Consider the following 72,089-nt stretch of genomic DNA (forward strand, 5'->3'; position numbering starts at 1 on the left):
GCGCTGTGATCACATCCACGATTGCGGCGCTCAGTTGGCCCAGCCAAACTGTAGACTTGGTCTGCATAAACAAACAAAAGTGATTCATCTCCGAAATGGCAGAGACTCCTACTTCACCTGCTTCGTTCCCTACAGGCACTGTTACTTGTAAATAGGTGTGTACACCTGCCTACAGCCTAATATGTGCCATCACTAGCTTACAATTCTCATCAAGTGCGGAAGTAGATATCCTATGAAAATATGCATGATCCCCCAAAAGGTTCTAAAAACCCAGGGCCGACCTTAGGGGTGTGCGACCTGTGCAGCCACACAGGGCGCCATGGCAACAGGGGCGCCTGCCCGGGACTTAAATTAAAATATCGGGGGTTTTTTGTTTTACTTTATTTAACACAGAGGATGTTAAATAAAGTTAACCCCCCCCAAAAAAAAACGGTGTTTTAAGTCCCGGGGAGGGGCGCCGAGCGGTCGCTCGTGAAGTTTTCATCATCCGCTCGGCACCCCTCACTCTCCGTGACTCTGTTGCGGTGCCGGCGTTTCATGCTGAGCGCCGGAATTATTCTGGCACTCAGCTGTGAAGCGCGCACCGCGGCAGAGCGGGAAGACGGACGCCTCCCGCTTCCACCGCAGGACTCCGTGAACAAGGTAAGTAAGGATAGGGAGAGGGGGTAGATAGTGAGAAGGGGCAGAGGGGGGAGATTTTTTTTCCTTTTTTGGGGGGGGATGGGGGGCGCCAGAGGAGTAGTCCGCACAGGCCGCCAGAACACTTAAGGCCGGCTCTGTAAAAACGTATTTGTTTTCAGTGGATTTGTGGTAAGAACTTAATCATTGCCTATCGTTAATTGCTGTCCTAACAGTCTATATTTCCTATAACAGATTTTAAACCAAGAAAATTACCCATTACCTGCCATACAATGTCTCTGCAAGGAAAAATCCTTGCAGAGACATTGGGGTCAACTCAAGGCCAAAATTGGGAAAGAATTGGTTGACCAGATGGAATCTTTTTGCTGACAGACATCTAATGTAAAAACATGTATTCAAGTCAATAATTGTAAGGTCTGAGCTTTGGGGAAGCCATCTAGCAATGCAAGAATAGTTAAGAGAGAGAGAAGCAAACCTGAAAAATCCATTACATGGTTACAGTAGCTGATAGATATCAATTACTGTAACAATTCCTGACTGCCAGCACCGCAAAACCACTAATCCACTCCTTCTTTATCTCCCATCTAGACTACTGCAATAACCTACTTGCTGGCCTCCCTCTTTCCCAACTACCCCCCTCCAATCTCTGCCAGACTAATCTATCTCACCCTACGCTCTGCCGCTCTCTGTGAGTCCCTCCACTGGCTCCCCATCCATAGCAGAATTAAATTCAAAATACTTGCTCTATCCTACAAAGCTCTCACTAACGCCACTCCCCTCTACCTATCCTCCCTTATCAGCAAATATCCAGCCCGCCCTCTAAGATCCAACAATGACCTCCTCCCATGCCCGCCTACAGGACTTCTCTAGCGCAGCACCAACCCTCTGGAACTCTCTTCCCTGTGCTGTCCAACTCTCACTAGCTCTACCCTCCTTCAAACGCTCACTGAAAACCTTTCTCTTCAGGGAAGCCTACCACTGACATAAACATCAAAACTTCCCTCTCACCCACTTACAACCCTTATCTCGCCCTACATTTTTTTTTCTTTCTTGCTCAGCCAGGTCTTTTCCACTATGACGGATCAACCATACGTTCTTTCAATGAAGACCAACGCAAATTGCTTGTCCTTTACTTTTTGTTTGTTTTTAAAGCGTCTGCTGAAGTAATTTGCATCAAATGGTTTTTATGAAACCACAATAATTGGTTAATAAATGTTAATAAATAATACGTTTTGGACACAAAATATTAGGTGGATATGGTACATAAATTAAACCCACGAAAGGAGGAGGGAGGTGTCGGAATTGATACTGCACCTCTAAACTGAAATTTCCATGAATAGCATGCAAAGCATCTGTTGTATAGGCTGTTCAGCTGCTTCACAGAAAGTTGGGCTCTGTAAACATGTTTGTAACAAAACAAATTGTATCACTGTTCATGTTTTTTAGATAAAACATCTGAGCATCTCATTTGGATGCTTTTAGTCTGGTCCATTTTGAAAAGAGAGATGATGGCTTTTATGTAAATTTTAAATTTTACAGTTTGTGGGAATTGAGTATCTGCTCCTTCATTATGTATTATGAAGGTCCAATCCCAGTGAGCTTCTGCTGTAGGGGGAGGCGTGCCTCCTCTGTATAATGTATAGGTAAGTCTGTGAGATGTCTTCTTGTCCCCCATTAAATTATACATTTTTGAGGGCCATCTCATCCCTTGTTGCTGGAAAAACTTCCCAGTGTTGGCTCTTCATGAATTGTGAAGCAAAGGAATCAAAGCATGGAAAATCTCCTGACAAGGTTCTGCTTTTATAGAAAACCCCATTAAGGGTGCCACTGCAAACCAATATGTATTTTATAAACCTAAAAACTAGCAAAGCTGTTTTTGGAATAAATGTCTGCCAAATTAACATTTATTGTTCAGCAAATCAATTGTTGGTGACATGGATTTAGATGAAACACTACATCTTCCCACTTCAGCTATGTGTTATAAAGGGCCAACCCTGATCTATTTCAATAGTAAGAAGGGTCAAGTTCACCCTGTACATGCACAGCCGGAAATCTGAGGCACCCTTAAAACCTATGGTGACCCATCATGTGCTGAAGTCCATGGTCAGAAAAAAAAAAATCCAACCGCATTAGCTGAGGTACTTTGGTAGATAAAGTGATTGCAGACACTGGTGTAACGGAAGCTAGTCCAGTGGAGACCCCAGCACGTCTCCCTCAAGTCGAGCATAAAGCCTGAGGGCTTTTTGGCTAAGATCAAGTGAGTACCTGTGAGAGAGGGAAAGCTTGGTCCTCTGGTCTTCGGTGCTGGGATAGCATGAAGCCCCGAAGTTGCAATTTGTCCCCAGTCTTTCGTCCAATTCTGGGCGCTGTGCATGATGGTGCTGTGTGAGGTTAGGCGCACCTCACCTTTTTTGTTGCACATGCTGGTAAGAGCTTTTTGCACTTCGTACCCCTACATGTACTCTCTGTATACAGTAGCCCCAGTCTTATGGCTAGGTGTGCAGTGAATACAGTGCTGGGGCTTCCTATAGTTTTTGAGGGCCCCTGCAGCTGTTTTGCAGGGAACCCCTGCATTTTTTTGTTATGCCATTGATTGCAGATATTTTTTTTCTGTAGTAGAGTAGTACAGGCCTATTGCCTTCGGAGCTGACCATCCAATATGTGCAAAAATTGATTATATTGTGTATTTTCACCTACATGTGCTGTGTGCAAACCACCTATGTACTACCAGGTTTATTGTATAAACTTACTAGGGGTATACCGTAACAAGCCATGGGCATTACGCAGTGCCTCTTGGGCAATCAGTCCCCCGGTGCCCTGCTCAATGGGACAGTTACAGATCTTTGCTCTCCCCAAAGGGCTCACTTACACTACGGAGTGTGCCAGCTCAATACAGCCTCCATAGACTGCATTAGAAGGTACTAGGTAGGACGCAAAGCACTGGAATATCGATGTCATACTCCAGTGCTCCATGTGACACCTGCGGCAGAGAGAATAAAGGGGGTTAAATACATCGCTGGCATTCTAAACGTGTAATAAAGACGTGCCGGTTGCTTGCGCTGCCCGCCAGGCCCCTAAAAACTTATCTTAAACTTAAAAGTTTATTTTATTTTTTATTTCTGTGTTGACTCCATTTTTCTCTTGGGCGGACATGGCTATATCCGTTTTTCTTATTAAACGTCCCATTGCATTGTTTGCTGATCATTGTGTTTTCTTATAAGGCAGTTCACATGGAAACTCTGTCAATAGGTTACCATAAAGGGCCCTCTGTTCACTTTCACCTGGCCTATGCATGAATAAGTTGTATTGTGAGGTCACTTTTCTGTGTCACTGGACTCTTATTGTTTCTTAAACACTGTAAGTTGTTTGCTGCGTGGACTTACTGTTCCATTGTTGATCTGCGTGCTTTCTTTTCACAGTGGGTTTTCTGTTTGGTGACTCGAGCGCTGCTGGAGTCGGCATACACAGAGCGTTGTTGCCATGGTAAAGAGGAATTTGTTAACCTAGGGGGTTAGGGCTACGTACGCAACTCCATACACGCTACGAATAAGGATAGGCACAGAGAGACAGGTTGCAACAGGAGCCACGATCCGTTCCCACACTCCGGCGGCAGGCGCCCGCTCACTCACTCTTACAGCCGGGGAGTGGCCGTGGAAGTAGTGGGCTGTCCAAGCTGCGCTGCTTGCAGGGAGTTGGCTCGGGTCCGTGCTGAGTGCAGTCTGCCCTGTTCTAGCTCGCACTCTTCACTAGCTTTCGGATCTGCTGTTCTGGACTTCGTATTTCACACCACATAGGAAGATCCAGCTCCAGATCGCAATGAGTTCTCTGCTCCTTCAGGGGCCACAGGTTAGTAGCGATCAGAAAGGCTTCTCCTGGGTATTTAACACAGGACATTTCCTTGCATATGGATATGGGCGACCGCAAAGAAAAAGTGGCCACTTTCAGAAGAGCCATCCTCAATCATTGTTAAAGTGTGGAGAGCTGACCCAGCTTTTAACAAACCGTAGACCTCTGTTATCCATTTCTATTAAACACTTTTCATAAGACTTATATACTTTGTCATCTTGTGTGGAAGAGATGCTGATATGTGTATACCATAAACTTCACATAAGTATACCCATCTATATTGTTTGTTTAACTGTTTAAACATAAATCTAGTTAATTCAGCGGTTGCAAGTGTTTGGTCAGTACCCTGGCATGCAGGGGTTAAGTGTATTTAATTAAAGTCTTTTTAACCCATGTTTTTTTTTTAATATGATTCTGTTTCTATATTAAACAGGATATAAATATACTTTATACTATAATTTCTATACTGTTATTATTTTGTAATGCATTCCTTGACTTTAGTATAGGTTATTGAGGTATGCCTGTCTATGGGATGGTTTGCATTACATTACACCATTATTATCCAGAAAATAGTTTGCCTGACCTACTTGGAAAAACCTGTTCTCCTTTTATGAGTAACAAGTCTGAAAAACAGAACAGGTTGGAAGATATTGTGATGATTTTCACAGACAAAAAAGGTTCTATGGGAACAAGATAAGTTTTTCATATTTAGGGTATTTCAGAGTAACTTATTGTCTGTACAGAAGAGACTTCTCTTCCAAGCTGAATAAATGAATCTAACTCTTGAATTCTTTGTTATCCATTATAATGTGTAGGAGTTCTTGAAACTCATTGCATGGAACAGCCTTCAGGCAGAGATGTTTATGTACGTAAAATAAGAGACGTTTAATGAACACTTGAGGCACGCAGGACTATTTTATTTATTCTATGGAAAGTGGGTCACCAGGTTAGAATACATCCCCTGGCACCTTAAAGGGGAAAAAAGTATTTGGATTCCTGGGTATCATGGGATTTATAGTTGGTGATCTGCCTGTTGCCGGTGAGTACAATGGTGTATTTAAGGGGTACTGACCTAAGGACTCCATTTAAATTAGCCCCTCTTTCCTTTTCTCTTGAGGATCGGCTACTCAAGTATTTCTTTTTCCCACAGTGTATCCTCTTTGTGCAGGCATATTATCTCTGACGTGGGTCGTGATATTTTACCAGCTTCACCAATGGTTTGCTGCTTGTTTCATTCTCCTTCTAACTGTCCCAATTAATCTCCCAAACCTGCAGATTGCGTTGTGGCCCTCCAGGATTCCAGCTGGCCCAGCAAGGTGATCCGCACCTGATAGTGTCGTGATAGTACCCCATGTCTGACACCCTAGTGGTACAGATTACTTTGCGGTATTTCCAGGTGTTTACAATATACTGTCAAACCATGGAATAGCTCTGTAGCGATATATTTCCCAATAATATCAAGTCCGTAGACCTGTGGCGACGCAGCTTGTATAGTTGCATACTGGTGTATGCAGGTGAAAATTTGTCAGATCCAGCACATAGTATGGATATCATAAATAAAGGTTTTATAATTTTTGCTAAATGTATTTTGTGAGAGAGAGAAGGCCAGATAGGTTAGGTGGCTGTTGTGACATCCAGTTCAGCAGGTCTGCCCAACACAGTGTGGTTAATAGTTGACAAACTATTGTAGAGTACAGGAACAAAACCAGGGTCTGGAGTGGCATGGTAATGCATACACACTTCTGAAAATGAGTTGTTTCCGGGGGGGAAAATGTTTCATACACTCCACAAAGTACTCTAGGTAAAGGGTAGATATAAAGGGATACTCCAGCTAGCATATGCACTTTAGTAGCTAAGTGGTCCCCCTTGCAAGTACATGAGGATATTCAGCAGACTCCAACCCCATATGCAATGCATTTGCTTCTTTCCCTGCCCGTAGTTCTTTTGGTTGCAGGAGATGGCTTCGTCTGAAGACTTCTTGCTCATTGGTAAGAGTTGGTGGGTGTCTCGTGTGATGCCATGTGTTCGTGCACAGAAAGTATGGCTGCTGGCTGCTTACACAGTACTTGAGCCTGGATGGGTCATTAATCTGTTCCTTTTAAAAATCTAACTATTTTAATTAAGTAAAATAGGCTGTTGACTAATACTTTTTATAAGCCTTTTATATATCGTTTCAAGCTATTGACATATTGAGCAATTATGTCTGCTGGTGGATGATTACGTGCTCAGAAAAAAATGTATATAATCAATATTCTTTAGTGACTGGGGAGTCCCATTGTGACAGGCATCAATGATTAACTTGACCGAAGGCTCTAAAACCTGGATGGATTTATGAGTTCTGAGTTGTGCAAGTTCATGTTCACGATAACTGGAACTCTTCTTAGCAGCTGAACTTCGTAGGCTTGTAAGTCAAGGTTGACTTTTGCAGTAGGCGTTATCCTGGTGTCTCCCAGATTCACTTTCCAATTCCATTTTTTGGGCTTAATGACTGATATTCCAACACCAATCCCACCAAGACTCTGCAGGCTTTACTGCCTTGAAGCAATTAGTAAGCCCTAGACTTAGGCCATCGCTGTGACTTAATGGGGTTAATAATAAAAACTTGGGTTGTTCCCCGCTATAGTATTGCCTCTTGCTTGCTTTGACCCACACTATCTAGAAATATAATGGTGGGAGTAGCTGTGCTTTTGTCAAATTGCATAAGCCTCTGATATGAACACAGTCGCACCATGACATTCAAATACAGAACAAAAATTGAAAGATAAAAGACCTTAGTTTATGATTACTTGGCCACTTTTACACATCACATCTGTGAACAAGATTGTAAAATACACATAACGGCTCTATCCTCTAGCATATAAGCTTGTCTTAAAGCCCCTTTTTTGATGTGACGCGTATTGACATAACACTAAGTGTCACTTTTCTTCCCTTTGATGTATTTCTTTGATATCGACTTATGATATTAGGTGGGTATCCAAACCTCTCAAGATTACAATAATATGTATTCTAAACTAATTTAGATAAATTAAATGCATTTTCTAAATGCCATACTCAGTTGAAGAAATCGGTAGTTTAACCCATTTGAGTACCAACGTCTCCTTTTACGAAAATGTAGACTCCTCAAGTATTTTTTAAATATAGACGTGATAGGCAGAAGGCTTATGTTCACATAAACACATCAAGTCTCCGATTGCTGCTGATTGGCCAATGACTAATTGGTAATATAGACTCTTATAGGAAAAGCAGTGTCTGTCTGTGAACAGAAATCCGTGTGTGGAGCCTCCAGTTCTCGTGAAGTTGCTGGTTACTACGGCAACGGTTAAAACTTTGTTTTTATTTGAGAAAAAAAAAATCTTCCCTTTTTGTGCGGTGACTGATTCATGCTTGCATGCAGGCTTCAACTAGGTATTTATGAAAACAGATAAACCTATTCTGATTTTATATATATATATATATATATATTTATATTATATCAATATAAAATAATTTGATTTATATAGCATCATCATATTCCACAGCTCTGTACAATGGGCAAACGGGAGGACATTACAAGTAGTGCCTGCCATCTTTAGCCTTGGTCGTGTTGGGACGTATGCATGGTTTTACTGACTTCAGGGAGGGATGGTAACCATTCGCGAATTACAATGTTTTTTGGAAAATACTTCTTCTTGGGGAAACAAAATGTACTTTTTCTTTTAAAAATGAGGCCCGGGCAGGAGAATGGAACATGACCCCTATGGTGTCCGCTGAATGTGCGAATGTCTTGTGTGTGTCATTCTCTCCACTGTGTTGATGTTGGCAGACAAAATACTGTAACTGGGTGTTTTCCCCTCTTATTACCACAAGCTTTTTCCAGCCTTGGGAAAAGTTCACAAACTTTTATTTTTTTTTATTATTATTAAAAGAAATTGAACTATTGGTAGCTGTCTCCCAAAAAAATTAATCCAGCTACAAAGAGAGATGATTGATTTGATTATGTTGTTTTTTTGCTCATTATGTACATCAAATAGGCATCATCTTATTCTGGATGCCCAAAGATGGTAATTTTGTATCTTTTTATTTTCTCTCTGGCTGTGAAACTTAGACAATTCATATTTTTCTTCCACCTGTGTTCTTCTTAAAGGATTGATTGATCTTTAATGCACTCCTGAAGACTTTTAGTGCTAATAATAATCTACGCCCACAATGAAAAGTAGAAGCCATATGTATTTCTTTTTCATATTAGTTTTTAATTTGAGCTTTGTTCTCACTTGCAACTATACTAATCACATTTTTAGACTCTACATATTTAATTTGCCAAGTGCGTGTGCCAGATAACAGGTACAGATAACTGAAAATGTTACGTTACTCATTTTAACACTAATTATTTTTTTTTTAACAGATGTAGGCTATGCATTTCAATGTTTCATTTCTTCATAGCCAACTAGCCGAGGCTAACTAACGAAGAGTTATTATTGCCATAGCAATCATTCGCCTTTGCCTGCTGATTGGACCATTCCGTCGGTGGCTATGGTGATCATACCCAGTGACGTATTCTGGCCTAGGCTTACGGGTAGCCTCGGGCCAGTAAAAAGGGAGATCACAGATCTCCCCAACCGGCCTATTAACACTACGGAGGGCTGTGGCCAGGCGACACGGTCCTCCATAGTTTCATTCTACCTCCCCTCAGACACTGCTGTCCAGAAGTAACGGCACATAGGGGCCGGTAGGCAGTGCTTCCCTTGGTTAGGCCTAAGGCCGCGGCAAAGCAAAATAAATCTCTGATTATACCGCTGTTTGCCCTGCACCAGAATCTCTCATTATACAACGTCCATAGTTATGCTATGTAAAGTTTACATATAACTTAATTTTGCCATTTTCTCTGGTTTTGGCATGCTTGATTCTTCGTAAACAAATGTTACAACTTTGAGTTTGTTTTGTTAAATGTTTTATTACTCCACCTTCTAATGGTTCTTCAGTAGTAGACAGGTGGCTGGGGGAGTAGTTGCAAATGAGCAGCTAAGCATTTGTTTTCACAAAGAGCGACAATAGTTTTTATTAGCATAAGTTGCTGTGCCTGGTAGATTGTCGGTTATATAGTAAAGCAAAAAGGCGTAACGTCCAAAGGAATTCGGATCTGAAAATAATTTTCGTTTTTGAGCAGAATTCAGAGGGTGAAGGAGTGGGTGGGGTAAGAAGTCGTCTAATAAACAATAAACACAGTAAAGGTACATTTGGCTGACGCTATGCTTAGTGGGAGTTATGTATTAAAGTTTTGTAGGTGCAAATAAGAGGAAATAATGCTCAAAATTGAGACCCCGCCAGTGTATTAACAAAATGTTAGGAGTCATGGTAAAATGCAGATCTTAACCCTTTCATGGCCAAGATCCTATCTACTAGAGCTTTTTTTTTTCTTTTGCTGCAATTTTATTATTGTATGAATAAAATATAAAAAAAAATAGAAAAAAACTTCGTCTACAGATCAGGTGTTACTGATAAAAAATGAACCAACATCATACGGTAATATCACACATGCAGAATTTTAAGTTTATTTTTCCTAGTACTTCTTCTGCGATACATAGTGTGGCTTGTCGATACCTAGCATTGGCCCTTTTACCTATTGTGTAATACACCCAAACTCCCTCTAGATTGTAAGCTCCTTTGAGCAGGGCCCTCGTCACCTGTTGTCTCTGTAAGTCATATTGTTATGTTATATACTACTTGTTATGTCCTGTCTACCCATTGTACAGCGCTACGGAATTTGGCGCTATAGAAAACAATAAATAATAATTTTTTTAAATACCGTATAAATTAATCGGTTACATTTTTGTGCTCTAATTTTGAACTCGGGCTTCCGATGTCGCAGGTTTATCACATTATAATTTTTCGAATATTGATTTTTGGAAAAAATGGGTTAAAATATAAGTTTAGTCCAGGGGGTTAGTAAACCTCAAGTATTTTTTTTTTAAGACTTTAATCAAAACTTGATGGTGGCAGCGAGTCCTTTTAGAATTTGTGTAGTGAACAGGTCGGTGTTACAGTGAGCACCTAAATACAGGCCCCTGAATAAAATGTGGATGTTTTGGAAGCTGGTCTTCTTACATTTTTAATTATATGGCACACTTTTGCATTATTATTGATAAATTTTGGGGGGGGGAATCTATATCTATAATCAGGCTATGGTATTCCTTATTAGTCACTGCTGCGTGTCTTAATATATATCGATCTTGCCCTTTAACTCAAAACAGGCACTGAAGATTAATGCCTATCGATTCTGGCAGGATCTGAACTAAGTGTTAGTCTTTTTACTGATTTATTCTCTTTATTCATATATTTGTTCTAGTGATGTGATATGATTGATGAATATGCTATGAATTCCCCTATTCATGTTTCAGAAGTATCTAGACCAAGTATTTCCGGACTTGTCTCATGTTTGATTGTGTAAGAGGGATGTCTAATGCTTTTGTGCACCTGGTGATTTTTTTTTTTTTTTCCCCCGACACTAAGGCTGCACTGATTATTACAGACCGATGGATCACCAACATACTGACGTGAATGAGTCCCGATAACCTGCTTTGTTCTAGTGTTTGCTGTGTTTTAAGCTCTTTGAAAAAGACATTCTAAGAGCACACATTCGCTTTTATTGAAAAAGACTCAATTTTAAAGGTTTATTCACATGAAAACACAGGAAATGCTTTTTTTCTGTTTTTTTTTTTTTGTTGCAGCAAGCTATCAGTGTTTTGCTAATGCGGCACATAAGTATTCCTAGAAAAAAAAATATGAACAAAATTTAATAGAATTTAAGAATTACCTTTTTTGGAGGGGTTTTAACGTTCAATAGTGCTAAGAATGATGTTGTATTCCTTTTACAAAAAATGTTAAATTCAATAGTGGGTGCAAGTTAAGCACCTTTATTTTATTTTACAGGTCGGTTTTCCCAATAGTATTGTGTAGTGTAAAAGCGGTATCAGTGGGAGTCCTTTCTCTCGGCCCCTTGGCCCTTACAGTAAATCTGGTTCAATGCAACATTCTATGATCGGCTGAACACTAGAAGAAGCTCCCTGAAATCCTGCAACATTCTTCTATATCTAGGGTTAAGCAAAATGGGCCACGTGAACATTTTAAAGGGCGCACACCATATGCATTAAATTGGATATGCCAGGTTGAGTGCCCTTTAAGCAACACAGTATTAAAAATGAAAAGCAGGAAAAAAACAAACTGTTGCCCTTCAGGTGAAATCTTATTCCGGCTGTTTTTTAATGAACTGTGCTATTATGTCTACTCAGTGTGACTTTATTTTGTGTGAATCAATGCGAGAAGAATGAGGTTCACACATAGCCCGGCTCATCCATTAAACATTGCTAAATGTAAATACATATCTCAAGTGGTTTTTTACCAATACTGAATGAAAGGGATAATGAAGTGTAATGTAACTGCTGAGGCGCAATATTAAATCTAGTATTACAATCTTGACATTTCAGATAATAACCATGGCTAATTGGCTATACCAAAAGAAAAGAGTGAAAGCTGATGCTACATTAGTACTTGTCTAAAACAAAGGTTGTACAGATGTATCTTTTTATTTCCAGATTTTGTACATAATGCAAAATATTAGAAATAAATATAGCCTTGGTGAAGGGAAGTGACTCTGCGTTAGTTTTCTGCTTCTGTAATATGCAGTCCATAGCGTGCTACAATGGTGGCAAGGAAATAAGTGTGGCACGCTTGCCAGTTTCTTTTTTCCTTCAGCTTTATTAAATTTAGTCTTATCCCAACAAATGCGTGTTACATTTTTATATATATAATGCATTTCAGTGCTCTGTAGTGCTTCCATTGATGCCAATGGGAACTGAGCTCCTTCTGGAATTAATGGGAGTGGCAGCAGCCAGTTGAAATTTAAGATAGTTAGATGTCAATGTTCAGCTTGCATGCATGTGATTGGCTGCCACTGTAGTGGGAGGGCTACCAAGCATATACAGGAAGCATACTAAAGTACTCCATCGTGGTTGCAGCACAGGCAGCTAGAGGGAGGAGGAAAATGGATTGGCATTCATTACAGATCACAGTTGGGCTGGAGTGGGTTTTTAAACATAATTATTTTCGGTTTCACTTCAATGCTGTCTGGGCTTGTCCAAATCAGGTCTACAAGGGCAATGTACAACCCATCTCATGTAAATAAAATTTAATGAACAGTTGCGGCATGGTTTTTTGGAAAATAAACATTGATTTTCCCTTTTTTCTGTAATGTTTTATGTGAAAGACACTTTGTTAACAGACTGTTAAATATAGTTCTTGGCTAATAATAACTATGGAAACTCAACCGGCATCCCTCCAGGTTTCAGACATCCAGTGTCTGGCGCACGGCTCTGCAAATGAGCCACTAGTGCAGATGGGCACAGAGCCTTTTTCTGGGTGGAAAAGTTTAATTCTTTCGACTTGAAAAACTGAGTGGAAGTAAAAGGGAGGAAGCATATTAACAGAATTTTCCAGATAATCTACCGAACTTTGGGAGGAAAAAATCAGACATTGACTAGTCTGAGTGGGTGTGTATGTATATATAATAGAATGCACACAAGGTATTTCATCTTCTGTCTAATTCATCTCCCGTCTCCTGAACCCTATAAACCAAGCTGACATAAAAAGAGCTGTTATTTAACAGAGAATAAAATCAAGCTATTCACTGACAGTATTCTTATTTTCAGCTTGTACTGTTTGTCAACAGAGCCTAAAATTAAATCCTTTTAATGAAAAACCAACTGAGAAAAATATGTCCCTGTGTATTGTGATTTGGTTCGTGCAGTACGGTGAAATGTCACTCACATAGTATTAAACTCGACACTCCGGAAAGTCTAGTCCGTCTCTCAATGAAGCTTGGACGAGTGGAAGTGATCAGAGAGAACAGCAAAACTTGAGAAAAAAACTTAAAAATTGTATATATTAAACAACTAGTGTATTTATTTTGATAGTAGTCATACTGAGCATGCATGCCTGTGCCCATATGGCCCTACCACCAAAGAATACATATTAAAGTACTATGTAAGTATTTTAACATTCATGGTTTTCCTGAAAAAGCCCTTTCCACTAACAATCTGACTGCTTGAAATCTGCATATCCATGTATGCCGTGACCATGTACTGGATAAAGGGCGATCATCACCCCATAGAATAACACAAGTTCCTGCTGGTTGGATCATCTCATTGGTTGCTATATTAAAATCATTTTTCACATTTTATAAAATTACTGGTATCTCTTTATGCATAGTCTCTCATGTATTTTTAATAAATCTTGGTCTTGGTAATTAAACACCTATATTGTGCTATGGATATAAGTAAATATCTTTTAGATTTAGAACTCGTAGGGTTGAAGCTGAACGCGTCCTTGACACTGGCATTGTTTTAGATGTACACAATTTTATGTATGCAGCTTGTCTTGGCTGGATCCAGAAATAATTATTTAGAGATACATTTGTTTTGTATGTAAATGTGAGCATTTTTTATACTTTTATTTTGTGTGTTCATTTTGGAGTCTTCAACTTGAATTTAGTATCCAAAATCACTTAAGCAAACTACAAGATGGTAATGGATGATGATGGTGTTTTTATCCAAACAGTTATGCAAACTAATGTGTTTTTTTTTTTTTTTTTAGAAAAATAATTGTCCCCTTCTTTTGTATCCATTGTAATTTTTTTCAGAACATACTATCCATGCTAATCCCATTGACATCTCTACTAACACACTAACGCTTCTAGTTTGATTTAACAGTATTGGGGTTGAGCTTCTGCGCTGTGATCTTTTTTACCATTTCTTATGGCTGCCCATGGTAGTTTCTCGATGGCAAATGCACCCTCTATCAGATAATTGATAATTCTCTGCATTTGACCCAGAATCTCGGTATCCGTTACTAACTTCTTGACCTTGCCTACTTCTTGCCCACTTCCCTCACACTGCCCATCCAGCATTTTCTGTAGTTAAATAAAATGTCTGGGCCTGTAAGGATTCTGTTATATAGATGATAAAATCAGTTTTGTATTATATCAGCAGTCTTCATCAAAACTCCAAGGTAAAACCTTTCATTGTTAAGCTTTGAATTTCACCTTTCCTTTATTGATCGGTTAAGAAGCACCAGGTACCGACTTGTTTGTGCAAGGATCAATTTAAAGATAATTGATTTATGTTGATGGTCATTGTGTAGTGTTCAGTCATTTCTTGGTAAGTTTCTTTGCTATTGTAGCTTAAAGGGGAAAGCGATTTCTTTCAGCATCGAACGCAGGTTTTATTTCATCTTGTTTCTGTAAACTTCCTTTATCCGAGACCTAGGGGCTTCCACCTACTAGTAGTAAAATGCACAATAATAAAACTTGGGGTACATATGCTGTCTTAGATTTGATAAGTTAGATACGGATGCATTAGCGTGGAAGTATGCTAATGCAGTATGTGACCAAAAGTATGCAAACTCTTGACCATCGCACCTGTATTAGTTTGTTGGACATCCCATTCCAAAACCTTGGCGTGGTAGTGTGTGCCTCTGTGCCACAGCAGGACAGGACACAATAGGTTCCAAATAAAGTCTGTTTTATTTCACTCTGCAGTTGAATTATCAGTCTCTTAACAGCAGAGGATCAGAGCTTGTTAATAAATGGCAAATAAAAACAATTCTTTTTACACATAGGAAGCTGTAAAACTCACTTCCGTAAATTGTCTATTGTAAATCCATCATGTAGCATTCAGTACCAACCTGAAGACTTCCCACAACAGCCTCTCAGCCATATTAAAAACTGCAGCACCTTTTAAACTCTGGTGTGCAGCTCCTGCCTGTACAATGCGGACAGGATTTTTAAGGCCTGACTCCCCACTCTTGTTTTGAGGCTTTAACTGCTTGGTGCTTTGTTTGGTTAAAAGGTTTACACTCTTTTTCACACATGGGCGTTATTATGGAGTTGGCCTCCTGTTTGCGGCTCTAAAAGCTTCCACTCTTCTGGGAGGGCTTTGCACAAGATTTGGCAGTATGCTTGTGAGAATTTGATCTCTCAAATGCTCTTTTGGCTGAATGGGCACAGACGCTGATGTAGGATCGCAGTTGGCATTCAATCTGATCCCAAAGGTGTTCAGTGGGGTTTAAATCCATGCTCTGTGCAGGCCATTTGATTTTCTCCGCAACAAACTCATCCAACCATCTCCTTATGGGCCATGCTTTGTGTACAGAGGCACAGCCATGCTGGAAAAGGAAAGGCCCTTCCCCAAACTGGTTCCAGAAATGTTGGAAGCAGTCTTTGTAAACTGTAGAATTAACATTACCCCTCACTGGAACTAAGGGACCCAAACACTAAAAAAACATTCACCCCCCCCCACAAAAAAAACTTTATAGCAAGCGCTATGCATTCCAGTAGGTTGCGTTAACCCAGATTCACCCATCAGACTTCCAGATAGCGAAGCATGATTCATCGCTCCGGAGAACATGTCTCGATTGGCTGTGGCTTTACACCACTCCAATGGTATTTCACACCTATTTGGGACCAAACATCATGGCATGCATTAGTATTTCACTAAGACCATAGTTCAGCAAAACCACCAAATAAAGTAGCCAGCCAAGTCCTATAGCCTAAGCCATTCTATGGGATTTAGAATAGGCTTAAAAGATAGTATTGTGGGAGGAGGCATCCTCCTCGTTTACATCCTGCGTTTGTGCGCAGCCTAGCAGATGTTGTATAATTAGGGCGATGCACCTTGAAATATGACCCACATTGTTCTATTAGCATAAACTATCTAGTATTTTAATCTGCTAAAATATTTACATTTATTTAGCAGATAGAGCTGGTGCATCTGCTTGAATAACTGTAGCTTTCCTTGTAAGCTGAATGTCTCTACCGACTGCAGGATTTCCAGTTATTGGTCAAATTCCCCTCCGTCCAGTGGCGTCGCTACAGGGGGGCAAGGGGGGGCAATTGCCCCCCCTAGGTTATTCCTTGCCCCCCCTGTTGCCCCCCGTCGAATTTGTAACCACCCAGGACAGTCCCAGTCAGGTGCTAGCGACGGCACCATGCCGTCACTAGCACTACCCTACCTTGATGGAGGTCTGTGGACCTCCATCACCACCTACCCCGGCGATCTGCCCCTCAAACTGAAGGGCATCACCGGGGCCACCCGATCCGCCCGGTGACGTCTCACGCGATGACGTCACCGCGCAACTTTATTAACAACTGACAATTGTCAGTTAAAGAGGTATGGGGGCATGCTGCTTGGATGCTTGTATCTCAGGCATCTAAGCAGCTACATACCCCCAACGTATACCGTTGGAAAGGTAATCGCCTCACCTTTTCAACGGTATATAGAGTGAAAACAAGAATAAAAAATATTAAGTTAAAAAAATAAAAATGTAAAAAAAATGATTTGGGGGTCTCTAAAGGGAGATAAAAAAAGATCAAAATGGCCTAGAGACCCCCAAATTAAATTATTTAAACATAAAGTAGTTTAACTTAAAAATAAAATAAAAAAAAGAAGTTTAAGTATTCTAGCTTCATGATCACTGTGGTAGCCAATGTTACCACAGTGATCATATAGCTATAAAAAGTTACATTCCCTTTTTAAAAATGGCCGATACTAATTTTTAATCCTATGATGCCTTTGATCATGGGGTTAAATTTAGCCAACGGTAGAGGGAGGCAATCTTTGAAATCCTGATGAACTGCAAATATTACTAAAATCAGCCATTTAGCCTGTGCGGTATGTGAGTAACCATCTCATATACCATATACCTTTAATGCCGTGTTTTTATGTGAATTCCAATTGATTTATACCTGCAAAGCTGGGTTTGTGTGTTATTCTGTAGATCCATATCTGCTATGCTATGTTTCCATACATTATTTATGTATACCTGCAAATACAGGGTTAATATGTCTTGTTCAGTTGATTAATACCTGCAATGCTGTTTCCATGTATTTATTTGATCTATACCTGCAATGCTACATTTCATATATTATTATTGTATACCTGCAAATACAGGATTTGTATGTCTGATTCTGTTTATTTGATTTATACCTTCAGTGCTGAGATCACAAGTGAATTTCAATTGATCTATACATGCAAAGCTGGGTTTGTGTGTTAATGTGTTGATCCATACCTGCTATCGGCAGCACAGTCTAATATTTATATATATATATTTATATATATATATCGGCAGCAGGGACTAATATTAATATATATATCGGCAACTGGGGCTAATATTAATATATATGGGCAGCAGGGGCTAATATATATGATATATATCAGCAGCAGGGTCTAATATTAGGCCCTGAAATCATTTAGTGCAAAAGTTAAGGTATTGTGTTGTTTAAAGGATTTTAAGGATTAGTCGTACTAAATTGTGGCTTCAGGCTTCCCATGTTGAATGTACAAGTATTGTATTGGCCAATAACAAAAGTATCATTCCATAGCACATTACTTTTGGCAATATATATATATATATATATATATATATATATATATATATATATATATATATAATATATATGTGTGTGTGTGTTTTTTTTCAGTGGTATGATTTAATGGTGGAAATTATTAATGCCCCCCCAGTTTGACTGTGGTATCTTGTGTGCCCCCCCTATATATTGTTTCTAGAGTCGCCACTGCCTCCGTCCGATCCACTGTGTGGTATGAGAGCCTAATTACGAGAGAATGCTGCAGTACAAAAAATAAGACACAGGATTTTATTAACACTGACTTTTTAAATGAAACCGAAAACTGTGATTTGACAGTTTCCAGGGTGTTGCTATAGAAACTATTGCCAGTATTTCACTAACTGCATGAAATCATAAAATGTTGAATATTTAAGCCATATAAAATGACTGATTTTGAAGATGGCAGTCAATTAAGGTAATAACAATAATCCAAATTATTAATTGATTTTGTTGATATAGTGCCTTAAAATTCCACAATTGTACAATGCCCCATAGACTGATTACATTAGTGAATAATCTATTCATTTACTGTTGTACCCTGACCAGGTTTGTCTACATAGTATTAACTAAAAGAATACAGCACTCAAGCAATATAGAAATATATATTTTATTATAAAACAAATATTGAAAAGCAAGAAACAAATATTAAAAATACATTTGAAACCAAAACATTATAGAAATAAAATAGACAATAAAAATATAGATACTGGGATTAGTATACCCAAAAAGAATCCAAAACTAAAATAGGGACAATCAATAGACCATACAAGAAAGAAATAAGGTTTAAAACTCTCACTGTAGATTAAGTTTTATGCCTGGCCAGGCTGGCGCCAAATGCATAGTATATTAGACTTGTGCATTCTGATTTGTAAGTATTTTAACAAAATCTACCAATTCCATTAATTTGTACAAATGTCCGAACACTAGGAGGGACCCCAATTAAACAAATTAAAATGAAGCAGAGAGCTGTGATATTTTTTTTTTTTTTTTTAACTTTATTTTATTTTTCTCTGCAGAGACTATTAATAAGACCTCTGATTTATACTATTTGTGCTTGTAAGCTTAAGTATTGTAAATGTGTGGGAGAGATCCACCAATAACTAGGCTTTTTCCCTGCCATGGTGACCACATTGGTCGTGTTTTGCAGGACACACGTTTAATATATTGCTGATCAGTACAGATAGTGTTACAGTGAGATGTATCAATGAGTAACTGGTTCCCACAAACTGCAGGTCAGCAATATGTAAAAATGATGTGTGTCCTGGAAGAATTGGTCAAGGTGGTCACTCTGTCTGTAGGTCACAAAAAATTGCTCAGCTGCTGCAAACTTTTTTAGGGTACTTTGCAGTAAGGAGCTACCCTCTGCTGTAAGGAGCTACCCTCTGTCTTCTTGCATATTTTCTGAATGAAGACAGACGATGGCTCTTTTTTCCTTCCTTCTCCTCCCCACTACCTGCAGATCCTGTATACTGACTTATCTGCAGACGTTTCACAACAATCTTATCAGAATTTCTTTATAGAACAGACAGTAGGACAATCTGCCTTTATAGTGTGAGTGTGTCCATTTGTGTTTCCCCATGTGTAGGTGGTTTGGTTAATAAGTGTTACAGGTGCGCCTAGAGGTGTCAAAGTGTACCAGGCCATTTAGTAAAAAGTTCAATATTCTGATAATGTTTATTGGCAGAGATTACAATCTAGAATGTGAACATTGTGACCCTGAAGAAGAACTGATAAAATTCTGTCAGTCTCAAGTATGGATCAAGAGAAAAATGCCTTACTAAAATAACACTTATCACTTTTAATAAGTAGAAAAAATAATTAGTCGCTTTATATCATAACATATTTGTCAAATCCAGTGCTTTAGACAAGTTCTGCTTTCTCTGCCGTTCTACTCTGATTGAATAACAAAATGCTGGTACTTTGTACTGGTTTAGGAACTCCAGATAAAAGACCTTCTTATCAGTGATACAAAGGTTATTACTAATGTGGTAACTTCACATGCAGAAATTATATATATATATATTACTGTATGGTACGTGAGCAATTTCTAAGAAATGCGGGGGTCATCGAGCCAGTCTTGATAGAGAGACTGAAATACCGAAGGGAATGATCAGTTTGGTCCATTATATACAGTATGAAGACAACAGAATAATTGGCCTTTTTCCCCCTGGATGCCATGCATACATTTGCATTTTGCTCACCTTGGAATGATCAAGTGTATGCAAACGTATTCCACATCTCGTGCTGCGTTGTTTTTATATATTCCTCAGACCCTTCCCCCGAGAGAGTAAAATGTTTAGGGATAATGCTCACTGAGCTGCTCATGGGGTTATTTTGTTAAGGGTGTTCTCCGAAGTTGGCTATCTCTTTTCAGATGTCAGAGGTATATACTAGGCATAGCTTTAACCAACACACGGTGACATATGTGATCTGTTACAGTGGAGACACATTATGATTATTTCTTGATTTGTTATCTGTCCTCACCCTATAAAAAAAACCGGTAGCAGAAGTCTGCATGTGAAGCATAACTATTATAGAATAACATATGAATGAGCGTCAGTCTGGTTGCAGAGGTCCATGAGGCCATGTGAAACGATTCTATTCCTTCTTCATGCAGTTAATTTCCTGCTGAACCACCCACGGTAGAATATCCTTAGTCGAGAGAAAATGATTACAAAATAAAACAAACACAAATAGCAATTATAAAATCCATATTTGTCCCTTCCCAAAGTATTTGTCTAGAATTCTTCCTCAGACGTTCTCATTTTTCCTGCCCATAGTGGAAATGGCTCTCGTAGGTCATGTGCGAGTATCGTACCATTTTACACATAGGTAGACGACTGACACTGACTACGTTTATTGGCATCTGTCTGGTAAGCATGTTTTCTATTGTGCTGAAAAGATAAGACTTGTAAATGTAATCACATGTCAAAGATAATCTCACCTGGTCAAAAACACCATATTTTGTAAAAACAAATGCACGTACAAAGAAGTGTTGCCTAGTTGTGCTACACTATAGCCAAACTTCTGTAACTTTGTTACAATGAATGGCTTTTGTACCGAATGTTACCAGTTATCTTATATTCTGTATGTCTGTGTTGATGACTGGCAGTTTTACAGCTAGTTGGACACCCCGAGGACTGAAAACAATGAAGACGTTACTTTAGAACACCTATAGTCATCTTGTCAGCATGCTGTTTATTTCCCAAACTAACTTTAAGAGGAAGTGTTTGCTATTTCATCAAGTTGAATAACACATGATTTGTTAATCACACAGATAGCTAGGTTTAAATTGCGTGACTACACGTTGCCTTTACACATTGGCGTGTGGACTTTAGGAACCTCCAATCTCATACAAGCTACTGCCAAAGTTGACTGGTCCCAAAGGTTATTACCTTAGAAAGGGTGATGCAACAGCGGTATACACGTACACTTCAAACCCGCTCTGTCTATATTTTTTCCGCAGTTGAAGGACTTCTGACCTTAACTGACCATCAAAAGACTGTTACAAGAATGGACTCAAACTATTGCATCGTTTTTTCCTTTACCTTCTCTATGTATTGTCTATTAGATTGTCTTTGACTGAAAGCTTTAGTGTTGATTCCCAGAGCTTCATTTTTCATACTTCATACCTCCTATGCATTTTTTCTCCTGCCAGCCATCCATTACTCCACACTTCAAACCATTAAACCGCTGATGCGTGTTGACTTGCACAGCCCTGTAACATTTTTCCCTGCGCTTCTAGCCAGCATAACGTTTTTCGTCACCTGGTTGCTATTTGGGATGGGCGGATTCTGATGGTAAAGAATGAAGAGCGAGACTATGTGTGCGAACAAATGTCTGTCTCTGCGGACGGGAAATAGGATATGGAAGTTTGTCTCCAATTATCCTTCAGGCCTTCAAAGTATTTATGCTAGCTTAAGATGTCAGACATATCTAGTGAAATATGAGAGGTACTTAAACCATATTTGAGCTTCCCTTTCTGCTTCTTTCTTTAATAGGAGAGCGTCTGTCTGTGTGTGTAATGGGTATTTGTATGTATGTATTTAAGCAGCACACCTTCCAACACATACATAAAAAATGGTATGACTGACTGACTATAATTGACAGACCAAGACAAACTTGCAATCTAGAAGGATACAGGGAAGGAAGAAGTTATTTGCCCAACATGGCTTTACTATTGAAGAATGCCTGATATATATACATTCATATACAGAAACAAATATTTTTGTTTGTCAATATCAATTATAATTAGTTTGTGAATTAGTAAACACAGCTATATGCCGTTTACCGGTCTGTTTTCTACTTCTGTGTAACTAGTGATTGGTGCTATGTTGGGTTACCACAAGCTACTTGATATTTTACCTGCCATTAAACTTTTACCCCCATGAGGGGCAAACATACCAGCCCGGAACTAAAAGTTTCCATGGCGGTTTTTGTTTTATCTCTGTCGTAACCACCCAGCTGACTGGCTTTGTTTGTGCGGTGCAAAGGTTAAATTTGTTGTCTGTGGTAACAGAGACATTCCTTGTATTATTGATCCCATTCCCCACAAGATGTTATCAGGAACCAAATGTTATATTGTTTTATTACTAAGAGACAAGGGCCTTTATATCTTCTATCCATTTAAATACCGGGTGTTCGTCATATACAAATAGCGTCATTATTGACATGGGGGTGGTAGAAAATACTTATTGATAAAGGGTACCACCTGGCCCAGAATAAAAAAACAAGACTCGGTTGCCTAGGTTCATTAAACAGTTCCTTCTACAAATTGTACAGGGCACACTGACATGGTGACATCCTCTGTTTTGCTTTTGGGGCCACCAACGTCCCCAATCGCTGCCCTTAGATTAGTTGACTAGGGCCTGCATACACAACAGTTTAGTGCAGGTAACTTTGACCAGGTGGGACTTAGCGGACTTCAGTGGAGACTCAACTCTGTTCCCAGCAGAAGTTGAGGAGCTAATCACGACTGACACTTTATGGAACGTAACACCGCTATACAATCTGGTGGCTGAAATAAATTCCAAATATTGAGCAATTTTTTGATCTGCGATTAAAGATGTAGCTTATATCTGACATATAGATGAAAAATATGGGACAAGCAGAGAAATCCACCTTACGGCACATAATTAAGTGCATGAGGCTGTTGTGTGACATAACAGAGTATTGTGGGTGCATGCGATTTATATTTGCTAGCGATTTATTTTTTCTCTTTTCTCTAGATACAATTGATATCCTACTCAGAGTAGACCTTGTTATCTACACATTTCTGGTCTCCTTTTTAATAAACTGTTACATTAACAAGAATATGTGTCAACAGATCACCTAAATAGCTTTTTGGTTGCCTCCATATATTTTTTACAAACCCCATCACAGAGCAAGATAGCTATCCGTATAGATAGTCTTTACCTTGAAATGTTTACAGTTCGTATAGATGCCCGATATGATAAACATTGAACTGAGAGATTATTGATGACAAGCATGTTATTGTCAATTTAACAGTAAGCATAACAAGAATCTTGGACCAAATCATTCTGTGCAACTTTGAAAATAAGAACATAATTTGTCCCATTGTCTTCACACAATGTGTAGCAGCTGCTCTTATATCCAGCCCCTGTTGGCCATTTACATCTCCCTCTTTGTAAAACAGAAGCATCCATTGCACATATATGTATTACTATGTTACAGTTTAATAAGCATGAATAATTGTTCATGAATTCTGTGAAATGAAGACAGGATGGCAGACCGAAACATCTCATGAGAACACGTGCGTCCCTCAATGCATAAACTGTATGCTAAAATAGCCATGCTTCATTAAGCAAAACATTTCTGCTTTAATTAACATGTTTTTGGATACGTAGCAGCCGTTTTATTTCTATATTTAAAAAAAAAATGTCCTAGTTTCTTCTTGGATGACCTCTGCTGACAAACCAATGCTCCTGGATGCTTTACTCCAAAAGCTAGTGATAAAGTATATTTAAAAACGAGATGTAGATATGACGGTCAGGGTCGATTCTAGACCCAATATAAGAGTCACGGCTGCTCACGTTTTACTTTGTGATTCCTAATATTTTAAGCCTTTTTGCATAGATCTCCATAAGTGCCCTTCCTCTGTGGCCATTAAAAAGGCTTTCATCCCTGATGTGGTTTTCTTACTGCTAAGGTCTATGCTGCTTTACTCCCACCCACATCTTTAACTTTTGCACCAAAGCTGGTGCTTCTAAAAATATTTTTTTTTCCATACATTAAAGGGACACTGAAGTCATCATATTCACTTTAATGCATGTGATAGCTGCATGGTCCCTTTAAACGTTTACAGCCTGCAGAATATGCATTTGCCCACCTCTCTGTCTGACGAATGCATATTGAAGTACTCAGAGTTTTTTAATGTGCAGTGTTCTTTAATTGGGAGTGCCAAAGACATTAAACTATTGAATACAGGAGTGTTGTATTCCAGCCACGGCTAACTTTTTATTTTGTGTTTTTGAAGCTGTTATTTTCACTTTTATTGTCTCTTTTGCCAACAGGCCCCTCTGTCAACATGTCACTGAAACGAGAAGGGCAACTTGATTCTTCTACATTAAAGAAAATTGCTACAGACATGAGTAATTTCATAGAAAACCTAGACAGCAGGGAGCTCCGCTTTGATGGAGAGGAAGTGGAGTCCGACTCTGCGAACGATCCCAAAGCAAGCGGTAAATAAATACAGATTATTGCATACATGCTTTAATGTATATTTCTCACCAAAGTTGTTATAACAAGGACCAATAAACCTAAGAGCTGCTGAGCCTTGCTGCTTCTTGCTTTTCAGAATGTTTGTTCCTTTTTTTTTCCTTTTCATTGTTGGTTTATTTGCATGGGGTTTTATTGGAAGCTTGTATTGACAATGCTTGGTTTTTTTTTTGTTATTAGGTGCCTGCATTCCTTTCTCCGCTATTTACAATACTAAAAGCTTCAAAGAGCCTGACCTGCAGTCATACCTTTTAGGCTGCACCATCAAAGTCAAAGTTCTAGAAATGGAACGTTTTGCTTCATCTTCCTCCTCGAAGGTTGGTTTTAAATATAGAGTAGCTATGTAATGTTAATGTAAGATTGTTTTTTATTTTTCACAAGTCACGATTTCACCTATATTTTCTGAAAAAGTATGATCTTAAAATTAAAAACCTAAAACATTGCACAAGGCGGAATAGTTTGTCAGGCCTGCTAAGAATTATTTCTATATTTAATAATAGCTTTTAGATAAATTATTCTCTAACACAAATGTTTAGAGTTATACGTATCTTGCGCTTGTTGCTATGATTTTCTGTTGGAAGAAGCAGCTTGTTGCCAGTGGCGTGTTACCCCGGCTTAAACTCTGTTTAAAATGTATCAGTGTGTGTTGTGATAAACTGCATATTCATATAAGGCTTGTAGACCAATAAACACAATCAAATTCCCATTATATATATATATATATGCATGCAAAATGTCTTAATTTACGTATAAGATTTTTAGTAATTATTATCACTTAAAGGAAAAGAAAACTTTCAGTGATATTTTGCCAAGTAAATTTCTGTTTGCTTTGGATCCTTTATGAATGCAAATGTTGCGCTGTCTACGATGTAAACGGGTTCATTCATTGACAGAACGTGTTCTATTAAGCTTTGACTGCACAGAAAGGCAGTGAGAGATATTAGCAAGAATAAAAGAGTGCCGAGAAGAATTTTGTCCCTCAAGCTGAACACCAACATATTAAGCTTAAGTTGTTTTAATCGCTAATTCACAGTATACACTTATACACGTTTGTTGCTGTTGTGCAAATTTCTCATAGGATACATATGTATAATAGCTATATTTTTTTTTAAGGCAAATAAAACCAAATACACAAAATTCATTGAATTTCCTCAGTTCGTACATTGATTTTTACTGTAGCGGAAATATAGGTTCCTAATAAAAAAATCTTACTTTTTATGTTTTTAATATATAACAGGCACCCATTCTAAATATTTACACAATAGAGCTGACTCATGGAGAGTTCACATGGCAAGTTAAGAGAAAATTCAAGCACTTTCAGGACCTCCATAGAGAACTCCTTCGCTACAAAGCATTCATCCGAATCCCTATTCCTATTAGGAGGTATGTCTTTAATGTTATGGCCTGTGCATTTAAAAAAATACTATAAGTGTAATGTAATAAGGCTTATAACTTGCACTGTTTTCAGCCATACAGTAAGAAGACAGACAGTGAAACGAGACGATGCCAGGTCGATGCCAAATCTTCCACGTAACGCAGAGATTGTCAGAGAGGAGCAGTCCTCAAGCAGAAGGGTAATTATGCTACACAATTTAGAACAACGTTTAGAATAACAGAGTGCTGTCGCCCTTCAGCCTGGGTGAGTGCTGTCGCCCTTCAGCCTGGTTGAGTGGTGGCAAGTCCTGCCATGTGGTCCAATAACAGAGCAGCAGAACACATTTCTCGCGTATTGTCCGTTTCTGTCCAAAACATTTACAGAATGGGAATGTATATAAAGCCAATTAAAGAAGCACATACATTATCAAGCTTGGTTATAAATACTGCCTAAAGTCCGTGTTAATGTGTGTAGAACTGGAAATAAACCAACAAAAAAAGCTTTACAAAATAACCCAACATGTTCAAGCAAGGGGTTTGCCACCCTTCTCCTTATAAACATTTTTTTTTATTTTATGTTTTATTGAAGCCCACAGGTCAGTGGCTTTGCTGTGAAAACCAAAAAAAAAGTGGCAGAAGGCCACAGTGGACACCATGTCCCCTTCTTTGTTTCTTCCATGGCCACACTTCCAGAAGTGATATGCGAACCCCTTGCCTCCACTTAAAACTAAGAGGGTAGCAGAGGCGTTATTAACACCTACATGTATGGGCTTTGTCGTGAAGGGGTTAAATACTGTAGATTGTGAGTATGGTTGGCTTCAGGCCCAGACTGGCCATCTTGAAAACCGTGCCAATGCCTGGTGGGCCTGTGCCAGATGGCCTGGCCCACTTACTGTTTAGTGCCACTCACACAGCAGATCTGATACTTTAATGTGTGGTCATGGACTGGATACATCAGCTGCAGAAGTGTTGGATTGTAATGTGCGGTCACATGTATCAAGCATAAGGCGGTTACACTTCGGTAAGGGCCAAAGGGTTAGGGCCACATTTACTACAGTTGACTGAGCAGTCCTGAGGGGTTGTGTGCATCCCCTTAACTGGTTTATTTTATTTGGTGGCCTGTTCTGAAACAGATTTTTCTCCTTTGTGTTCCAGAAACAGCTTGAAGATTACTTAAATGCACTGTTGAAAATGCCTATGTACAGGAATTACCACGCAACAGTAAGTAATATAAGGTTACGCATTATAGCCTATTGTTTCTTGTTCAGAATGAATCTTGTGTGCATGATGTATTGTGAAAAACCTATTACAATTTTGACACTTTGCTCTCTGCACAGCGAGAAAAACATTATATAACAAAAAACAATATTAATTTTGCATTACCCCAAACACTGTCCTGCAAGGCTGTCCAAATATTCAATCCCCAAGGACGCAGCTAGATTTTAGTTGTATAATTGCCATTGCGTTTGCTTATTCCCCAAAGTGTTTGTTAGTTGGCAGGAGGAATTGCAGAAGAGCTGTGGTTTTTGACTGCTATTCCCTGAAAAATTTATTCTGCAAGTAGGGCTACACTGCATGGTTCAGTAAGGGTATTTTCAGGAAATCTTACCAATTGAACTATGCATTATACAGGGTCTTCCAGGTGCTCACTGGGTTGATCCTTCATATTGTATAGCAAAGGTGGTGAGATAATATTGGAATGCCTCCTTTAGTGAATAAACCCTTTATGCTCAGTTGTATGCATCCCCTCACAAAGGTATTTACTACAGGGTGAGTGCCTTTCCCTCATGCAAGTTGGTAAAAGGGCAACTGTCTTCATGTGGTGAAGACAATTTTGTTTGACCAGAAGAGCTTGCAGAGCCAATTCTGCAGAATGCAGAGCCAATTCTGTAGATAAGCGGATTTTGGAAGTTGTCTGTTTACCAAATGTCAAATTATTTGGATTACATTAATAAATTTATTTTATCTTATCACCAGTTTTGGGCCTTGGTGTGATTTGTGTGCCTTTCATTTTCGATGTCTCTGATTTTGTGCACATGAGTTCCTCTTTTCCCCTGTGTGGTTTTTTTTTTGTGCTGGGACATCTTGTGAATCCCTCCATCATCAATAGCTATCTTATACAGCACTCTATTTGCCAAAAAAACACAATTGGATATAAATATCATGAAATGTCTCCCATGCCTGCCATTGTTATTGGTGTGGATCACTGAGAAATACTTTAGGTGCCCGGTTCATGGCGTTTTTACTTTTTCTGTTCCAGTATTCACAGTACTGTTCTCATTGTATGAATTCGTGTGAAGTCTTTGGTTTAGGTTGACCTCCAGTTTCCTGTCTGTTTGCCCCCTCTACTCACACACATTACACTCAATCGCCTCCCTTTACTAAGAAAAGCATGGCTCTGAACCCAACTAATAGACGGATGCTTTCAGTGTGGGAAAGAATGTAACCATGTTCATGTTACTTTTCCCAGAGAGAATTCATTGATGTCAGTCAGCTATCTTTTATCCATGACCTTGGACCAAAGGGCATGTAAGTTTTTTTTTTTTTTTTTTTTTTTTTTTTTTTATTCCATTTTTGAGTTTATGAACAATGTGATGCTCAGATCAAATATTTTAAACAGCTGCTGATGTGTATTACTAGGGCTTTCCAATGCATTATTTATACATCTCTATTGATTTAAATAGCACCATCATATTCCACAGAGTATTCAAAAACACACAAAAATAAACATACTCATATGTACACTCAATGACATTTTGTTATAAATATGAGTACTTAATCACAAATGCATTTCTATACATTGAGAAGCTCTCACTGACCGCCATACTCCTGCACACAGGGGTGTGCATGCTCCTTATGTACCAAGGCACTCCTTCCCAATTGTACCTCTAAGGTCCATTAGACAAAGCGGTATAACTGACAGGTAGAAGTTGCTAATACTGAGTAGAATTACGGAAGGGCGTGTTTGTCAAAGAAAAGGATGGCAGAAAAGGGCTTGTGACCTAGTCGTTCTTTATGTATTGACCTCTCAGACTGAAATGCATTCTAGCTTTCGTTTTGTAAAAGCTTTTACGAGCAGCATCACTGAATCTCAAATGTCTTCTATTTAACTGAAAGCTGATCCATAATCAAGTGGCGTACTAAGGATCTCGGTAGAATAACGTGTGTTTGTTTTATTTAGTGAAGGCATGATCATGAAGAGGTCTGGTGGTCACAGAATACCAGGTTTAAATTGCTGTGGTCAAGGAAGTGTATGTTACCGGTGGTCAAAAAGGTACTGATCTGGTAATTCTGATACTGAATGGCATATTATATATATTATTTGCCTGCACATTCTTTTGTTTTAATGTCTTAGCTTCTACAAAGGGCAAGCTGTCCAGCAATATAGTTGGCTAACATCATCTGTGCAAGCAGTCCGTGTCCGCTCCTGTGCTACATAAGCTTATCAAAAGTGCAACCACAAAAAAAGTATCTGGCCTTGTTTGTCTTTGCACTGTAATGTTCATGGAAATTTTGCTGAATTGGAATTGGAAAGTTTGTCGATTATTTTGGCACTGGGCCCGAATGAACCAAGAGATCTTTTAACATTGTATATTAAAAACACTGCTATTTCCAGCGAAACAATAAATTGTCCGGATTATTTTCTCTTGAAATTGTGGCAGACCTAGGATTTGCTCAGACTTCACTTTTATCTTGACGAGACAAAATCCCACATAGAACCTGGAGTCTTCCAACTCTACTGGAAAAGTAAAAATTTCCTTGATTATCTGTAACCAGACAGTATATGCAAAAACATATTAATTAGGCACCATAATAATCTATGAAATCTAACGGATGTAACACACAATATTTTGCGGACCTCTTGTCAAAAGATAATTATAACGATATCGGCGTTAATAGTCTAGTCAATGCCACAATATTTCTTGATGTCCTAAATTACAGTGCCTGGTTATATGCTGTCAAAATAACAGAAGCCAACAGTCAGGGGGCATTCTATTGCACTTTAGAAATAATTCTGCTGTAATGTGATAAATTATTTGTTACAGAAAACATATTAGTGTTATTACAAAAAGATAATGAGGCTGTTCAAGGAACAATAGCACTTACTTGATACCTTTTTTATTGGGACCTCAGAAGCCTCCCCTCTACAGATTTCTCTTGAACTATTATAATTATTTTTCTTATTAATTATAAAAAAAATACTTATCTTATTGTTGTGTTATATATTATACAAGAGAAAGTAAAATGGGGTTTAAAGGGTTATTCAATAATTACTTTGTTGTGTTTTTTTTTTCTTGTCAAGATGGCTGGTGGTGAAAGATTCATTTCTTTTGTACATGAAAACGGACACTGGGGCTATTTCATTTGTCTTACTGGTGGACAAGGAGTTTAGCATAAAGATTGGCAAGAAAGACACAGAAACTCAATATGGTTTACGTATTGACAATCTTTCAAGGTGAGCAAATACAATCATTGGATTGTTCCAATACATTTTATTCATATTTTATTTATTTATTTCATACCAACAGTCAAACACGATGGGGGTAGTGTGACGGTCTTGGGCTGCTTCATGACATGTGCGACTTGCCATAAAATGAGAATGTCTGGCCGTCAATTTATGATCTAAAGCTAAAGTGTAGTTGGGTGATGCCGCAGGACGACAATCAGAAGCGCACAAGCAAGTCCACCTCAGAATGTCTCAAAAGAAATAACATGAAGGTTTTGGAGTGGCTTGGTCAAGTCCTCAATTAAATCCAAATGAGATGCTTTGGCGTGAGCTTTAAAAAGGCAGTTCATGTCCCAAAAACCTCCAGTGTAGCTGAATTAAAACAACTCTGCCAAGAAGAGTGGATAAAATTCCTCCACAGAGATGTAAAAGACTCATTGCCGGTTATCGCAAACGTTTGATTGCCGTTTCTACTGGATAAGGTGGCACAGCCGGTTGTTAGGTTTAGGAAGGGAAATTACTTTTTGACATTAATAATGTAGGTTTTTATTAACTCCTTACCTTCAATAAATGAAATGATCATATAAAAGCTGCATTTTGTGTTTACGCACTTTCTTTGTCTTATATTAAAACTAGTTTGATGATCTGAAACGTTTTAATGTGACAAATAAGAAGAAATGTATTTATTTCACAGGAGTTTAATACTGAAATGTAACAGCTACCGACACACTCGATGGTGGGGTCAGGCGATTGAAGAATTTGTTGGCAAGCATGGCAAAAACTTCCTTAAAGAACATAGATTTGGCTCGTACGCAGCAATTCAAAACAACACTCTTTCAAAGTGGTACGTGACTACAACGTATTTGAAATCAGAAACAAACATTCTGGATTTGCCAAAATATACAAACTCCTCCTTTTCTGTTTAAGCCTTAAAGTTCTACGTTGTTAGTATCCCTTAGGTTTTATTAAGCATTAAACATAAAGCATTTTAAATAAATTTGGCTACCTTTTTATAGAAGTTATTTTTCCTTCCTCTTTGAATTTTTGGAAAGTTACTTTTTTTAAATGTATTATTTTTTTTATTATATCTGTCATGGGCCAGCACATATCTCTGCCAATCAGCTAAAACAAACACCAACTTCTGAACGATGGCAAGGATTTAGATTTACGTAAAAGTGGTGTTGCATGCTGTAGGAGACCTGAGGGAAGTGGCTTGTAACTTCCAATGTACAAGCTGCTTTCTCAACAATTTTGGGACATTGGAAAAAATCACATTGGAAGCACGTACGTTTATAGTACTTGAACAAGGTGCTACAGTATGTTACTAAATGGAATAAAGTTTACGATGTATGTATTCTGATGTAAACTGAGAATTGTTTCTCCCATTTAAAAAAATAAATAAATAAAAATGAAAATAAGGTAAAATATCTTATTTTTTAAAATCTATTTAAAGTCCTGAGGCTACAGGTCATCAGTGTGGCTCAAGCAATGTTTGTGTTCTAAAGTGACATACATTTTAAATTTCGAAATTAATGTAAAGCAGTAGAATAACATTTTACAAAGGAGTCTGTTCATAGAAACCCACTCCCTGGATGTAAATATTAATATCTGTAATATTCAAACACGGCTATTGTTATAGATGCACCAAGGAAGTCGCCTGTCTCTTCCTTTTGATACATTTAATGTATTTACTTCGTGGCCCCTGATCTGGTTTCTCATTCTCCAGCCTTTGTGCTAAAAGTGTTTCGTAGAGTCTGTTAATCCTTTAGAAAACTCCTATTCCCCTATCAGGAAATAAAGGACCATGTAAACAATATTTAATCGGCTACAATAAATCCTATAAGGTACTTTAGGATATCAAACATGTACGGCTTTACTTAAAAGTTGTATATGACAAAGCTGTCATATTACACATTTTCAACGTGCCTGATTCTTTCTTTAATTGCAATTTCAATGCATGTGGCACTTCAGAAAGTACCCCATGTTGGATAAATGATCACCTTTAAATTACATTGCTTGGAACATTTAGAAAGTGTGTATATACGGTCTTATTATGACCAGTGTTTGCATTCCTATTACTGTGATGACCTTCGGTCTTATTTATGTAACCGGGGATGCCAAGCACCGTACCATACCGGATACAACCAAGAACCAAGTATGACGTTAGAGTTTTGATCTGCTTATTGCACGTTGCTTTATTTTAGGTACGTCAATGCTAAAGGATATTTCCACGATGTGGCAGATGCAATGGAAGCAGCAAAAGAGGAAATTTTCATCACAGACTGGTGGTAGGTACTTTGTCCTAATTATTGTTAAGAAATATAACTGATCATGGAAATTTAAAAGCAAGAAGGCTGTTATAAAGCAAGTTGGGTATCTCATTCATAATAAAACTTTATCGACGGCCTTGAAATCAGAGCTTGGTGTCCTTCCCACTCAGTTCTTATATCCTGATGCGTCTCCCAAAGAATGAACAATCGTGCGATACAAAAAACAAATTCCCTTTCGAGGTTCCCTCTTCAGATCCCCTTTGTGAGGAAGACATGCAAGCAAGTTGGCTCCTGGCAGCCTGTCCAATTTTCTGGGGAAGTAATAACCCTGCTGAAATGTTGCCTCACAAGTTAAAATGATTGCTCTAGAGTAAAATCAAGGTGTCTCTCAAAATATGAAAGGAGTGTATTGGTCAGATTAAATAGCGATAACAATTAAGCCATTTTATTGACATTTCTCATCCAGCAACAGAATAATAATAATAATAATAATAATAATAATAATAATAATAATAATAAAGAAAATGACAGCTATTTGCCATAGGTGGTTTTTTAGTAGCTTTAGACAGGTGGTCGTTCGCGTCCATCCTTAGAAAGGTGACCCCATGACTCCTACGAATATTAATTTAATAGCTCATTGTGAAGATTTAGGTGGTACAGCTCATAATTCCGGTAATTGAATGGCTGAAGTGCAGTTTTTATGGAGACCGTTTATCCACATGCGTTTAAAGGGACAGTTTTAAATAACATTCAGAGAACATCCGTTTCATGGGATGTGGTATCATAAAATCAATGTAGCATATTAAAGGAGCCGAACTATGCCAGTTTACCCAAAGATCAGGTTGAAAGCTCAGGGTCAGTCCCTGAGAGCTGCAAACTATTGTTAAGTATAAATATATTGTATAGCTTTCTGAAAGTCATGCATATGTAATCTTGAAAACTGCATTTAAAGCAGAAGGTTGAACCAATTTCTTTTCCCCGCTTTTGCAAGAGGACTCAATTTGCAGTTTTGGAACTGTGTGGATAATGCTGTGCTTACCGAGAGAATTTATTTTCCCACGTAATAGCAAGCTGATATTCTGGAGACAGTAACATGTTTATAGATCATAGTCCTGTGAACCCGATAGACATATTTGTTTGCTTTCCCAGAAAAATGAGTTCTTTTAAATGGACAGTAACATCTCAGTGGTTCCATGAGGCTTATAAATGGTGCTATAAGCAGTGGTCGGGATTTCAATTCTAATTCTCCGTTTCCAAACTTCTGATCAAATTCAGTACTAAATCCAAAGGCAAGCCACGAGTGAAAAAATGAACGATGTATGTTTTTTTCATTTTTCTTCTGCTATATATATATATATACTTTAATGATATATAAACCTAAGCCCTCAACAAAATTTAATAGTGAGTTTAAATCCGATGAGCACCTGCATCCGGCGTCTTAACCCGAAGTTCGGTTCACCCTGCGGTTTGTGCCATCTTTAGATTGTGATATATAAAATATAATTAGCATTTTCAGAACTAGTGTGATCCTCCCACGTACGTTGGGAAGAGGAAATACCATAAGGACAGGAATTTCTGCTATTGTATAACAAATTGGCTTCCACAAGATAAAAAAAAATCCCTTATTCCTAAACCGAATATCTCCAACTTGGTTTATATTGACAAACAAAAAGTGCAAGGTAGATCTAATACGTTAATTCACTTTTACTAAAACTTGGCATTGGTGGTGTTTTTAAGTCTTACATTTACGTCTCTTTAAACCTTATTGGCCAACAGTCTCAAACCCAAGAAGTCTTGTGTTTCTAAAAGCTGCTTTAGGACAAAGTATTTAATTTTTTTTTTTTTTTTCGTTTTTTTTTTTTAAATTGCAAACTTGGTAAGACTTGATATGAACTCCTCATGCATGCTTTTCCACCTCTCCGATTCATTAATTATCCTTCACACCCATCTTTTTTCGCTCGGAAGACTGGCACACAATTACATGGTATTTATGGAATTTGGGAAACCTTTTTCAAAGTAATTGTAGGACAGGACTGACGTGTTGAGCAGCTTTATATGTCGTTGTAGTGGAAGTGACTTTATAGCTTGATTCAGAGGGAAAATATCTATTATAATTCATAGTAATCCAACATTAATTTGCACAGTGAAAGTATTTTAGGTACTCCTGTTAATTTATAGTAAGATGTGTGTTAAGCCACTCCCATTTCCTTGGTGTATGTGTATGATTTTAATATGGTTTGTGGTTTGTGGTTTTTCATTTTAAGCAAAATTATTTTTCTTACTGTATGTGTGCCTCACTGTGGATGACTTTTGACCCACCAAGGGCAAGATGCCATGTCCACATTCTCATTGTGAGTTTGAGTAGTTCATATACTACACCAAGATCTAAAAAGATCGAAGCGGTTATTTTTAGGTGGAATGCTTAGCTTGTGCACTTCCAACCCCACGCTGCGTCTAAAACAGCAGGCGTATTACATTACATTTATTTATATAGCACCAGCAGTTTCCGTAGTGCTGTTACAATTGGAGGAATAATCGCAAACAATAAATAACTGGTACAAAAGGGGAAGAGGGCCCTGCTCTTGTGAGTTTACAATCTAGCTGGTGGTTGGGGGAGGGTTAGTGAAACAGTAGGAGAGGACTGCTTGGATTGGGATGAGCTGATAGGGTCCAGATGATCCGTAAAGGTTGTTGGTCGCCCATATGGCTTGATTAGGATGATGACTGTTGATTTCACAAGATGATGGTAGGGCAGTTCCTGCAGTTTCCCTCCTGTTTAATTCCAGTGTAACTCCTATCTGTCCACTTATAAAGAGTCCACTTGGGATGAAGCAAATGCAGCTACATTTCCAAGCAAGCTTGTTTCCGAGTGATGCTCGAGGATTTATAGGACTACTTCACAAGTGGTCAGATAAGGTGACTGCAAAACAAGGGGTTCAGGGGTAGATCAGATGCAATGAGTTAACCATGCTAGGTGAAAACAAGAGGTTACAGCAGGATATGAAGGTTTCAGGGGTGGATCGGATGCAATAGGCGATAATCATACCTGCTCAAAACAAGGAATATGCAAATGAGGCAGCCCGTTTAACCATGTGTAAGGAATCAAAATGTGACGCTCTTTGAGCACAGATCTCCGACATGCCCTTTTTGGCATAAGTGTATTTTATTTTGCATGCTCTGTACAGTGGGAGGGCCACTTGTTACTTAAAACATACAGAATGGTATTAGAAAAGTTAGTTCACCGTTTCTATATATCTTGAGTTAGAAACATAGATTACATTTGCCAAGAAATTCTAAGGTTTGAGTATTTAAAGCAGGGAAAAACCTGCCCTATGCATGCTACAATTCTCTCACGTCTGCTGGGAATCTGTTCCACTTATCTACCACCTTCTTCCTAAGGAGTTTAAAGGCAGCATTCTTCTTCTTTGTTTTTTTTTTTTGCCCAAACTGAAGCAATCTTTAAAGGGCTATTTTATTTTTTTGTAGAAGTGCTACAGTTTTAAATGAAATATCCCTCTCTATTTACATGTGTCATATTAACATTCCTGTATTAAGCAGATAATGGCATTCATTTGATCCGATTTTTGTGTTTCAAGGCTAAGTCCAGAAATATTTCTCAAACGTCCTGTTGTTGAAGGAAACCGGTGGAGATTGGACTGTGTCCTAAGAAGGAAGGCTGTGAGTATTTTTTGTTGGTGTAATAAACACAAGAAACCACATAAATTAGTTTTATTAAAATGTAAAAAAATATATATATTAATCATCTTTTATCTTTAAGCACTTCCAGTGTGTGTGTATGTATGTATGTATGCATGTGTATATATATATAATTAATAATTTTCCATCACACTTTTCCCCCCACCATACCTAATTATATATTATTCTAAATATTAATATAATAGGTTACTTAGGATACTGTTGTGTTGTTCATAAAGTATTTACATTTTTAGGTGACGTGTTCTTATGTCCCATACAGTATCTACCTATGCCCAACTGCAGAGACTTGCTTTTATTTCGATTTTGCAGCATGTAGGTTGGCACCTTCTAGTGTTCATTTTAATGGTTCAGCTATTATATTTTATCAACAGCAACAAGGGGTAAAAATCTTTATCATGCTATACAAGGAAGTGGAATTGGCTTTGGGAATCAACAGTGAGTACAGCAAGAGGACTCTTATGCGTCTACACCCAAACATTAAGGTACGAGCGCACTAGAACAAAAGCAAATAACCTTGAATGGAATCTAAAACTGTAAGTGATTTAAGCAGGATATCAGAATATGACAGTACTAAAATTATTGAGGATGTGATATTTTGAAGTGGAGCATATTAATCAGAATGGTTAAAAAAAACAAAATTCTCTACTTTCATAAAAGCCTGAAATTTGCAATACAGTCTGCAAACTGAACTTTACCGTCTCACACCCTTAACAATTAATATTAATATGTGGTAATATTCAACAATAACATATGTTAACAGGACACGGCTCAAATGCACCTGTGTTGATTTTCTTTAGGTTATGAGACACCCGGATCACATGTCGTCTTCAGTGTACCTTTGGGCTCACCATGAGAAGATTGTAGTCATTGATCAGTCCGTGGCTTTTGTTGGAGGAATTGATTTGGCCTATGGACGGTGGGATGATGATGAGCACAGACTGACCGACATTGGAAGTGTCAAGAGAGTCATAACACAGTCTACTACTGCCATAAACACGGTAAAACTCCTCAAAGTTACATGACACTTCCCTAGGATGTGAAGCCAAGGTTATGTCACCTAGAAAAGACCACAAAGGCCAAAAAGTAAACTTGTGGAAAAAGATTAACATAATGTTTTAATTACGGATATTTCCCCTTTCACCACTAGTAATACGATCATAAGTCTAGTACTGGTTTAAACACTATTATTTTAACATGAGTTAACTTGCATAAGTCACGGCTGCACCGGATGAATCAATTAGTCTTTGACTACCGTTTTTGTGTTTGCTGATTCACTTCATCTCTAGGTTTACAGAGACCTTCCTAGAAACAAGACAAGCAGTGTTTTATTTCTGTATTTTAGATATCGGGTTCCACTCAGACATTGAATGGGGAAGGTAAAGGTGAAAGGAAAGGTAGTTTCCAGCCTCAGGCCAACCAAGCAAGTGAAAATGCCTTGGACACCTCAAGAATCAAAGGTTTTGGCAAATCGAGAAAGTTTGCCAAGTTCAGCCTGTACAAGCAGCTCCACAAACACAACCTCCAACACGCAGACAGTGTGAGCAGTATAGACAGCCAGTCACGTATGTACAGCTTTTACTTATCACACCTTTACTGTTTGTTTTATTGTATGATTAATCTCGTTCATGGGACATTAAATGTATCATGCGCACATTAAATGTTTGTGATGGTTAAGATGAAAAAATTTGATTTTTTTTTTAGTATGTAATATCTTTTCGAAGGCCAACTGTGCCTCAAAGTGTATTAAAGTGTCAATGCATAACATTGTGAGTTCTGGGTTTAAACTGAAGTGAGTTCAGCAATATTTAGTGAGGGACCAATGGTCTATTACAGGGGTGTCCAACCTGCGGCCCTCCAGCTGCTGCAGGACTACATCTCCCATAATGCAGGCTGAGGAGGATGGGAGATGTAGTCCTACAGCAGCTGGAGGGCCACAGGTTGGACGCTCCTGGTCTATTATAAAAGATAATGCTAAGTTGCGGTAATTGTCCTTATGTGGAAATGGAAAACCAGTCTGTTTATTTGCATAGTGCTGGTGAGATGTTTTGCATACAACTGTTGTAAAATGTAGATTTGGTTAAATATTAAAAAAAAGTTATGTATCATAAGATGAAAAGTTACGAGGAAGTAGTTTTATTGTGTGATCTCTATCATGCCATGATAGATGAGGTACTGTATATTTGGCTGCATATAAACAGCAAGGGAAACGAGAATGGTTCGCGAGTTAAATATTTTCATAGGGGTTAATGACCATTATAGAATGTCCATGACTTTGTGTGATGAGATATGGAGAAGGTCAAAGCGCTCAGGGGCAGTAGACCTGTTGGGATAGCCAGTAGAATATGTTGGGATAGCCTATGGCTACGTGTTAGCAGAGAGGAACTGAAACTTGAAGATGTTTTTTTAACGCTTGAAGCATTCAGAGCTCAGTAATGGCTATTTGAGGGATGCATATGTTGCCTGAGGTGTGTAATTTGGGGGGATCCCTTACTAGTACCACATTTTGAATTTTTGATGGCAAAAGTCATCATAAGAGAACAGGTATACATTTTGAATACATCATGTATTCAAAATGTATACCTGTTCTCTTATGATGACTTTTGCGCTAGTTGATTATATTGTGGTGTGTATTGTCTTGATTTACGTTGACCTCACAAATGCTCTACTGGATGAATGGGCAAAAACTCCCACAATCTTGTGGAACGTCTTCCCAGAAGCTGCAAAAGGGGGACCAACTAAATAATAATGTCTATGTATTTAGAATGTGATGTCATCATCCCTGTTGGTGTAACGGTCAGGTGTGTATTATGTGTAATATATGCATCTATGTATCGCATCATGTACCTACTGCATCTCTATTCCAGAGAGACCCTCTAGTGGTGTTCCTGGCACCCAAGTTTCACTCATGCCTAATGTGAATGTGTGTATAAGAACAAAGGGAACATGGATTTTTACACCCATACAAATAAAGATCTTGTTAAAGATACCAAGGGGGTTCTAAAATTTGTTTTTATTGGATCTGGTAACAACAATAATATTCTAGTGGACAAAGCTTGAAAGAATTTAAAGCACTGAATCTTGAAACCCTTTGCTGTACTTTCAGCATGGTACTTCTACCTGCTCTAGGTGAATCGTAACAGTATCCCCACCTTTGGGCCGAACCCAAATGTTGCAGTGCCCACTTTTCGTTTTTATGTGATAGTAGCATTAGTTCCACGTAGCCTATAAATGGGCTCTGAGAAATCGCAGCACCTAAACTAAAAAAACAGAGCTTTTCCCTTTTTCCAGGTCATTCTGATTCTTATAATAGCCACCAGAATTTAATCCACGGTTTTAAACCACATCGGAAGATTTTTCATCATTCAGGTGACTCTGAACTAAAATTCACTCGAAATAACGATGGTGAGTGATGCATGGAGACGCATGGGCCTATGGGGCAAAAATTCTGCATCCTCCTTCCTGCTTGTGTTTAGCCGCTAAACATTGGACATTCAGTTCTGGCAAAGTCTTACACAAACCGGAATGTATGTCTGTGACACTGCAATGTTCTATTTTAGCATGGTTTTAAAGTCCTTTAACTCCCCAACATATTGTTAATGGCATGTGTATGGGTAGAGTACAGGATGGGGGTGATGGGTAGTGAAATGCTGGCTGTCCTAGATGCAGGGGTATCAGCTCTGTACGGAAATATTTAAAGACAGATCTATTGTTGCATGAGATCCCTGATGATGGGTATAGAAATTAGGACAGTGGACACCAATGCAAAAACAGATGGGCGTAGAGCTTGATTTCATGTTTATATTGATACATGTTTTGTACTGGGGGCATAGATAGTTAGGCCTATTGCAAAAAAGCTGAAAAGCTAAAAAAAAAATTATATATTTGTGGAATCCATATTTATTATGTATGTAAACTTAGTATCATTTTAAATGAGCACATCTCAAGCCATTTATGATTACATTTGAAGATCACAGTTAGATGATTTGTTCTTTTTGAAGCGTTGTATCCTATTGACTAAATCAAAGGCTGAATTGTGCTACCATTTTTTATAAAAAGCCAATCTGCATTTGTAGATAAAAGTCCAACAGTAATCAAAATTCTTTCAAAGAATTATGTTGTTTTTTTAATCCAGTATGCTGTTTTTTACTATTTTTTTTTGTTTTAATTAACTTTTTTAACTGAAGAAAGTTAGTTTGTTTTACATGTATGTAACATAGCATTCATACATATTGGGTGTGAAAACTGAGTTAAGCAATTCTATACTGTGGTTTTCTGTATTTAGAGAAATTTTATTGGAGAGGCACCCAACGGTGGCTAGACTATGAGAATGCTTAATTCTGTGTTCTGTCCAATGTATCAACAACGTTTGTAAAATCTCATTTGAGACGGACTATTTTGGGATCTAGTGTCCTCTGCTCTGACATGGAAGGAGCTAGGTTATGCAGAAGACATGGTCTACCTCAAAAGTTTTAGTGACTAATTGCAAGGTACAGCTTGTATTAATTTTGGTATTGCTTTGCTTTATTAAAAACTTGGATTTTGTTTATTCTTTTTACATTTTTAAGCTTAATGCAAGCTTAAAATGTGGCTGGATGGCTGGTTGTTTTGCTTGGCCCTTGAACTTAACATATGCTTGTGGGTTTTATTTATTTTTATTTTCAGTCTGTTGTGGGACCATTTAACTCATACAACTTTAGTCTTAACCAAATAAAGCTAGATCACTCTGACAATGCTTAATAAGGTTTAAATTTGTTAATTTTCCAATTCTTTTTCAATCTGCAGAGGCTTCTGAAATATTTTCTGTAATAATTACTCCAAACTGTATGTTTTGGGAAAATCAGATTGTATATTAGAATTGTAGCATTTCTTTAATAAACAATATCCTTCCATCATTGAACATGTTTTGTAGCATTAGCTTTATATTAATATAATATAATTAAAATAATATAATTAATGTATGCCTAACATTGGAAAAACTACTGGAACAAGAATGTCAGCGGTTGATGACGGTGACTCCAATGTGTCCTTACTAGCTCAGATGAGCTTAATAGCAAATCTGTAGTTTTAATCCACTCCTCTGTGTTGAAGCAGGAAAATAATACATTTTATATCTGCCTAAGATAATGTTTAGCTCCAACCATTCCTGAAAGTATATCCAGGGGAAATTACAATCATCCTCCATACGTGCGTGCAGTTAATAGCAGACTACACAATCATGGCTGAAAAATGATAGACAAAAATGTTCTGGAGCATGTTCTGACTTCTTGATTTGTGTTTTCAGGAGGATCTGTTCGGAGCCTGCAGACTGGCATTGGCGAACTGCTTGGTGAAACTCGCTTTTGGCATGGCAAAGACTACTGCAATTTTGTCTTCAAAGACTGGGTACAGCTGGACAAACCGTTTGATGGTAAATCCTTAATTCAACTATTTTTTAATAAAAAAAAATGTTTGTATGTATACATAATGTATATATGTTAAACAGCGGACTTTTACTTTCTCTACCTTAAAAACATCTACTTTATGGCTCTGTATTGTTGGATAGTTTACACTGACATCAGTAGATCCATAGGGTGGCTGCCATCTGAACCGCATCCTCCCAATAGATGCAGCACCCCGATTACCCAGCTTCCCAAGCAAGCAACTTTCAGAACTTGCTAGCTCCGAAGTCGTCTTGTTAGAATTTTCAAATGATTTTTCCCGGGGTGAGAGCTGTTTTAAGAATGGGGCCCACCTGCAGACATTATTGGCCAACTTGAGATGTTCACATTCCAATGTTCTGACACAAATGGTGAACTTAATTGTGGTATATTTCTGTTTAGACTTTATTGACAGATACCAAACACCAAGAATGCCGTGGCATGACATTTCTTCTGTTGTTCACGGAAAAGCAGCACGTGACGTGGCCAGGCACTTCATCCAGCGCTGGAACTTCACAAAGGTGTGTGATTCGTTGTGCATGAACCATCGTTTCCCAGATACTCTGGGATCTGGCTTTTGTGTATGCATTATCTAATATGTTTTTTTTTTATATTTTTCTTATACAGATCATGAAGCCCAAGTATCGATCTCTATCCTACCCATTCTTGTTGCCAAAGTCGCACAAAACGGCAAAGGAATTAACCTATCAAGTTCCTGGATCACTGCATGCTAATGTGCAGGTGGGTAGAGCATCAGGCAACGCAACATATAAAAGGGCTTGTATTTCTCATCCAGCCTGCACCTTCCCCACCAAAAAATGCATAAAACGATCATGCGGTGCAACATTCTCTAGACCACTGATCCACCAGTGTTCCCAGTATATGAAAGGAAACATGGAGCACATAGTGTTCTGCCTTATTGTACCTCTCTGTCATGGAACTGCGGCCAAAAAGTTATATAGGAGTATCCATGTAAGGGATATTAGATGAATTTAGGTCTTTCTTAATTTGATGTCCTTCAGTGATCATCTGGAAACCTGAGGGCAGCCTTTTGCTATTTTAATATGTAGTTCTTCATACAGTCTCCTAAAACTAGTCACTGAAAAAGTGTGGTGTTTTTGGAGACACCAAGTATATTTTTCACCAAATGAAAAGTTTTGATTTGGTTAGTGAAGTGAATCTTCAAGTATTTAACTTGAAATATTGTGTATTTATTATTTGTACCTTGCTCGTTGTGTGGCTGACTGTTTAGGGACTGGTATTGACCTACAATCCAAAAATGTTTCAGCTATGTTTCCTGTTCTTTTGCAAAGTTGCATAAAATGGAAATTTAGTAATTATAAATACAAATACCTTGAAATGTAACTAGAGCACATTGCATTTACTACATAAATATCATTTAGTAGGTATGTGTTCCCAGTCACTTATACTGTTTTTAAAAGCTGAATATAGTGAGTGTGATGTTGGTGTTTAGTCCTTGGCTGGATTCCAGTGCTCCATGTTTCCCTACTTAAGAAGTAGGTATATCCTCCATAACTATCTGAATAAAGACAGTCCTCTTCCAGACAGATGGAAAGTGTGTGGCCAATGTCTGGATATTCCCAGTCGCATGCTACATGAGCATAAAAATGCAACGTGCCCCCTGCCATATCCGGACGTCAGCTGCACTTCCGTCATTAGGTGGCTACCACCCTTAAAGTGCCTGGGCCATCTAGTTATCCTAATCCTGGCCTGGCATGCAGGATGACGATTAGTGGTGGTATGGGGAGTGCCGCTTCCTGGTTCTGTCCTGTGTTAGTATGCGATTGCGACAGAGATTGGGTGCATATCTCAGTCATAGGCATGTCTGTATTGATGCAAATGTATTTCATTTTGTTTGCTATGTGGAAAGCTAGAAAGCAGAGAGTTCCAACATTTTACAGAACAACACAAGCTGATGATTTCACATGAGACCACATCTACCACAATGCTTTGATGAAAATTAGCTACCACGAGTAGGAACATAGTTTCCCAATCTGTGATAGTTGGCCAAATACAACAAATGATCTCATATGTATTTTGGTTAATGTTATGCAGCGCAAGATACGCAAAATCCGTCCCTGGTGCGTTGTTGGAAATCATGTACCTATGAACCTATGCTTTCATATATATATTCAAACACATGAAAACAATCTACATAAAAAACATAACCAGTCGGTAAATCATTATTCTGCTATGTGGGCTATGGAATAAGTTGGTCCTTTTATGCAATTCCAACGGAATGTTGCACTTTTTGTGTCTGTCCGTGTGCAGAACACTCCAGTGATCTATAGCTCCCCCTGCTGGTGTTCGGTGTTGCTGCAGCCCAACAAACGATTAGCTCTGCAATCATCACATCTCACCAACGTCTCTAAACAGCTTTTTGGACATTCTGATACATCATTTAGATAGCAGAGCAGCTTCAGCTAGCAAGTTTGATCTTGTTTCTTGCTTCAGTGATTCTGAATGTGTGCATGTATTATAGGTACATCTTGGAGCTCGTAGGAATAGAAGGATAGTATATACCGGTATATATATTGGAAGTGCCCATTGACCATAAATACATGCATACATAGTTGCTAAGGTTTAAACATTCCAAGTAACCATATCTGTTGATCTAGAATACGGCAAAAAAATGATTTTCTTTGAATCCTTCGACTAAACAATATTGTTTTCCTCCAGGTGCTTCGTTCAGCAGCTGATTGGTCAGCAGGAATTAAGTACCATGAAGAGTCTATACACAATGCCTATGTGCATGTGATTGAAAACAGCAAACACTACATTTATATTGAGGTAAGGCGGTGTTACCATAAACATCATATACAAGCTGTATTTTCTGTAGACCTCTATGGGTGCAGCCGTTTACCAATCACATAAATATGTCTGTCATGCATTGAAGCCCATTTTTAATGCGTACAAGTAATTTGTTAGCCTTAACACCTGCCACTTTACATGGCATATGGCTACCGAGCTGGGAGATGGCTAGTAGCCACAAATATATTTCAAGTCCCAATCCTTTCAATCTGAGCCCATTTAGCTGATAATTACCATGTGTGTGTTTTGCCTACTAAAGTGCATTATTGTACATTTATCAGTATTGAATCTCATCTGCCATTTTACTAACCATCCTCCCAATTTAAACAAATCATTCTACTACAAAATGCATTGTTAGCTGCATTTATTGCACAGCTGGTGCCATTTTCAAAAATATACATTTGACTATAGTTTTCTAAGCCATTAATATAGAAACTAATATGCTCTCGCTGAACCCGCGTCGGAAGAAATTCTGTTTTTACTACCGTATCTGCTTCACATGTTTATAACTAGTTTTCAATCCAGTCACCTAAACCCCTTCATTTAAAGGTCTACCTCCCATGAGGCACTGTACCAAATGCCTGGTTTTGTTATAATCTCGCTGAGCCCTCTTGGGTGAATGACGTTCAGGGCTGGTGTCTTTTATTAGTCTCGAGCTTTCCAGTCACTCTTTGACCTCTTTTTGAGTTAACCGCTTATCTAGACAGAGTTCGGTTATTTGTAGTTTTTTCTGTGAACACACCGTCATCAGTATTTAGTATGTGAATTTTAAAGGGAACGCATGCTTGTTCACCCGGACTGGTCTGTCCACAGAGCATCTATCAACAAGTAGCAATGAGGCAGAGGTTGGTAGAAAGGTAGTTGGCTATTAGCTATAAGACAGCCAGGGTTGCCCTTAATGCTATGGTGATGCCAAGAACTGTCACAGAAGCTCACCTAAAAGTAAGATTATAATAAACTATATATGTACAGTGCTGTGAAAAAGTATTTGTCACCATCCCCAATTCCTTCTACTTTTAGCTTATTTGTTACATTTTCAATGTTTCAATGTATCCAACTAATTTTAATATAAGTCAAAGACAACATGACAAAAAGCAGCTTTTAAATGATCATTTCATTTATTAAAAGTAAAGAGTTCAACAAAACCTATATCACTCGTGTCAAACAGTCATTTCCCCCCTAAACCTAGTAACTGTTTGTGCCGTCCTTGGTGGCAAAGACTGCAATCAAATATTAGCTATAACTGGCAATAAGTCTTTTACATCGCTTCTTGCCAGAATTGTTTTAATTTAGCCACATTGGAGGGTTTTCAAGTATAAGCTGCCTTTTTAAGGTCATGCCGCAACATCTCCATCGGATTCAAGCCAAGTCATCACACTACCGCCACCATGTTTGACTGTTGGTATGATGATCTTATTGTGAAATGCTGTTGGCTTTAGTCCAGATGAAATAGGGTCCAATTTTGACCCAAAGCCTTGGGGTCCTCAAGATGTTATTGGCAAATATGAGACAAGCTTTTGTGTTCTTCTTTGTAACCCTTTCCATACTGATAGAAGTCAATAACTTTATTTCTCGTCTCTTCTTGAATTTCTTTAGACAGCGGCATCATGTGCTTCTTTTTGAGACTATTTAGCCTACTTCCGCTTGCAAGATAGGTTTTATTTATTTGATGTTTAGGTTCGACAGGGCTGGCAGTAATCGTGCCTGGATGTGTCTAGTGAAATTTAACCCAATTATAAATTAAATTTGATTAATTGGTGAATCTAGTAACTAAGGGGCCAATCCTGTTTTACTTAGGGCCTGGTAGGGTTGGGATAGCGTTTTACTTTATTTACATGAAATCATCATTTTAAAGCTGCATTTTGTGTTTATGCACACTAATATTAAAATTAGTTTGATGATCTGAAAGATTTAAGTGTGATCGTAATCGGGGAGGGGCATATAGTTTTTGACAGCGCTGTGTGTGTATATATGTGTGTGTGTGTGTGTGTGTGTGTGCCTGTGAACGGTGTCTTTTGACCTAGCTCTCAGTACAAAGGGTGTATCTTAAGTTTTAAAACTTTGGTCTTTTTTCTGTGACTTTATTCAGCATAAGTCCTTTGCAAACACTCATATCTCGCATACACAGTGATACTGATAATTATGGTGTATGTTCTGCTGGGTTAATAATAACCGCTGTGGCAATCTGACACCGGTCTTCCAGTTGGCGTTTGGGAAAGCTAACCCTGCTGGCAGCCTGTGCCCACTCTGATACTCTGTACCACCGAAGGAGCTTATGGGTCGAGATGGGCAAAGGCTCTTATGCTTGATATGATTCATATTAAAGCAGCATATGAAATCGCTTAGCAACATCAATACTGATTATAAAGGAGACATGGTTTTGTCCTGGTTCTAGAATTACGTTTTATACCTGACCCCTTTTAATCGTGCTCTCCATATCCTACATTGTTTTTAAAAGATATGTTTTTTCTTTTTCATTACCAGAACCAGTTTTTTATCAGCTGTGCAGACAATAAGGTTGTTTTTAACAAGATCGGAGATGCCATTGCCCAGAGGATACTAAAAGCCCACAGGTAATGTATACAGCTGCTCTTGAGATATATATATATATCTATATCTCAATTTTTACTTTTGCTGAGCTGAATTAGAATATCATATTAAACCAACGTTCTAGCCATCATATGCACTTTAATGAAAATGATAGCGGAGTCCTAAAATTAACAATTTCTTAGCAGAGTCCCAGCTATGCATTTGGACGATTGCCCTGCTTCTCAGCTCCTCTGCGTGTAAGAGATATGTTGAGCCGCACTATACTCACCACCAGCTAGCTTTAGCTTGCATACAAGTGCCATGTGATTAAAAAACTACCCTGCACCCATGTGCAGAAACTGCTCATATTGATGTCAAGGGTAGGTGGCTTTTTTTCCCTTCTACAGGGAAAGAATGCGTATTAAAGTAAATTAATGGAAATAAAGAGTTGGTAATAACCAAGAAGTGTTCTGATTCTAGGGAGAACAAGAGGTATCGCGTGTACGTTATCACCCCACTGCTGCCTGGATTTGAAGGAGATATCTCGCGAGGTGGAGGCAATGCCTTACAAGCTGTTATGCATTTCAACTACAGGTAACAAATATTGTATATAAGAACTCAATGCTGGTTCAAGACAAAAAGCAAAAAACAGGTTCATTTCTATTAAATAGGTTAATGAGCTGAATGATGTTGGTCCTGCAACTGCTACAGAAAGCCTAGACTGACAGTTGAATCACTTTTGGGGTTTTACCCAAGGTCAGCTCAGCTCCAATTAAGAATCCCCTGGCGTGGTACTTTAGATATTTTTCATGTGCATCTTCAGCCATTCTACTCTAGCAGTAGGCATAATCATTTCTATTGGCATTACTATTAAAGTAAAATAGATGTGATTGGTAACCTGAATTAAGCTGTCTATCCAATGGCTCCCCCTAGTGTTCTCTTTTAATTACTACTATTTGCAGCAGGCTACGTTGTAGATCTAGCACTAGCTGCTGGTGATTAAACGTTAAATTATGTTCGGTATTATGGTGTCATGTTTTGTGCTGTGTTATTTGAATTGAGACAGTAATGTGGTTGAATCACCTCCAAGTCTAGTTTTGTTCCCTTTATTATGTTTTTCAATTACAAATGGTTACAGCTTCTGCTTTTTAAAAATATCTGTGCGCTTAAGCTCAGTGCTCCTTGCACGTATTAGGTGTTTTGTACAAATACATTTTCATTCTGCAAACATTGCAATCTGCTTCATAGGATTTTCTAAACCAATCTATGACTTTTCGCCAGAGCTGCGTTTCCCAATCGTTACTTCTGTGCAATTCTTCCATCTTGTATCCTGACTGTGTTTTTCTTGTTATATATTATTTATAGAACCATTTGCAGAGGAGACAATTCTATCATTGGACAACTGAAAGCAGAAAGTGAGTCATTGATTCGGTCTGTCAATTGCTGAAAATTATTCAATCATACTGAAATGTAGTCTCATGCTTGATTGATTTTTTTTGTTTTTGTTTTAACAATGAAAAATTATCTAATAATTTTGCAACAAAACGTATTTATTCGATAAGATGGATATTAAATGAATGTGTAGATGTTCCAGAGTTCTTGTTTTAGATTGGTAAAGCAGATATCTGTTGCAAAATCAGGATATATTGGGAATATAGATAATTGGGAATAATGATACATTCAATGCTACCATGACAGACTCATATGATGTATATAATATATGTGTGTGTGCATGCATACTAATAGATCGATATATATTCCCATAAGCCAGGCTTTTATTCGCCAACACTGGGTTGCACAATAAATGTTGCTTACATCATCTGAAGCAATAGTTACTTTTCTGGCTCATTTATAACGTTATTGGTGCTGTAAATGAGTGCTCATAAAGTTTAGTGGAGATAGCGTCAAAGCCAGTAGTTCAGTATTTTATCACCCCTTGCATAGCACCCTGCGTGACTTCTTGGGTCACATACACCCCAAACCTGGCTCTGTTTTTTCCACTACATTCAGATGACCGAGGTCAAAGTCTCTGGACTAGAACATTACCTCTATTGCTAATTAAGCTCTTTTTTTCATATCTGAAATTGCTACCGGTTTTGTGGAGCAAGTATGTATCTACTGTCAAAATGTCTTTGACACATCTAGTGGGATGCTAAACTTCATTGACGTGCTCACCCCCACCCACAAGGGCATATCTGTTGCGTTATCTCCTTCTACCCTCCAATATTGCTGTCAGCCAAGGTGGGATGCAGGATGTGCCCAGGAGTGGAGCATTGAGGTTCCATCTACCTCGCAGCCTTTTGAAATGGAGCGTAATGATATGATGTCATATAGCAGAGGTCTACTTCAGTAGGTTGAGAGGTGACAGTATGGAAGTGATTGAGGTTGCCAAAGCAGAGACATGACTCCTTTCTATAGTTCACGAACAAAGAAAAGGAATCCCAGCACTCCAAACAGCTTCCAATCTTTAGGATACTTTATTTAGAGAAAGCAAAAAAAAAGCAACGTTTCAGCCAAACAGGCTTGACAAAGGCCCTGTTTGGCTGAAACGCATTCGCATGGAAGAATAAAACATGGACAGCCCTGATCTAGTGTAGTGATAATGTAATACTACATCTGTGAAACGAAAAACAAGACGTGTAAACGTTCATCTGTATCTTTTTGCGATAAGAGTCAGATGCTTATCTATTCCGTACCAGTACTTGCTTAACTTTGTGTAATATCTTAAAAAAAAAAAAGACAATTTCTGCTAAACTAAACATGTACTTTTGCCATTATTTTTAGTTGGAAATCAGTGGATAAACTACATTTCGTTCTGTGGTCTCCGGACTCATGCTGAACTGGAAGGAAATCTTGTAACGGAGCTTATATACGTCCATAGCAAGCTGCTTATTGCAGATGATAACACAGTAATCATTGGTAAGTGTCTTCTTGCTAATATGATATACAATGTTATTCATTTTTCTGAACATAAGCAGACTCGATTTAATATACAACAGATCATACATGTGCATAGTGAGCCATTTTTTTTTAAGGGTGTCGCACGTCCCACTCACGTTAAATCTGTCTATATTTTTCCTCATTACTATCTCCATATCCTACCTTCATAGCCCCCCGCCCCCTGTATAATAGTGGGGTCACTGGGGATTTTGATTCTAGAGTCACCTTGCTTTGTAAATCCAGACCTGATGAGAATATAGATTGTCTGTCCGCTGTTTAATTTACGCTGTATTCTCTTTTGCAAAAAAGGTTTCATTGATCTATATGTAGCGTGTTTAAGACTATGAGAACATTTGTTAGATATCATTTCAATTGTAATGTCATTAATGTTTACATTGCTGCAGTTATATCACACATTTATGATACAGAACCATACATAAAAGCTGGACAATTTATCCTCTGGAATGATCAACTGGGAGAATTAATTGTAAATTCCATGTTTATTCCTTCCCATTAATATAATCTGCCACTGTATACGAGAGTGCTATAGGGTGAACGGGAAGGGAAAGCAAGTGAGGTTGATCGAACTGTAGGTGCATAATAATACGTTTTCAAGAAAAGCCAGAATAATGCGTGGGGGGAGCTTAAATAGTTCTCAACTAAAACTATATATTAATAAGTTATAAACAGTGCTTGTGCATGTATGCAAAAATGTGAACCGTGTGGTTATGTATGTATGTATGTATGTATGTATGTATATAAATTATATCCAGGACTGTGGCTAAATGTCTTTCAAAGAAAGAAATTGAACCTGGTTTAATTTGCAAATGAAGTGACTTTGTGTAAAGTCATTCTGCAGAAAGGATTCTGCGCCCTCCCTATACGTTCACCCAGCTATACAGCGTACAGGCAAGTGGAGACCTCACAACATTTTGTGAAGAAATGATTATAGTCACGAAACTGGCTGAAACAGAAGATACATAAAAATTGTCAATGTATTCTGGGAAAAACACATTTTAGCATGCTTAAAGAGTGGGCTAACTGTCAAAATGTGGTTCATCTGTCTTGAATCAAAGTCAAGTTTAGCAATTAAACTTGACGAACCTGTTATCTGTTCTTTGAAGAACAGAGAGTGCTTTGAAATGTGAAATATTTTTGGCATTGTCTGTATATTAGCATCTCATTTTTCCCTGGATATATTCAGATCTGTGTAGAATAGACGTTATGCAAGTGGAACTTGGAACCCAGATTTACGCCTTTTTGCATTGGTAATTTTATGTGTTGAATAATAGACTGTATATTTAAGAATGTAATCAATATTTGAATGTGTTTTAGTTTATTGGATCAGATGCACATTTCCAAGGCAACAGATATTATAAGTACATTATCATTACTGCTGCCTGGAAATAGGGATGTGTATCTGGAATATTAGTAATGCAAGCCTTTATTGTCTATTAACAAATAGATTAGAAACAGCCTTGACAATAGGTTCTTTAAAATAGATTTTGTAATATAATACAGTTTGACCTATTTCCATGTAAGAAAAGGAGCAGCCATGCCCTTTTTCCAGGGAATAGTGTATTTAGGTCACTGGCTGTTATTTCAGCAAAAAAACTTATTTTTCATAAAAGTGCAGCTTTTTTCGTTTTCTAGCTATGGAAGCCTGCCAGGCAGAACCATATGCAGGCCCAAACAGAATTGGGGAGGAACGTAGCTGTCTCCAGAATGTTTCTTGAGCTAATACCAATCAATGTTTCACTTGGTGCTTAAGTCAACTTATTACAGACTGAAGTCTCCTCTTTTAGAACATAAGGGGTTTATTCACTAAAGTAGTTGTTGGCAGGAGAATGGTTGTTTCAATTCCCTGCAATCATTATGCGTTAGAAAGGACCAACCCTGGAAGATTTCCAGGACATCTTTTCTGCCGCATAAGTGGTAATTATTTGAATAGCAGTATATGTTTATGTGAACCCTCTGTTTCAATTATCTTTGATACAGAAGCTGAAGAGAAGCCTTCAGTGTATCACTGCTTAGGGAATTTCTGTTGAGATGAACAGTTGTCAAGCTTCAGTGGAAGGAACCTCCCTGGTACCGGCTTTATTATTTAGAGTGTGTGTAGGACTTAACATTTCCCATTATACATATGTAAGATTGCATTTAGCAATCATCTTTTCAGACAAACATAATGATTGTTGCACTAAATTTGGCAGAAATATCACTGTCTCAAGGGAAATCGCGGGGGGGGGGAGTTATGTTATCTCATTACAGCCAGAAAGGAGATATTAGTGTGTTTAGAGGCACGACTCCATTACACACCAGCCCCAGTGTCACCTGCCCAACAGAATGGAAATGATGGGACTGGAGAGAGGACCGTCTATGGTGATGTGCCTAAACTGTGGTCCCACTAATAGTGATCAGTAGAAAAGGACCTAACTGTATTCAGCTGCTTAAAGCAAGGTTTAACACCATTGAATCTGCTCAAACCACTCACAACGGTTGGTGGGTTCCGTCATGCTATATTCTTATGGAGATCGCTTTAAATTGCACAAGAGTCTCGGTGGGTTAAAACGCGAAGCAGTCCCACTGATTCAGCTACTTGGTAAACAATATAGCCATGAAAATTAGATAGGACTTGGGATACTATGATGTAGTTATGAGCTGAGCAATTGTCATGGGGCACATCTCTAACAGAACATGTCCAAGTAGGTTGACCTGGAACCCAGTGGCAAGGAGCAGCAAACAAATACAAAAAGTCCACTAAGGGAAGAGACAAAGCTGCGGTCTGGGCAGGCAGCACAATATCAAAGCTACAGAGAGTAAGCCAAAAGTCAGGAATCAACATAGGGGTGCAGGAGCCAGAAGAAATGCTGAGCTGCCAACATTCTGGGAAGTTATAGCCCCTGCTGATTGGGACTGCCCCTGTTGCTTGGGGATGAAGATCCTGGGGCTGTGGGAGCAATGAATGGTTTAGGGGATGTGCACACACCATGTCCACCGTTGACCTAGGTGCGCTTGCCAGATCATGAACTGTTAATAGTGCTGATCGTGGCACGTGTGCGGACAGCAGCAAGGGGCGAGTGGCTCCACCGCCGACTACCCTGCTGGCACCCGGACAGATCCTGGGCCTAGCGAGGCAGAGGGACGCCTGGGGACCAAACCATAGGAGTATAGTGTGACGAAATCCCCAATATTTATTCCTTAGATACGTGCTTTTATATATCATTTGGTACCCCATCTGCATAAGGACACTACAGAAGTAATTTTGTAGCCATAAGTCTTTCCTACTTCACCCTAGAATTGTTCTAAGGAGTTAAAATTTTATATTAAAAGCCAATATATTTTCCATCCAAAGAGGGATAATGCAGAGTGTTTTCAGAGCTACCTCTTAGTCTGTTGCGTATGATTCAATTAAAAAGTCAACAACAATATTCAAAGCACGATTCAGCTTCATTAATAGAACAGTAAAAACCACATTAAATTAGCTTTCTAGAAGCGAGTTTGAATGCTTGTGATAGAACTACTGCAAAACTAAGCATATGGCTGCCATTTGTTTAATATATGCCGTTTTATTGCCTTATTTCTCACATGGGATTACATAAAATAGATGCAGACCTCTATTTATTACCCAATACTGTTGATCACTTCAGAAGCAGCTGCGTGGAATTAATTCTCCTAACATTATCGTACAACTGGACCCTGCACGAGATGCCTTTTAAACTTTTCAGTATCAGAGCCAATCCAAAGGGTTACTTACAATTCCCTAATCCTATAACGCATGGGCTACCATCTGAATTAAAATTTAGGAATGGCTACTATAAAAATGAGAGAGATGATTACATTTGGAGCTAAAAGTCCTTCTATTATCCATGCCAGGCATGTAATCACACTGATACGGTGCCTATACTTTGTTGTTTGACTGTACAGTCTTACTGGTGCCTGATATGTGCAGAATGCTTGATGCCCTTGGTGTGAGAATTTTAATAATCCATCCACGCAAAGGCATGCAATGTTAAGCTATAGAAACAGCTGAACTAGAGCTCGGGAGATACGCAAGTCATTTATTAGCTGTAAACAAAGAATAGTAAATATAACTGCATTGTCTTGAAGTTTATGAATAATCATCCGGAAGAAGGTATTTTATCTATACCAAACTAAATGAAGAGATAATAACTATATTATCTAATTAAAACTATAACTTGGTTGTCGGCAACCAAGGAAGATGTTTTCTGCTTTCCTTCTGTTGGATACACATTATCGTTTTTAGATGCCTGAAGTTCATTCATGCACAGTGCAACGTGAGCAACACTTCATGGAAGGATCCGGGATTTAGACGCCCTACCCATATTAAAAAATCATGAACACAAAAATAAGTGTTTGGATCTTTCTATTGGCTTATACCCCTTCTCGAATATTTGATTACTCAAATAAGACTGCTAATAAGACCCCTCATGGCCTCATCATCTCCATTAATGTTTTCAGGTTCTGCTAATGTTAACGACCGCAGCATGATGGGAAAGCGTGACAGTGAGATGGCTGTTATTGTGCAAGACAGTGAAACTGTTGCCTCAGTCATGGATGGGGAAGTTTATCAAGCTGGGAAGTTTGCTCTATCACTCCGCATGCATTGTTTCAGGTACACCAAGTCTATGACAATATGCTATGTCTATGCTTTTTTTCCTCTAGAAACCTCTGTAAAACAAGTTTGTCCTTCAGATGGTAACCACACACCATACAATGTCCTACTCCTTTACCCTATAAATTACATTGAAATGCCCGCTGCTTGTAATCCTAATGTTTACACCAAATTGCCTTGGCCTTAAAAGTGCACCTCTGCCCCCCCCCATAAAGAATGTAGTTGACTTGAGCTGCCAGATTCCAGTACACGGATATGCTACAAATCAATCTGTAGTGTATGAAGCGATCCAGTGATTGCTTGCATCTGCTGCTTCTTTGTGAAATTAATTCTCTTTACCCTGTTTCCATTACAGAATGCTACTTGGATGCCTTAATGACCCATCCGTCAACATCCAGGACCCTGTAAGTGACAGATTTTTCAAAGAGGTGTGGGTTGCAACATCCGCTCGCAATACATCTATTTTTGATAAGGTGAGTTATATTTCAAAAAACATTTCAGCTGCATGTATTTGGTTGTATAACAACCGGTTCCAAAAAAAATATACTCTGTCTTTTATATTTAGTTGCAATATACTATATTTTTAATCCTCATTCGTGTAATCCAGTTTTGCCACTATAGGATCAGCATTTTCTGAATAGGCTCTTTTTACCTTTTTACCTCATTATCTTGCAGCTTGTCAGGATTGATTTATTAAACCATGAATTGACTCATTATTTCTCCCCGCCTAACCCTTTAACGCAGCTCAAATAAGATGGAACAGCTTTGGTATTTAGTAAGGTGAACTTGGACAACACACCCCTAGTCAGTAGGGTCATTTGTTTTAACTTTACTTGAGTTGAGTAGCGTGGTAGGGGAAGCCAAGTTCTTTTCGTCCAAATATTTAACTTTAGGGTCAATGCCGTACAGTGCCCACGTGATATGACTGCAATGGAGCCAACATCTGATGACAACATTCATGAATCAAACCACTTAAATAAAAGGATTCGTTTCTCCCCTATCTGCTTTTTGATCTTTTGAAATATTCCTGTTTACATTCTTCTCATTATATTGTGTTATTCCGCACACAGGTTTTCAGGTGTCTTCCAAGTGACGAAGTCCATAACTTTATTCACCTGTCTGACTATGTTGCCAAGTCTGGACTGGCAACACTGGATCGTGCGAAAGCACAAGAAGAATTACAAAGGATCCGTGGCTTCGTGGTTCAGTTCCCTTTCTTCTTCCTAGCAGGAGAGAATCTCCTGCCATCTGTGGGAACAAAGGAGTCCATGGTGCCAATGGAAACATGGACATAATCTCCCTGAACTCTAACCTTTTAGTTTGAAGAAGAAACTAAGAGCTTTATGAATTTCAAGAAGAGAGCAACTCAATTGAAAGTCCAGGGTGATGAGACAAACCTTTACATATGTCTACTAGACTTTGCAATCATATTATTGCAGTGTTTTTAAGACTAGTAATTTCTATAATTTTATACATCACATTGTGTGCCACTCTTGTCCAAAAGCACATCTAAACACATATTCCTACCAAATATATTTTCTTCATGTAAGCAACAGATTGGTCTAGTGACCGAGGTGTGTCCATATATTCGTACAGGTAGCCATTCCATATGTGCCAACATGTTGTATAGGCATTTACTTAACATAAGCTATTTTAGGAGGAAACAAGTAATGTAGTGACCATGTCTCATGTATACTTTACAATTCTTACTGAGGGCATAATGTTTAGGTGAGTTACTAAAACCACCCCCTCATCTGACAACACTTATATTCCTTAATGGTGTTTAGGGCTATGCAGCTCGTCTGTTTGCGTGTCTTACTATAGATGGTAGTTGTGTTAAAAGGCAGAGTTTAGAACGTAAAATGTTCTAAAGATGGTCTTTTTAGTTAAATATTTTCCTATGCAACTAAATTGGGAAAATACATTGCACTCCCGTGGGGATTAGTTAGTCGGACTCACAAATTAAGGTAAAATGAGTTATTTTTTTTAACACATTGTTAGCAAAATATTCCAAGCAGTTTGATATCAAACACTTTACTGTTTTTAGATGTTTTGTCTATTGTTTTGGGAATTATCACCTAAAATTTAGATTTTTTTTTTATTACATAATATAAATTAAAATATTGTTACACTGTAAGCATGTATTTTGTTTAATAGAAGTCATAATTTTTAATTCTCCGTCCTGCACCTTTTGGGACATCACCAGTATGACTTCATAGTGACAGCACTGCACTTTGTTCACTTGATTGTTCACTTGAGTTGTGTAGCAGGCTGTGTAACGGGGCCAATCACTAGTGTGTATGGGGTATGCTGAGAGAATAAGACCACTTCATTTATTACAATTCTACCCTTTAAATTTCCTTCTGGTTCTGCCTGTGGCCTGCATGAGGGATAGGTTATAACGGGCATCTCACTTACAGATGTTACAATACCTCTTCAGTTAGCCTGTACAATGTGCTTGAACCGTTTTCTTCCCATCTGCAGTTCTGCAAACCCAGAATATATGTTTAGTAAACTGTTGCATACATAAGTGTTTGCTGTTAACCCTTTGAGTCCCACTGAGTTGCACATCATATTCTCCACTCTAAACAATCAATCCTTGATGACTTTCTATGCAATGACAAGCGATAGGACTCAAATACATCTCTGGAAAGCCATAACAGAACAGTTTATGCTATTTTATACATTTCTGAGCAGTTACATTGTACAATATAAATATATTTATATATATTCTCTGCCCACATCGCATGTATTCATAGTAGGTTTCCTCACTTAGCTTACAGTTAGGTATGTTCTTTATTCATTTTACTTAGATTACTCTAGAGGACATGAAGTAACCCTCGTTTTTTGACTGCCTGGTGGTGATTGAAATTGTAGCATGGGCATTCACTGTTAAAACTACGTATCACAATTCATAGCCAGATTTATATAGTGGCATGTAAAATGATTTCTTGTTTCAAGGTACATTGATCAGCATTTCTCCATTATGTCATGATATTTTTATTTTTGTGTTGTGTGAGATTGTCGTATCAAGTGGGCAAAACAAGTGGGTAAAAATCAGTAAAATTGTGTAACTCTGGGATGCATTCACAAATATCCTAAATAATCACTGCAATATATTATTCTAAAACAATGTATTTGTAATTTATTTCTTTCATAGAGCATGGTTCATTGAAAGAAATTGGTGAAACTGTGTATTGTCATCTTCTGCGTAAACAGCATGCTAGGAGACTGTTTGTATTTTCTAATTTGAAATGTCATTTTTATTTAAACTGTGAATCTAAAATAATCCAATGTAAAAATAATGTACTGTATCTTTTTAATGCAGATGTCTACTGGAAAATATATCTAATTGACCCTAATGTAAAATATTGAATGTATTTAATATGATAGAAAATGTCCAACGATGCAATCTTTGTCTTGTCTTCTTTGCATTAGTTACTATATTTAATTGTACGTCAGAAAGTAGCATTATATACCGTATTGGCTCGAATATAGGCCGCACTTTTTTCCCCCACTTTAAGTTTTTAAAGTGGGGGTGCGGCCTATATTCGGGGTCTAGCGCCCGACGCCCGGGACATGCAGTCCCGGGCGCCGGGCAGGCAGCGGGGTTAAGATACAGATCCCCCGCAGCGGTGCAGGGGACCTGCATCCTTCTCCCCGATACGCTCAGACAGCCTCCCCTGCCAGCACTTCCCACGGGGGGGGGGGGGTGCCGGCACGGGAGGTTATCTAAGCGTTTTACCTCTGCCCACCCCTGACTTACCGGAGCAGACTCCCGGGTGTCTTGCGGGGCCGGCGGGAGACATTTACGCAATACGCAAATGCAACTTCCGGTAACGGTACCGGAAGTTGCATACGCGTATTGCGTAGATGTCCCTCGCCGGCCCTGAAGACACCCGGGAGTCTGCTCCGGTAAGTCGAGGAGGGGGGGCAGAGGAGGACAGCGGCAGCGTATCGCGGGGAGGGAGGACAGCGGCAGCGTATCGCGGGGAGGGAGGGCAGCGTATCTCGGGGAGGGAGCGCAGCGGATCGCGGGGAGGGAGGACAGCGGCAGCGTATCGCGGGGAGGGAGGACAGCGGCAGCGTATCTCGGGGAGGGAGGACAGCGGCAGCGTATCTCGGGGAGGGAGGACAGCGGCAGCGTATCTCGGGGAGGGAGGACAGTGGCAGCGTATCTCGGGGGGGAGGACAGTGGCAGCATGTTTTTTTTGGTGCTTTTTTAAAGAAAAAAAACTTTTTCTTTAAAAAAGCACCAAACTTTTAGGGTGCGGCCTATATACGGGGGCGGCCTATATCCGAGCCAATACGGTATATATGTATATTACTGCATTTGGTTATGCATACCTTCTTTGTACAAAAAGTAGGGTTAGCATTTTCATTTACTAAAGAGATTTAAGAGAAAAAAATATCCTCCTTTCCGATGACCATTTCCTGCAGAGTGCAGTCACCGACCATACAGGTGCCCTCAATGTCTTTACATACTCTTGGACAGATCATATGCTTACTGCCATGTTCCTTTTTAATTGCTTAATTGTTTTCCAATGAGTATATAAAAAAAACTCTTTGAAATGACTTCTATTCCTTCTGTGAAGGGTTGTCCACAGAATTGCTTAATTATTCAATGTGTTTTCAAACCCTGCTGTAATTTATGTTGATTTGAAGTATATTTGTGCAAACAAGTAATTAAAAATACAAGTGTTTTTGTTTCAGTGAATAATTCACTTCATTTTAGTGTTTCTGGTGAAATCAATGTTTTGTCGGGTCAAAGTACAGCTCCTTTACTGCTGCCAGATCCTCAGGGTGTGATTTTGTGTTTTTAATTTCTGTTGGGAGTGGACAGAACTTCTTTTGTGACCAAAACTAGAAACCTATCATATTCCTATTATGAAACATTAGGCCTGCTGTCTTTCCCTGGGTTAGCGTTCTTAATCCCAGCCAAGTTACAAGCTGCCCGCAATAATACAATTTAGTTACTCTACAGCAACAGTTTCTTGAGAGTTTCAGTGGGTTAAAATGCAGTGCGGTCCCACTGATTCAGCTTCATGGTAAGTAATATAGCCATGAGAAATTAGATAGGACTCTCCAAAATTGGGATACACTGACCATAAATTGCTTAGCCCTCCACTACATCATACAGTAACAGTATTAAATTCTTGCTTTGTTTTGTCAATTTGCCAGTCATTATTATTTATTATTTTATTTATTTATTTATTATCCTTTATTTATATAGCGCCAACAGTTTACGCAGCGCTTAATACAATACATATATTCAAGGGATATGACAAGACAAGAATTGACAGACTAAGACAAACCGATACATTAGGTGGAGAGAGCCCTGCTCGCAAGCTTACAATCTAGAGGGAAATGGGGTGACAAACATAAGGCACAGAGAAAGGGTGAGAGGTAGTGTGGTGGTTGTATGAGTGACAGGGAAGTTATGGTGCGGCTTCTCTGAAGAAGTGGGTTTTTAGATGTTTCTTGAATGTCGGGAGGGAGGGTGAATGCTGAAGGTTCCTTGGGAGTAGATTCCAGAGATATGGGGCAGCTTGAGTGAAATCTTGTAGACGGGAAAAGGAAGAGGTGGGCCTTAGCCCATGGGAGGAACGTAGGGATCGAGTAGGAGAGTATTTGCTAATGAGGTCAGAAATGTACGGAGGAGCAGTATTATGGATGGCCTTATATGTCAGTACCAGGATCTTAAATTTAATTCTAAAGGTAATTATTTTAGCAGCAAACCAGAAATCTGGGTGTAATATGCCTTTTTATGCTCTTTAGGGTGTGCTCCTCTTTCTGTATATAGTTTTTATTGTGCATATTTGCAAGTTCTGACAAAACCTTAGGGTTAAGCACCCCACCAGGCTTTAAATTGTGCCCTGGATAGATATTTTTGTGAATGGTAATGCTGGAAATGTGCTGAATTATTGCCTTGTTTTGTATCTCTGTATGAATACATGTGGTTGTGCCTAGTATGCGTACCTGTGTATATGCATGTGTAATGGGAACCAGTGGATCTACTAGGATATCCCTGGCCCAGCGTTGCCACCTTTCTCATGTACAAGATGGGTAGCCGCTCCGGTTGTCAGAGTGAAGGTGCTCCTCTGGGGAAAAATGGTCTTCCAAATAACTTCCGTCAGTTATGACATGGCACAACCACGAGGATGCAAGAGAAGACTCTCTTTTTTGGGACTGGGCATAGTTTATTTAGCTACTATACCAGGGAAAGGGACATTGATAAACACAGGAAAGGATTAACATCATTAACACATAACACAATGGCATGGGATTATGCATACAACAACAGCACCAGACTAATCTCCTCACACATAACACAATGGTGAATTTGAAGGGATTAGGAAAAGTAGCATTTAAACATCAACTAGATGGTGAATCATTCTGAATACACATAGAAAAGGAAACATTTGGATGAATGTACAAAATATTACAATTTAACCTCTGTAAATCAAATCAAATGTTGTGTAGCAGCACAAGGAAAAAAAGTAGCTTCTATGACAGGGGTGTCCAAGTTTTTTCTGCACTGGGCCACTTCATCAGAAATGTATGTGTGCGTGGGCCACACTAATTTTTCACCGAGAGAAAATATGGCCTTTTAGCTTTATAATGCATATTAATACAGGGTTAATTTTACAAAATGCCAAAACAAAAAAAACCCGAAAATAATCATCCGCAGGGGCCCTGCCGCTTCCCTCTGTGTTTCTCAGCAGCGTCTCTTGCTCCGTCGAGGGGGTGGAGGAACCCAGCGGAGTCACGTGAATGCGAGTCACCTCACGTGACTCTGTTCTGTTCCTGTTCCTGTTCCCCTGGGCAGGTCAAGAGAAGTTCTAATAGACTGCGGGCAACGCAGATGGAGACAGCACCCCTGCGTAAGTCTGCGAGCGGCACCGGAAGATCTGCAGTTCAGGTAAGGGTGGGGAAGGGTGTATGAATGAGTATTTGTGAATTAATGTTTGTGATGAATGAATATGCATGTGATAGCATGGATGTGTAAGTGCTATCAGGGGGCAGGGCAAAGGGTTATGTGCATGTATTGGCTGCTTGTGCATGATAGAAGTCTCATTGCTATGCAGCAATCACACTCCTATCATGCCCAGGCATACCCATTTTCCAGCATGTACTGGCTGACTTGGCATGATAGGAGTGTGATTGCTAACAGCAATCACACTTCTATCATGCCCAGGCAGCCAGTACATGCTGGATCCTGGGCATCATAGGAGTGTGATTGCTGTTAGTAATCATATTTAATATAGCAATGACACTCCTATCATGCAGAAGCAGCCACAGTAGCAAAAGCTAGCAGAAATTACACTCCTTGCCACGAAGAACACCTTCTATGGGCCCGCCCCCTCGAACGTCACATGTTCAAAGCCGCACAACGGCGGCTTTGAACTTCACAGCCGGGCATCCGCTTTGAATGTGGTCTGCCAGCCCACAGACCGGCAGACCACCGCGTGAGTGAGTAGGACCAGACAGTCCGGTCCTGCTCACGTTGGACGCCCCTGTTCTATGACAATCAAATGCGAAAAGTACACGCCATTTGAATTCTATTGTTTTACATATCATCTGTTGCAGGTCTAAAAATTAGGTAAATAAACTCTAAATTCCAAAACCTTATTGGCCCTCGCAGCTGCTTGCTGGCATTGCGCAGTCTGTTGTCAACCATTATTCCTAAATCCTTCTCGTTGGTAGTTTTCCCCAAGGATATTCAATTTAAAGAATAGGTTACATTTTAATTTTTTTTACCATAATGCGTAACTTTGCATTTCTCTATATTGAACCTCATCTGCCACTTGTACGCCCAGTCCCCAACTCTGTCTAAATCCTCCTGCAAAGAAGAAACATCAAGATTAGTCTGAATTACCTGGCCTAATTTTGTGTCGTCAGCAAAAACTATGACATGGCTCTCAATGCAGCTTGGGAGATCCTTTATAAATAAATTAAAAAGAAGAGGACCGAGGACAGACCCTTGAGGCACTCCACTTAATATCTGCGTACAGGCTGAGAAACATCCATTCACAACAACTCTCTACATTCTATGTTAGCTGTCTAACTTTCATACTTTGCATGATGGTACCCCTAAGGATACCATAGAGTGGTGCCACTTAGTTTGTCGTGCAAGATCCATTCTGTTTATTCACATCACTGGCTCAGTTGGTAGACAGGATTATACATTTATAGAGATGGTTTTATGTACACCACAAATTCTCTTTTCTGATTAATTCCAGCAGCAACATCTCTTCTTGGATGTTATCTTGTAAAAACACATTTCCAGGATGCTTGACATCTAAAAAAGACGTAATCTACGGAAATAATAAATTCAACAGCAAAAAATCATTGCTATGCCACGTGCAACGCACAATCGTTATCACCCACAAGTCAGGTGAATTCCAGGACAATGAGTACAAAACACACAGCCACTTATCCAAATGTATTTTAACTTGTTCTTTTCAGAAATGGATATTGTAGAATAATGATGAATAATCTGATGCTACACATGGGAATATAGACTATAATAACAAACGTGATATGATTTTACAAATTGGAAAAAATTGAATTTCTTGACATATCTTGGTGTTATGACATCAGAAACACAGGCAGATTTCATATTTCTGTAGTTAAGTCCTGCTAATGAAAAAGATATACAAAATGTTTCAGGTTTGAGCCGCACATGTATTATTAAAGTATAATTAAAAAATAAATTATAAATGTCTGTAGGATTCTGGATAAGCAGATGATTTGGACAGCAAATATTTGAAGCCCACATTATTACGCAGATATGTCAGCTTAGTATCACATTCTGCAGAGGAGACACTGCACACATTTACAAAATAAATTGATACCAAGGTGGGCGGGATCCTGCAGGAAATGCATTCTACGCATCATTAGAGTTGGGTATATCACACAGTTCTCAACCCTGACCTCATTTCCTCCTCTATAACATTTTGTAATCTTTTTTTAATAGTATATGATCCTAACCCAGTTGGGGGAAAATAGAAAATCATAAAATGACCCTGTCACCAAAACATTAGTAATTATTAAAATAATAATAATAAAAACATTTTTAATAGCGGCATTCCAGATTATCCCAAAACGTAATGGTTACACCTATATTTTTTCATTTCCCTTAAGCATTAATATAAATATTAATTTCTGTTGTGCTGCATACAGGAACGGCAATCTTTTACTAGTTTATCAATTGTTGATACTAGGTTTATAGTCACAATGCACAGATGAAGATAATGAAGATGGTTAGGCACATCTTGCTAAAACAATGCAGACAGAGTGCCAATGCGGTTTGTTACTTGCCAACTGGAGAATGCATTATTTGGTTAGAGAGAAAGATTTCTTTCTCATTGAACTTCTCAGAACTTTCTCAGAGCCTTTAAGCAGTAAACATAGGTTCTGCGCATGGTCAGTAGTACTCCTATTGAAGTGAAAAGGAGCTCAGAAGGTGCAGCATCAGCCAAATCCATGTATACTCAGGCCCACGGGGTCAGCTAGACTGGAGGACAGTTTAGAGGGGTTATTAGAAAGGGTATATATAACAAAGTAGGGTTTGTAATCTGTTTTGTGAAAGCTTACCTCATATGTTTGTCCCACCCTATATATATATATATATATATATATATATACACATATATAATTGTCACAGCCTGGGCGGAAGCTGCTAGGCATCTGGGGGTTAATATAGTGGTCTGGTCAGTAGTGGTTAGGATTGGTGGGGGTTCCTGGCTAGGCATGGTGCTGGAAAACCTCTGACATTGAGTGGAGCATCCCCTCCCATAGGTGTTTTTTTGTGTGACCCTCGAGAAACCCTAACAAGCTTGGGGGGTTTCAGATTTGTTGTTATGTATGTTCAGTTTTCATTGTCATTGCCTGTGTTACCGCACCTATGTTTACAGGTTTGCGTGACCATGACCCTTAAATAAAATGGCTGTGGCCTTTTCATCCCATTAAGTGTTCTTTGACTTTATTTGGTTATGGGACAAGGCATAGCTCGGGAGTCGAGGCTACACCTGTCATAGTTGAACATCAGTGTATAGCAGTGTATTTAGTGGTTGCTACATGATATATGTGCAGCTGCCGGTTGGATATGCAGGACACTTGCTATTTTCTCACACTTAGGCAATGTGTGGCCACAAGTATCCAGCCGTCAGTCGCACATTAAAACCACTGGATCTGCCTGGCGGCAATAGTAAGTGATGTGCCATCTGGCACTGGCGCACAACACATTTGCCCAATTTGTCAGATGGCCCCTGGCCCCAACCTTCAGGCTTGATTGCACCCTGTGCCGTATAAGTAGAATTAAAATATTTAACAACATTGTTACTTATTTCATGTCAGCAGTATATTTCATCATATATTCATGCCATATTTCTCCATGGAGAACAGGTATTACAGGCTTACTTTGTGGAAAATGTTGCAGCTAATTATATTTCCAACCACATTAAACAAAATCAGTTTGAAATCAACTGCATTACACGTGGTTGTAAAATCTCATAATTTTATTTTTAACCTGGATCTGTAGTACATTTATAGCACAGATTAATTCTGTGGCGGAAATTTCCAATAATTATAAAACTATATAAGGAATATTAACCACTTTGTGATCAGTGGTATTTCATACCCCGAAGACAGTCTCTTTATTTGGGCAATTTAAGCTATAATAACCATAGCTGTTTGCTTAACCATAAGTTAATCGAGTTAGTGTGTCACACAAATCACATTAAGGGTTTCCAAAAGACATAAATTGAAACCATTTTTATACCTCATACACTTTTATATCTATAGTACATCATTCGATAAGAATAATACATTGAAAATAGAGATGATGCCCACAAGCAGTGATGTATCCCAGCCTAGGCCAACTTGGCCAATGCCAAATCAATGCTTTTGACCAGTAGGGCATTTACCTTTTACCCGACCTAGGGCAGCACCCCCAGTCCGCTACACCTTCATGTTGGTGTCTCTGGTCCTAAGAGGGCGATCAGCCCCTTGCCTTTGTACCAGGCAAGTTTGGGGGTGGCACAAAGCAAGGAGGCACCTCCTAGTGTTCTTGTACTAGTTCTGGTAGAATTATGATACTTGAAGGTTTCAATGACGATACAATATGCAAAAAAGTATTGGATACAAGCAAGAAGGATGCTGTACAGCGAGAGGCATTAGCAGCAAGAAGAGGGAGGTGGTTCTGCCACTTTACAGATCTCTGGTCAGACCTAATATTGTGTATAGTTCTGGAGCCCTGGACCCCATCTCTAGAAGGATATTAACATATGAAAGAATGTTTAGAGAAGGCTAATAAAATGATAAACAGTTTGCATGATAACAATTATCAGTAAAGTCAAAAGGGAACCCAGTATAACTTGGAGGAAAATAGAGAGGGATGAGATGTGACAAAAACATTTTACTTAAAGGGATTTAATAGAGTACAGTATTAAGGAGGTGACATATTAGAAAAAGAGATCAGTCTCAAATGTGACCGATGTTTCTTATCTGCCATCAAATTACATGTTTTTATGAATGTCCATAACTGGGAACTCTCTGGGTATAGACCCCAGAAACTGACCTTTTAACACAATAAAATACAGGAATTCAGCACTTTGTATATAATGTTAGGAAAACGAAAATCACGCAAAACTGCAAACCACAGGACACACCTGTTCCCTCATTGTTCCTTTATTGCCCACTTCTCCCAGCAGCCTCTCCATGGCTCCTCCAGTTCCCAAATGATCCTCCCAGCCTGTTCCTGGCAGCTCTGCTCTGACCTTCTTTCTCCAGCACTTCTCTACTCTGACCTAACCCCTCTGATACTTCCAACCTCTAAAGAAAGAAACTAAGCCACAAGTCTAAAATATGAGAATTAAATCTCCCTGCTAAATAACCTGAAAAACGTTGCAGTCCCATAGTTCTTCTGATGAAGCTGATCAGCGAAATGTGCATCAGGCTTTAGGTAAGAGAACTGATCTCACCTTGTTAGGGATAGCTTTGTTTGGGTGGACCAGAATGCTTTCCACTCTGGGTTTGGCGGATGCCAGGAGGACTCTACCTATTGAAACGCAAAGTGTCCACTGTCAGGTTTTACTATACTGTCCGCGAAAGGTTTAAGGAAGGTTTAAGGTTTTAGGAAGCTATGTGACAAATAGACATATCATACTTCTGTTGGAATAAATTATTCCCAGGTATAATTCCTTAGCTACACAAAACAGATCTAGTAAAAAGGAACACCTAACGGTCCATGCTTTACATGTACAAATCCCATAAAACCACACACGCATATCTACCACAACAAGGTTGGCTAGTCAGTTCAACTTTTGGGATTTTTGTACAACCTCTCTATCTATTGTTAGTACCATTATTCTACACCACTAACAGTGTACCATAAAAATATTAACTTGAATTCACCCAAATAAAATCCTGTTTTACCCCTGGGGCTGTTGTGTTTGGTTCACAGTTCTCTGTGGTATGTTTGTACTATGAGTCACTACTGTAACTTGCTTTTTCCCACATAGAAACATGATTTTGGTCTTCAGAAACATGCAGTTCTCTGCTGTCTCATAAGGACAAATATATTGTGAAAAGTGTCTCCTGCAGAGAGAGAAATGGCAGCTGCTGTAAACATTTTCAAGTAAGAACTAAATGCATTCTCCAAGCTGATAGTTCATGGAAAAAGACAGGGCTTTTGGAGCAGGGAATCTGAACTCAAGGATTTGACCTGTTTGCCATGGCTTTCCATAGTATGTATAATAGTGATTTCTTTGGTAAAAACTTAGCTTGCAACTCTTCCCATTTTTAAGAACTGCATATTAAGGGTAAATGGTATTAAGTAATAGAAAAGCATTAAAACACATTATATGCACTAAATAAAACATTGATCCCCTTTTTCACATTTGCAGTTTATGAGGTGCCTTTGATAAAGCTGGCCCAAAGGCATGCTGTGCTTGGCTTGTCAGAAACAGGAGCCCAAACTGGAGCCAAGCTACGTCAAACTCTTTGACTGCTCCACGTTAGTGTTTTGTTCCTGGTGTATGGTTGGGGCCTCCACCAGCTGGCTTCCCTCTAGCCAGTCCTTGCTGCCATGATGTAGGTTACTGAGGTGCACTGTATACCTACAGGGTTCACTCACTAAGTAACATAAGGTGGCCCATGAACCGAAGCATTTTTAGCATAAGAAATGGCTGACAATTGGACAAAACATATTATAAGGCCCTCTTCCAGTGTTTACCTAAAACTGTTGCTCTTTATTCTCATCCTTTGGTACAGTACCCAGGGAACTTCTAATGAGCCAATTGGTACGCTAAAATGATGTTATTTAAACATATATAGAGTTGTAGCGTATTAGCCATAGGAAAAGAGAAAGCAAATTTTGTAAAGATGATACCTTTATTTGCTAACTGACATACAATGGATTGTAAACTTTCAAGATTATGCAAGCTTTTCTTCATGCATTTTATACATCAGTTAGCCGATAAAGGTACCATCTTTACTAGTATAGAGTCCTATTGAGTCCTATTGGTTTAAGGAGCCCACAGAGGTTGAACAGACCTAGAGAGTCTTCATAAAGTTAAATCATTCTTGTGTATGTTTTTTTTTAAATAAATTAGTGTTTTTTGTTACATGTAAACATGGCATCCTAATAAATATTTTTGCTTAGCAGCCATAAAAACCTAGAGCCACCCCTAACTTAACATTAGCATTCTACATTGTCCTGTACAAATAATTTTAACTGACTTAGGTATCTTGTTATAAATATGACGACTAAGTGCCAAACATATGTGCAACAGCAGACATCTCATTGGCACTCAAAGGCATGATAAATAAAAAAAATCCACTCATTTATGAGGGCTATGAAACCCAGTGTTGTGCCAGCTTTGATTTGTCAAATTCCAATATACACTGCTGTTCAAAAATTTGGGCTCATTTTGGGGTAATTTCTAGCTGTATTATGATTGTGGTTTTCTAATGATCAATTAGCCTTTTAAACTTAAGGGGGTAGAAGAATTATTAAACACTCATTTACAGAAGGCTTGTTTTTCCCTCAGAAATCTCATGGTGCTGCCCCAACCACAAGGGATTCTGGGTAGGCGCATGCAAATAAGGTCAACAATAATCACCTTTTGCCTGTATATCCACTTTATACATGGATCCCTTGAAAGTAATTGCCCGCTGTACAAGACAGCCTTTAGACAAAACTCGGGAAGAGGTATAGTAGCCAGATCACCACTCATGGACAGCTGTTTCGTCCTTAATGGGACTCGTCAGCGTGAGGTTGTGATACTGGCTTAATACTTGAGGCTTGGGGTAGCACGAGAAATACCATTGCATGCGCCTACCCAGAATCCCTTGTGGTTGTGTCAGCACCATGAGATTTCTGAAGGAAAAACAAGTCTTCTGGCGTGTCTGGTGTTTGTAGATGAGTGTTTAATAATGCTTCTACTACCCCCTTAATTTTAAGTGGAAGGGTTTTTCATCACCTTTACCCACCATAACCTATATAATGGTATTCCTTTTTAACTTAAACTTTGATTGGCGAACACAACATGCCATTGGAACACAGAAGTGATGGCTGCTGATAAAGGGCCTCTGTACGCTTTTGAATATATTCCATTAAAATTCAGCCCTTTCCAGCTACAATAATCATTTACAACATTAACAACATCTACATTGTATTTTTGATCCATTTGATGTTATTTTAAAGGACAAAATCTGGATATTTCTAAGTGACCCCAAACTTTTGCACATTTTGAACAGCTAGTTTGGATTCAATTACACAGTGATGTGACCTCATGAATAGGCCACTAAGTTATGCATCCAGTCTTGGCAGCCAGATGTGAAGGCTGATCGCTTCTCATTAGAGTGAGAACATTTCTGCCAAGACTTGTGTGCTTCTTGCTCTCTGCACCATCTTCATGCCAAGCTGTCACCTATCAATCAGCAGAGCTGAATGTACAGTACATGTTCAGACAAATTTTTGGCTACTACCTTGCTTCTGATTCTCACAACATTGGTAACTTTGAGCTGTATTAAAATTACCCAATATTTCTCGTTATTAAGACTGATCCTTTAACCCCCTTCTTGACCCCAAGGCTAGGGCTTTGTCTTTGCATTTTTACATTATGTTTCTTTAACAATGATTCTTCCCGCACAAATTATAAATTTTTTTCAGGGACAGATAGAGCTTTCTTTTGATAAAAATTTTTAGATGTATAGTCCAACATTTCGCATGACTAATACATTAAAATAATAATAATATTTGAAAAACAATATTTTCCTGTCATGATTATCCCCAAACTAGTTCAGCTCACCAAAATACCACAAAATATATTAATGTTAGTGTCCTTCACCTTTTTTGTGTTTCTTCAAGAAATAGGGCACACAATGGAACATGCCCATTCTCGTTTCCAGACTTGAAATTTTCAAATTTTGCTCCATGCAATGATTGCTGACTGATTAACATCACTCATTCCCTTTCAATCGAGCGTTCATTGTAAACACATGGTACCCATTCATAATGAAAGACGTGGATTATCACATCATCATGCAACACTTCCAGTGTGGGGAGGGTAAATGATGGTTCCCGAAGACTGCCTCGGGAGTGAAGCAGTCCCCTGCACCTGGAACAGTTGGGTAGCAGTATGAACAGGCACGCACACCGCTACTTTAATCATGATGTTCCATGTGGTCATGATAGGTTTTCTGGCAAATTGTTTCATGACAACATAAGATGGCAGAGACAAGCTGTTTGGGCACAGATGATTATGGGAAGCTTTGTGGGATAAAGATGGTACTGTTAAGCTGTTTGAAGAGCTTAAGAGTACCATCCGTATCCCCAAACAGTGTGTCTCTGCTATCGTTGTCCCTAAATAGCTTAACAGCTAATTCCCAAACAGCTTGTCTCTGCCATGTCTGTCCCCAAACAACTAGACAATGCCATCCTTTGTGCCTAAACAACTTAATAGTGACATCTTTGTGACAACAGCTTCTCACTGACATCTTTGTGACCAAACATCTTAACAGTGCCACATTTGTCCCCAAACAGCTTAACAGTGCCATCTGTGTGCCCAAACAGCTTCCCAGGGCAAATTTTGTCCCCAGCTTGCCAGCTTATCTTGTTGGTGGTTACTGTTTTCATGGTGCCGTACCCACCTAAAGAAGAATTGAGCCCATTTGTTCAATAATCTTCGTAAGCAGAGTTGCTCAATAATCTTTGTTGGCAGCGCCGCCCATGAAAATTATTGAGTGAGCAGGCTCAATCCTTCAATAGTACTTGTGGGGGGACACCATTTACTAATCTTTGTGGACAGCAGCGGCCACAAAAATTGTTGATCAGACAGACAATTATTTTTCGAGCCTCTGAGCGGCTGGGTCCTACGGAATCTGCTGTAATGGCTGACTGTATATCATGGGAGCTTCAGTTAGTGTGTAGTGTTGGCCACAACAACCCTGGTCTATAACTACAATCCACATTAAGTTCAGCCAGCAATATGGCTGCTGAATACTATTGTAAAAGTTAATGATTGTTATGAAGACTTACTGTAGCAACCGCACTCCCCAAAGCCCTTCCAAAGCATGCACCCTCTTGCCCCCACCTGGAAATCCATGAATCAAATTCATTAAAGTGCATGTGACGGCTGGAGAGTCTCTATAAGGGGCTCATAGTAATTTTGAGCAGTGTGTCACCTGAAGCCAATGTCCTTTCTTTATTTCATAATATGACATCCTTTTGGGAATAGAAATCACTTACATCTTTAGTAGCAGTGATTTCCCGTAGGATTCATGAGTCAGTTCCTTATTTAGTGGATGTTCTGTGAATCTTTTCTGGCATATTAACGTTAACCTGCTGAGTTTGTGCTTACGGTTGCCATGGAGATTAATTATACCATTGTCACGAGAGGGGCAGAAAGTGGATATTTAGGGATTTTATACAGGAAAATTACATGTCAACTATGCATATTGTTAGCATGTTTTGCAAGTTGTGCCTGATGGACCAAAAGACAAAAAGTTGCATTTCTGTTTGGCCCAAGTAGTAATGTAAAATGTATACATGTTATATAATAAAGTGAACACAGAAAAAAATATTAGTTTGCAGATATTCATATCAACAGCCCTTTAGTAAGAATTTATACCCTTGAAAATTATTACTCATATTGGCTACAGCTTCCATTGTGGATAGCCATGATGGTAGTTGTGCTCCATAACTGGTAAGGAGACACATTGTTTAATAAATAGAACAATGATGGGCATTATAATCCATAAGAAA

The 72,089-nt window shown here is 38.7% G+C and overlaps 1 protein-coding gene across 2 annotated transcripts; it reads left to right on the forward strand.

Moving 5' to 3' along the window:
• The first annotated feature begins 4,342 nt into the window (after positions 1-4,342).
• On the forward strand, positions 4,343-56,907 carry PLD1 (phospholipase D1). 2 transcript variants are annotated; one of them, XM_053459374.1, is made up of 27 exons: positions 4,343-4,485; positions 24,451-24,618; positions 24,836-24,972; positions 25,893-26,038; positions 26,124-26,229; positions 27,185-27,250; positions 28,500-28,558; positions 29,211-29,303; positions 30,333-30,485; positions 31,171-31,320; positions 32,681-32,764; positions 36,343-36,424; positions 36,835-36,945; positions 37,261-37,461; positions 37,806-38,025; positions 39,752-39,865; positions 41,745-41,870; positions 42,283-42,401; positions 42,508-42,621; positions 44,581-44,691; positions 47,197-47,285; positions 47,722-47,835; positions 48,607-48,656; positions 50,026-50,160; positions 54,661-54,814; positions 55,170-55,287; positions 55,885-56,907. In XM_053459374.1, exons 2-27 carry the CDS (start codon positions 24,465-24,467, stop codon positions 56,107-56,109), a joined length of 3,231 nt encoding a protein of 1,076 aa, XP_053315349.1. In that variant the 5' UTR covers positions 4,343-4,485; positions 24,451-24,464; the 3' UTR covers positions 56,110-56,907. The 2 variants fall into 2 exon arrangements, with proteins under 2 accessions (XP_053315349.1, XP_053315348.1); XM_053459373.1 differs by lacking the exon at positions 39,752-39,865.
• The last annotated feature ends 15,182 nt before the right edge of the window (positions 56,908-72,089 follow it).

This window comes from Spea bombifrons, chromosome 3 (assembly GCF_027358695.1).
Source record: "Spea bombifrons isolate aSpeBom1 chromosome 3, aSpeBom1.2.pri, whole genome shotgun sequence".
Taxonomy (NCBI): Eukaryota; Metazoa; Chordata; class Amphibia; order Anura; family Pelobatidae; genus Spea; species Spea bombifrons.

Coding starts and splice junctions, on each gene's coding strand:
- PLD1 (XM_053459374.1), top strand. CDS start 24,465: ATGTCACTGAAACGAGAAGGGCAACTTGATTCTTCTACATTAAAGAAA. Junction 30,486..31,170: donor CGTATTGACAATCTTTCAAG/GTGAGCAAATAC, acceptor TTTATTTCACAG/GAGTTTAATACTGAAATGTA. Junction 32,765..36,342: donor ATTTTCATCACAGACTGGTG/GTAGGTACTTTG, acceptor TTGTGTTTCAAG/GCTAAGTCCAGAAATATTTC.